Below are 72,089 nucleotides of genomic sequence, written 5' to 3'. Positions count from 1 at the left end.
TAACATGTGTATCAAACAAATGTCCTCAAAGGAAGATGTCATAAAAAGTCATGTCAGACCTGTACTCCTGGGGAAAGGTGAATGCAGTGAAGGTCCTGTCTGCAAAGACTGTGTGTGAGAGCAGAACGGCCTAGGTACCTGTGGGTAACAAGGTAAAAATGTGTCCCTCAGAGGTAACAGCAAGGCTGAGAGGATGTTGAAACAGGCTCTGAACAGAACATTTTAGCCTAATCTATAATAGCAAAACATTCAGCCATGTGTAAATGTAGTGGGATCCCAGGTGTTTTAAGGGTACCCGGATTTGTTTTCATCAGGTATAGTCAGACACAAAGATACGGAACTAACAGTCATGAACTACAAGTTTTCTATCCTCATAGATCCCGAGCAGCAGGAGGCAGGGCACACCATAGAGGGCCACACAGGCCAACACCTGGGTCAGTCAGGAGGCAGAAGAAGAGAGGGGAAAACGTGGGCAAAAGCCTTTCTTGTGGATTCCATGGGAAGGAAGGAGTGAGGCTGGGTGAGCAGCTGTAGGATTGGGTAGTTTGAATCATTTCAGTGAGCTCAGGGCACAGTGGTGTCCCTGGTTGTCTGGTCCCTGTCCCTGGGGTGACGAGGGCAGGGGAAGAGTGGCCCAGAGTGGGAGAGCCTGATAGAGGAGGGGGTTGGGGTGTGGGCTTTGGATTGGATGGTTTAAACATGAAAGGTGTGCCCAGAAGAGTCATTTACTATCTCTAGGAATTAGTTAACTGTGGCAGGGACTGTCGCTCCAAGGTCACCAAGGCCTCAGATGTCAAAGCATTCAATACAGAAACTAGAAAATGGCTATTACATTAGGTATAACCATAATTCACCCTAGTATGAATTCTGTGAAGGTTTGCCAATTGGTGCATTTAACAGACGTTAAATTTACTTCAGAGCCTATGTTGTGGAGGCACAGGCCAGTCAGCTCCCTTTAACTTTTTGCCATATAAATCATTTTAGTAAATTTTGGATTTCTAATTAGACCAAATTGTGAACCTTTCTTGAATTAATTATTTTGTTTGATTGTTTCCTCCCCATGTATCCAAATTTCTTTCTGTCATTTATCTTTTTATTAGTTTGTTGGTCATTGGATATACTTGGGGGTACGATAATGCCTTTTACCCTGCTCATATGTATCAGTTTCTTCCTCCAGAGAGTCTCAGTTCGGGATCATCTGGGTTAGGACCTCTCTCACTGAGGGCAATTGTTGTGTGGTTTAAGGACCCTGGGCTGAAGTCAGGTTTGAATTAACACCTTCACTGTGCCACAGCGGTGCTGTACATCATTTACCCCATAGACCTGAGGATCAGGAGTTTGTGCCACACAGGCACAGGCAGCAGGGTGCAGTGGAGGAGCACAGGGCCTGCCCACCATCCAGAAGCTGAGGGATGGAAGCCATCCTCTGCTGCAGCCCTACCATTCTGCCATCTGGGCTGCTTCCCTGCCCCCACCTTCTCTCTACGTATTCCCTCAGGATATTTTGGGCTGTAGAGTCACAGCTTTTGTGTTTCTCCATCCAATCACATGTGGTACAGACCTTCTGGGTGGTTATGGGGAAAGGGAACCAGGTGTTGGGTCTCATAGATGAGTATCCTCTTCCTCCAGGGAATGCCAGTCAATCTCCCCAGTGCTAAAGTCCACATCCAGTAGGTCATTTTGTCTATCGCCAAGGTGGGGGCCTCAAGCTCCTTGATGACAAGATCCGTCCTTTGGTGTGCTGGTAAGGAACAACACTAAGCAAAGCCCAAGTGTGCTGGTTGGGGCTTGGCACTGGGAGAGAGGTTGAATACCAAATGCTCCCCCTCCCACATTTTGGTTTTTGTCATCGGTGCCTGGGCCTCAGGCTGCCGTGCATGTGCACCTCGAAACCCTTAGGGGTCAGGAGAGCACGTGACAGCAGCAAGATGAGCAGCAGAATAGGAGAAGGGTGAGGTCACTGCCTTTGCCTGAACAACAATGACTCAGGAGTGTACCAGGGAGTCATTCCATAATCTTCCTGGTATGGTAGACTCCTTCCTTATCTCAAGCTAAAGAGGGAGCCATCCCCAGGACTGTGCTGGGGGTGCACTTTCCCAAACAGTGTCTCTGTGACTGCCCTAAGCAGCCACTGATGGTCATCAGGCTGGACACAGTGACCAAGGAGCAGTAGCCTGGCATTCAGTAAGGGGAACTCAAGCACCCACCAGTTAGGACGTTGTGTTGTCACTGCCCTCAGGTGGGAGCCTCGGAGACCACCTGCCAGACAGAGGCCACACCCTATGGCACCTCACTCTGTGATATAGTCAATTAAGAATAGTTCTCGCCTTGTGGGCAAGAATGAGACATTAGGGTGGGAAGAGATGGCAGCGTCCTCTTGAGAGAACAGAACATGAGCTAAAGCCCAGGCTGGCCAGCAACTGGCTCTCACATCCCAGACAGGAACTGCTGCCTACGACCCAGTTAGTTAGCAAAGGAGTAGTTAGTGAAAGCTGGCCAGGTGTCCTCAGGTGAGGTTGGGCCATCCTGTTTGTGATGTCAACTGTTTTAATCCCCGCCTCTACACTCCATGGGTGAGAGAGAGATTCCCACCCTAGACTCATGGGGATGGCTGAACACAGGACACCCGACAGCAGACAGATGGGATGGACAGCAGTTTATTAGTTTATCACATACACTCACATCCCAGGGGAGGAGGACCTCACACCATGCAGGGACACAGGGGGATTGTACTTGGGAACAGAGTGAACAATCAGAGGCTTGGGAGGTCGCCTTTGCAGTAACAAGAGAGTAAGGTGAGGGTTGACCCCGTGGCTTAGCGGTTAAGTGTGCGCACTCCACTACTGGCGGCCCGGTTTCCCATCCCAGGCGCACACCGACGCACCACTTCACGCGGTTGTATGAGGCCCACATACAGCAACTAGAAGGATGTTCAACTATGACATACAACTATCTACTGGGGCTTTAGGGGAAAAAAAGGAGGAGGATTGGCAATAGATGTTAGCTCAGAGCCGGTCTTCCTCAGCAAAAAGAGGAGGATTAGCACGGATGTTAGCTCAGGGCTGATCTTCCTCACAAAAAAAAAAAAAAAAAAAAGAGGGTGAGGTGAGCCCTGGTTCCCGCAGGAGAGTGTGATGGGCTTGTTTGAATATTTCAATAATAGGGAACTGAAGCCTGAGCTCGGGAATAAACAGGCACTGTGTCTGGTCCCCCTGATGAGAAGGGTTGTGTGGCCAGGGACCCCTGTCTGTGGGAGAAGGGAGAAGAGGCGTGGGGAATTAGAGTTAGGCCATTCGAGGTCCCTTTGATTTACCAGATCTCAAGACAGGTCATAATATTGAACCTTAGTTTCAGGCCTTATACTTCAAGTAGTTATAAAAAGTAATTCTTCCTAGTAGTAATAATTGAGTTGAACAATCTCATAGGATAGAAAATAAATGTATAAAATTTAGTGTATTTCTATGTACTAGGAATGAACATGTGGATACCAATATTAAAAATACATTTATGATTACTAATAAAAATAAAAGACTTAGGTGTAGATCTAACAAAACATGTCCAGGATTTGTATGCTGAAAACTATACAACACTGATAAAAGCAGTGAAAGATCTAGCTAAGTGGAGAGAGAAACCATGTTCATGAATTTGAAGACGAAACATAGTAAAGATTTCATTTCTCCCCAAATTGATATAGAGATGTAATAAAATATAAATCTAGTAAGATTTTGTGTGTAGCTATAGACAAAATAATTCTAAAATTTGTATGGAAAGATAAAGGAACTAAAATAGGTAAAACAATTTTTAAAAAGAAGAGTAAGTGGGAGCAATCAGTCTAGCCAGTTTCACAACTTATTGTACGGCTACAGTAACCAAGACTGTGTAGTATTTGCAGAGGGATAGATGCATAGATCAATGGAACAGAACAAAGAACCCAGAAATGATCCCAACAAATACACCCAACAGATTTTTGACAAAGGTGCAACAGCAATTCAATGGAAGAAAGATAGCCTTTCCAACAGACTACAGCTATTTAACGCTTGTGAGGAAATTATAGGCCAAAAACTAGGAAAATTGAACCACAAGGAAGGAAGATAATGGTTTGACTGAGGTACTACCAGGTGGTGATGGGAGGGGAGGGATAGTCTGCCCGTCTGCCCCCCCCACCCCCGCTCAGGAGGAGAGCTGCAAGAGCCGAATGACTGTTTACTTCATCTTTTTGAATTTAGCTTCTTCTGACTGACCAGCTCCACAGGCTCTGGTCATTTCCGCATCAGCTCCCACACTCCAAAATCAGGTCACCCCTAGCTGAGCGTACAGTGATCCAGACTCCGTTAGCCTTCCCATTAGCATCATTCTCAGCCTATATGAGGTGGCAAGATGGCTCTCAGTAGCTTCAAAGTTACATCCTCCCAGGTTCAAGTCTGGCAGAAAAGAGGGCTCTTCTAGACTCAGCAACTGCCATACAACTCCTGGGATTCAATCTGATTGGACCAACCTAGTAACGCCTCCTTCCTCCCGCCCCCTCCCCACACCCCTGAAGTATATCTGGGGTGATTTGTATGTGATTGCCAGGCCTTGGTAAGGTTCCACCCACTGTGCCAGGTATGGAACCTCAGGTGATCCACATGGACTGAAAGGAGAGTTTAGTTCTCCAGAATAAACTCTAGCTGTTGTTATAAAAGAAAGGAATATTGGACAACCAGTGCAACAAATGCCCACTGTAGCCTCTCAGGGAGAAATTCCATAGTTCATGTCCAGCTTTTGCTCCCAATATTAATGTTCACAGGGATTGTAAACTCCAGTTTCTCTTTTTTTGACTTTGTCAGAGGATGCAGATTAGCTGGCAGTGACCTTTCTCTGGCTGGGACCTTGTTCATGACTACCCCAGTGCAGTCACATATTTGGAGGCATCATGCAGCCTGAGATGGCTAAGCTTGCCGTTTCCAGACTCCACTGCTGTGTCGTAGAGTTCCAGTGCCTTGATCAGGAACTTAAATGGAAGGAGCTGGCCCTGCCTGCAAGAAGCCTTTGGGGTGGTCCCTCAGTGAAAAACTGACCAAAGTCCTCTGAACCATCAGTTTTCCTGAATCAAAGAAAATCAGCAAAGAACAGAAGTATTCTTTGCTCATCAATCAATAGAGGTGTATTAATGCATCTGCCTCCACCTTCTTCCAGTCACCCTCAGCCTCACCATCCAGAAGTATGGGATCCACACCTTCTACTACTTGTTGTTGATACTTATTACCCAGAAACACACATGCAATGTGTTCACTGCCAAGCTGGAAGACTATGCTTGTTCAATGGTTTGCATTACCCTCTAGGCTGAGGATGAGTCAAAGAAAGTGGTGTATTTCATCTCATCACCACTCCCCCTGGCTCAACTCCCTACCCTCAGCCTTCTCCACTGTCATTTCTACTTCGGGTATCAATGAGCTCTTGTTCCTCCATTGAATACCTAGCAAGTATTCAGTATGTGATCTTGCCCCAAGATATATGTACTGGGTTTTTGTTGTTGTTGTTTGCTAGTTTTGCTTGTGTGTGTGCATGTGCAATCGAAGGTTCTTCAAGTTTGAGTATATCCATTCTCTGGCTCCCGACAGATAATGAAATGGAATATACAAGCACACTTCTTTTCTTATTTATTCTGAAAATGTTTTATAATAAATACAGTATAAAATATGTTATGAACATCTTGAATATGCATAAAGTGAAACAAACACATGTGAGCACACCAATTTGACAAATCATTGAGGTGTCTGGTGTACTCCTTCCATATTCCCTTTCTTTGCCCTCCAGTGTCCTACCCTCCCCACTCCCCAAAGGTCACAAATAATCTGATTCTTGATTTTTTCCCTCATTCTTCTACTTTTTTGTATAGCATTTTACCATATACATATGTTTCTCTAAACATTAGTTTTGCTTGGCTTGAACTTTACAAAAATGTTTCATTTCCTTCTTTCACTGAATATCATGTTGCTGAAATTCAGCCGTTGATGCTTGTAACTGGTAGCTCTATTTTATTTTCACTGCCACATAGTTTTCCACACATTCCTTCCTTCACAACAAAGCCGAGTATGTGTCCAATGCCCATAGCACAGGTTCTGGCTCAGAGTCGACGCTCAATAAATATTTGTTAAATTGTTGAGTGAGACTGAGTCCCGACTGACTGCAACACTGACACTTGTTTCCCCCGGCTGGATTCTCCGTCCATCACCTCACTGCTGAGGATCCTTGCAGCTCTTCAGCCCTGAGTTAATCACAGTTACAAAATTTCGTACTAGGCAGAAAAAACCCGGTGACCTACCTGCGCACCTAAAACTACAATTCCCAGAGAGCATGGCGGTGCGTTTGCATCAATTTTAGTTTACTTTCCTCATCGGCGAACTTCCGGAGTGTGTGGGAGGGGCCAAATGAGTTGTCCAATGAGCGCGTCCGCCGTTGAGGGGACGGGGAAATTGCCCAGTAACCGGCTCGGCAGAGGCGCCAACGAGCGGGCCGGTTGCTGGGCAGCCGTCGTGGGCGGTGTCGCTGAGCCGCGGCGGCGGAGCCAAGTGGAGTCCAGCCCCTCTCTGCTGCCTGCTCCCAGGCTCGCTCCTTCTCCTGGTGTCTGTCGACCCCCTCCATGTCCCCGGTGGGCACAGCACCGCGGAACCTCCACGCCCACGCCCACTAGCCTGAGGAGGCCCTCCTTCACGTCCGGTTCTTGCTCCTCGACCGACACAGACGACGAGGGCGTGCGCGGCGCTTGCGAGGATGCTTCTGTCTGCAGGAGGTGCCTGCGGCGCGTGGGGTTGGGGGCCGCCTCCGCGGGGCGCTGGGGGCTCGGTGGGAGGCGGGCCTGTGTCTGAGGAACACGCTTGTGCGCCAGGAGGTACCTGTCAAGTCGTGCGACGGCTGTGCAGTGCACGGAGCGGGGGTTCGCTGGTTGAGCTCACGTTTACCTGACCTGTGACGTGTGCCGGGCGCGGTGCCAGCCTGGGGATGCGGTGACCGGGAGTCAGGCGCTGAACCAGCGGACGTGGTCGTGGCTCTTGGAGCTCAAGTCTTGCTGGAAGGACAGACGTGAAGCAACGATTAACGACAGTCTTGGTGGGTTATGAGAAGTGCAGGTCTCCCTCTTTTATAGGCTTGTTGAGGCACCTTCTAGTTTAGTCTTTGAATTTGTCTTTTTCTTCTTTTTTAAAAAAATTGATCAAATCTCACTGTATGTCATTCTGTACTGTCTGTTTCTGTCTTAATATTTGGATTTCTAATTCTAGGTGGTTGTTTTTTTAACATCGTCAAATGCTTGTTTGAAATAATTAAATGTGGAGTGTTATAGTTTTTCTCCTTCACGTTTTTGGAGGAGCAGAGGAGAAAATTTTTATTGGCTGAAATGTTGTGATTCACTTTTTCTGCTTTCTTTTTACAGAAACTTTGTACAGAATTTGTTTTTTTCCTATTCCTAGGTATTTTGTGGACCGGGTTCCTAGTTTGAGAGAGCCCACTTCTGTCATATAGTGAAGTGCAGTTTCTTTAATGGATAATGTTAATGGGAAGTGAGAGATATATTTTGTTTCTCTTTCATTTATGCAAAATCTTTAATATTCCTTTCTTATTTCCTTCCTTTTTCCTTCATTGCCATATCTCTAAGGAGCACCACCTCTTTTCCATATTTCTGATGCCCCCTTGGAAGCAATACTTCTTCAAGGCTGACACCTCCAGAGCCTTTCACTTTCAAACAGCTTGCTCATGGCCAATGCTGAGAAGTACCAAGTCCTAGACCCATGTTCAGTATTTCAGCATTTAGTGATGGACTTCCTCTTTTGAGGATGATTTTATGTGTTTTACCTGATTCCTCCATGACCTTCTCCTTTTTATGGAGTCTCTGAAACCTTCTAATCATCCACTCTCCCAAAGGCTTTCAGTAGTGGTCGGAGTTAGGCTGAAATTTGGTGTTTAGTTATGACCCTACATTTGAAGGTTATGGTATTCTTTGTCTTCTTGTAATGCCGAAGGCTTGGTTATATGTAGCTTTGTTTGTTCTCCTTATTGATTGAATGATTTGGAGGGACTTGATTGTATGATTGTGGAGAGATTTGGATTCAAGGAGCTGTCTTTATCTTCCAGACCCTGAGGGCTCTCCCAAAGTTTTTACATGTACCTTTCTAACACATAATATTATTAGTGTTGTTTGTTTTCTCAATATGGTGGTTGAAGATGGTATTCCATTGCCAGTTTCATTTTTAATTAATGAACTCGAACATCACTGCATATTGGTCACCTGTATGTATTTCTCACTAAATTGTTTATTCATACCCTTGCCAGTTTATTAGTTAGGTTTTTGGAGCTCCTTCTTCAGTATTGGTAATCATTTGTCTATTTTATGTGTTGCTGATATTTTTTTCTGAATCTGATTCATCTTTTAACTGTGTTTATAGTATTGTTGCTAAATGGAATAGTGTATTTTCTGAGTCTCTGCACATTACTGTAAATCTTTTCGTTCTTTTGGTCTTCACTCATGGATGAGAGATTGTCTGGCTATAGAATGCTTATCTCACAACGTTTTACCCCTCATCTCTATCCACACACATTGCTCCATTGTATTCTAGAATTGCAGATGAGCAGTCTAATGCCAATGTGATGGTTTTTTCTCTTTCTTCCTAGATGCCTAGAAAATTTTAATTCTTCTCTAAATTCAAAAACTTTCTCAATATGTGTTATAGTAATATTTTTTCTCATTAATTTTGCCTAGTATATAATATGTTCCTTTTGATGATTAGGGCCTTCCATGAGTTCTGGAAAGTTTTTTCTGACATATCTTTAAATACTGTTTTTCCCATTTGCTCTGTTCTCTCCATCAGACGTACCAATGATTCTTATATTGAAGATCTTTTCCATCTCTGGAATCTTCTGACTCATTATTTTCTCTCTTTTCCTTTATCCTCTTCTTTCTGAAAGAATTTCTCAAGAATGGCTTCAACATTATTGGTTTAATTCCCAGTGGTTTAAATTCTGATCTTGATTCTTTCTAAAGTGCATTTAATCTCAAGGAAACTTTTATTCTTTTCAAAATATTTCCTCTTTATCTCTGTCTATTTCTATCATGCCAACCTCTCGCTTTACAACTCAGTCTCTCACCTTATCATATATTTTTTCATTTTTTGTTTCATAGAGCAATTTCCTGAATTTTGTTGAGAACACAAACACAACAAAGCTTTCTAAAGTATGCTTCTGTTTCATCTAATAGAACTCTTTCAAAGACTTCTTCTGACTCTTAAGCTCAACATTTCTGTCTTTATGCTATACATCTTGAAAAAAAATAAGACTAAGGTGCATAGCTGAGATATATGTTGTTCTTATTTCCACTTCTGCTTATTCATCAAGGAACAAGAAATGTATAGCCTTTTCCTATTTGTTATATATAATTTCTACTCAGTTCCCATCAGGTTGCTGTGTGATCTCTGCCTTCTTCCTGCTCTGAAATTGGAGAACCATCTGATGTGCACAGCCTTTAGCCAAATTTCTAGTTTAAAAAACCAATTATCATCAAACTTTCTAATTTAAGAAGTCACTTATTCTTTAAAATAATAACCTGATGTTTAAGGAGAGATATCGTGATACTGTTATCTCATTGTCTTTCTACAATATTTAAAATTTATCCATGGATGGGCTATTTCTGCATTCATGACTAAAAACCTACAGCTTCACCATGGCCACTCCACAGCTCCTTTCCTTCCCAATGCAGGTTTCATCTCACAGCTGATGCTGGATGAGGGTATTAAAAGACTCTGAAGACTCTAGTAACTAGTTTCCATACTGGGGGAGATGTGAATTCTTTCACTCTGATGAAAGAAAGTCTAAGCCTGTGAGATTTCTTGAAACATTTTTCCACAAATGGTTCCACCATTTGTGTAGGCTTTAAAGGGTTAACTCATGGAAGTTCTTCCAGTTTTCTAGCCATTCACTGTCTAATCTTCCTGGTTCCTAGTGCTATTGAAATTCTCCATCTCCTCTTCAGTTTTTATGTCTATGTGAGTCTGGGGAATGGCTCATCAGAAGGCAGCAGCTTTCTCTCATCATGACTCTGAGCTAAGTAGTTTGTGCTTATGTCGCTCTGCTGCATAAAATCCTTCAAGAGTTTCCAACTGTATGTAGTGTCAGGTATAAAAGCCTCTCAGAATAGGACGTGAGCTCTTTACAATCTGGCACCAACCTGTCTTTTCAACTTCGTATGTATTCACTTCCTGCCATATATCTCATACTCTCGCCATACTAGACAATTAATCTCTTTCTCCAAACCTGCCAGATAATTTCAGACCTTTGTACTTCTGCTCATATACTGTTCCTTCTGCCTGAACTCCCTCTCAGTGGGAAATTCATATTTATCTTTCAAAGTGAAACAGAAATAGCATCTCCTTTTTGTCGTATTCCCAGATGCCCAAAGCAAAATTAATTACCATTAATTACCATTCTCTGTGGCCCCATTGCTATGCTCTAAATGTTGTGTTCCCCCTAAAATTCACATGTTAAATCCTAACTCCCGTTGTGATGGTATTAGGAGGTGGGGCCTGTGGGAGGTGATTAGGTCATGAGGGCAAAGCCCTCAGGAATGGGATTAGTGCTCTTACAAAAGAAGCCTGAGAGATCTCTAGTCTTTGTCTCAGGGAAATTATCTTCTAATAGATCACTAAGTTTTTTCCTCCCTTTTATTACGTCTGTTCTCTGCCTCGAGAATCCCAATAAAAGAAATGGCAGACGTCTATGCTGCTTCATATTTCTCTCATACATTCCACTATTGTGCCTTTGGCTCAGGTCTGCAAGATTCCATTGACTTTATCACCAGATCACTGACATGGTTGTTAACCAAGCCATTCTCTTCTTCAGTCTGTCCACTGAATTTTTTTAGTGCCAAACATATTTTTCATTACCAGGTGCTCATTTTTGTTCTAGGATTGCTCCTTTTTTGCAGTAGCAGTCTGTTCTTACTTATGTATGCACGTCTTTCCAGTTGCACTGGGGTCATTTATTAATCTTTTAAAATTGTTTCCTGAATGATCTTTATTTCCAACAAACACGATTATTTTATTTATTAATCTTAATGTTACTCATGTATGTGATTTCTTCACATGTTTGTTGACCCTTGGTTGTTCATGTTTATGAATAAAGATCTAGGCTGTTAAATAGTGAGAGTTTCATTTGGATTTGTGTAGATCCGTTGCCAAGAAACTTATCCCTGGATGATACTGTACTAGGGGGTAGCATGTGATAACTAGAAAACTACATTTCAGAGTTGTGGGGGTTGGCAGGCTGTAGATAGCAAGTCAAAAAAGGGAAGACTTGGCTTTAGCAGTGGATTATTTTGATGTGTTCCTTCTTGAGGAAAGCTGTGTTGCCTCTTTTTTCATTAAGTTACTTGCTGTTTGTTCCAGAGTTTCCTCAAACTCTCCTTTGCTTCCCATTCACAGTCTTACACTCAAATGAGGAGGCATCTGCATGTAAGCAGGTCAGTGTCTTTAGAGTGCGCAGCTTGGATTTTTATGTGGGGGCCAAAAGCCTCTGTTACCTGCTGTATATTTTTGAGGGGAGGGCAGGGAAGAGAGATGGGGTCCAACTAGCCCAACCTTTCCAGATCCAGTTCTTTAAATCAAATATATTCAGCATATGTGTATATATATTGAGCAGTCTGATAAGAGTGCAAAAATGGCTGCAAATTCTGTCCACCCTTATCCATGCCCCTTTGCAATGTGACTTTGGAGCTCCTCCTAGCAAGAGGTGGAGGCTGTTTCTCTATCCTCTTGAATCTGGGCTTGGCCACAGGGCTTACTTTCTTCAATGGGATGCTAGAAAAGTGACTGGAAAGACGGCTTGGAAATCACTTGTGCACTGGGCTTGCTCTCTCTTGCTGCCCTTGTAAAGACGATAGATAAAAGACCAGAGAGTTAAACATACATTTTTTTGCATATGAATGCTGATCTATCAAAAGTAACAGTCCTGTGAAGAAGCCCAAGAGGATAACAAGAGGATGTGGCTCATTTGCTTCTGTTGCCCTGATCACCAGCCTGCTAGACACATGGCGTGTGAAAAAGACTTCCCTAGATATCCAACCAGCAGCCAACCCATGGATGCTTCAAAGAGCCCAGCAGAGGTGAGCTGAGCTCACACAGATAAGTACTGCCTAGCTGATCCAAATCATGAACTAAATAAAGAGTTGTTATTTGAAGCCACTAAGTTTGGGGTAGTTTATTACCCAGCAAAAGCTAACTAATACAAACACCAAATTGTGTGAATATTCCAGGTACTGTAAATACTCTGACAAATAAAGTAGACAAGGCCTTTGCCCTCAGATGATGATAAACAAATAAATAAGACAATTTCAGAGATTCACACAGGGTATGAAGGAAAGGAAGCAGGGTGATCTGACTGGCTGGGGTTGGGATCTAATTTAGATATTGCAACCAGAGAAGTAGTCTTTGAGTAGCTAAAGTTTGAGCCAAAATCTGAATGACAAGGAAGAGCCAACCATGTGAAGGTCTAGAGATAGATTGTTGCAGACAGTGTAAAGGAATTGAGGTGGGAACATACTTCACATATTAAAGGGACATAAAGAAGGTCAATGAAGCTAGAGTAGGGTGAGCAAAAGAGAGAGTGAGGGGAAGGATGTAAAGTCAGGGAAACAAGCCATGCGGGAGGACTTGGCCTATACTTAATTTATCAGTTACCTTAATGCTTGTACCGTATCGCAACCCCGTCCTTTATGTTTGTGGACTAGGAGCTTGGAGCTCTTAAAAGACTCCTATGGGAAGGATCTCTCTTTTCTTCAGCCTTTTGGGCTACAGCTTCTCATGACCTCTTTTCATCAATCAGATCCATCTGCTTTCTCTCTTCTAGGATTTCTTCAAAATTTCCTCCAGCTACCTGCCTTTCTAGCTTTCTGGCATTACTATGGATTCATTCTTTTTAAAATACAACTTTTTTTTTTTTGACATTTTTAAGGACCTTGGTATATGTCAGTTCTCAATTCACCATCTTTAATTGAAATTCTCGTATCTCCTGTTTAAATTTGGAGCTCTCAGCTCATCTTAATCTCTTCTCCTCCTTTCGTTATCCTATCTTTTTCTCTCTGTTCTCTTTTCAGCTTGTCTTTAGAGTGGCTGCTGAGAGGTGAGGCCTCAGTGGGATCTTTGTTCACTGTCCAGTAAATATGTATTGAGGACCTTTTATCTGCAGACAGACTTGAGGCCGCTCTCTCCTACCTGTTGCAGCCACTTGCCTTGCTCAGTTCCAGTGAGTTGAGTATGGCTCATCAAAACACCTCCTGCTGGAACACTGAGGAGACACAAGGATTAATTCTTCCCAGTGCCTTACATTTCCCTGGACACTGCCGGTGTTTCATTTCCTAGGAAGGTTTTGATATCTCAGAATTCATATGCCAAAAAAATGTATTTTAACTCCCCCATCTTCATCTGTCTATCTATCTGTCTGTGTATCTGTCTGTCTGTCTGTCTATCTCTCTATCTGTCTGTCTGTGTAATCTATTTGTCTGTCTGTCTGTCTTCACTGAGTTTTGGATGCCATAAATCATCAGGAGATGACACATAGGATGTCATACCTGAGAGGGATGGACCATGTTACCACACTGAGAACAGAAGACACTACACCCTTGCAGACCAAGAGCTTGGCCTTGCTGGGCATTTGTAAAGTTTCCAGGCACAGGAACCTTCACTCATCTCCCTAAAGCAGATAAATATGCTTTTGTATGGAGATTACAGCACTTGAAAGGTGATATTAGCAATCTTCAGGGTCCAGTACATACTCATAATATTTTCTTCCACAAATCTGTTGGGTCCTTTGCAGAATCCCACAGTACAGAACTCTTTGCCTGCCCTGCATTTGCCTTATGGAAATACTACTACACTCTTTCCCTCCAACCCAGTCAGGAGGCCAGAGCACCTTGAATGAAGAGAAAAGGAGGCCAACATTCTCCTCTCTACCCCAGGGCCATTGCATGTGCTGTGCCCTTCGCCTGGGACACCATTCTCCCTGCTTTCCCTCCAAGTCTCTTACTTATCCTGACTCTTACTTATCCTTCTGGGCTCAGCTTATAAGCTGCTTGCTCAGAGAGGCCTTATCTGCTTTTCTAATCTTCCCTTCCTTCCTCAAGTGTAGTGGCTGCTGCTGGTGCCCTGCCCGGGTCCCCTTCACTGGTGGCACACTCATTCCTCAGTCACTGTGAGCATTCATTGCTAAAATGGAGCTGCCTTGCCTGGGAGGTTACTCCTGGCCACAGGGGACCGTCAGTGGCGAATGATCGACTCGGGTGTAAAAGACTGGCTGCCTGGCCTCGAGGTGGACCAGAGCTGTCTGGGATATGAGGCTGAAGTTAGTCTCCAGCTGAGACCACACCTTTGCTTAGTTTTCTTCTGTCTTCTCCTGCTTCCCTCATACCCCCCTCCAGAGAACACTTCTCCAATAAATCCTTTTCACTAGAATCACCATCTTAGGCCCCGCCTCTAGGAAACGTGACCTAGGACACTTAGAAAGCTTTATTGAAGAGGTTTATCTGTGTATTTACATAGCTGAGAATAACTAGTCTCTCTGATACCTGCACCTCTAACTGTGATGGAAAGTCACATGGACAGACTCGGATGTGAATAGCGCCCTCGGGACTGGCTCTGTCTCTCACACACTCCTTTCCTCCCTTAGCACATCCTGGGGGCTCTCCTTTCAGAGTGCACCTAGAATACAGACCCTCTCCACCCTCTGCTGCCCCCGCCTGGGCCACACCGCTGCCAGCTCTTGCAGGGACTGCAGCCCCGTGAGTGGTCCCCCTGCTCTACCCTCAGCCAGCAGGATCCTGATAAGACCCCAGCCAGCCCTCGCCTTTCCGCCCAGCATCCTCCAGCTCCCGCCTCCCCCAGGGCGAGGGGCACAGGCCTTGCCTCATCTGTCCTCATCACCTCTGACCTCAGTCTCATTGGTCTTCCTCTTGTTCCCTCTACTGTCCCCACTAGAATGTGAGCTACACGAGGGCAAGAATCTTGGTTTTGTTCCCTGATGTGTCTTTAGGGCCTAGAACAATCCCCAGCATGTTGCAGGTGCTCAGTGACTATTTGCTGAATGAATGAACGTTGATCTGAGGTAGGTATGATTATTATCATTTTACAGATGAGTAAATTGAGGCACAGAGAGGTTAAGTAAGTAACCCATGATCACACAGGTAGTAAATGGTAGACTTGAGATTCAAACCCAGGCACACTGGTTTCAGAATCTGTGTTAATTCCTATGTTATATTGCCTATCTAATTAAAAATTGATGAATTAATGGATCAAATAGACTTTCTAGAGTCTTCTTGCATCCTATGCACTAGATCATCAAACTTTTTCATGCTTTTGATTCTCTTTCCTGTTGATTCTCCATTCCTTTGCACATGCTGTTTCCTCTAATTAGAGTGCCCTTTCACGTAGTGAACTCATATTCATTCTTCAAAACCCAACCTAAATTGCTCTTCCATGAGGCAGAGTTAATTTCTCTCTCTTCCCTGCTTTCATTGCCCCATGGATATACCTGGGTCAGAGTCCTTAGAATCCACTTATTGATGTGTTTCTGAATCCCTCCTTACCTTATATACTCGAGTCTCTCGATGGCAGGGGCCTTGCTTTATTTTCTTTCTCTCTCCCAGCCTGTGTCTAACACAAATTAGGGGCCTAATAAATAGTTGTTGAACGTGTGGCTAGATGTGTTGCGCCTGCCAAGTGAATATCTGCATATTGAATCCCATTTATGATGACCCTTCATTTGAACACTGCCCATATGTTCCAAAGAGAGAGAAATGGGCCCAAATTGGAACAAAAGCTGATGAAATCATATCTAATGATGGCTCTTCATGTCGTTCATTTAGAGGAAAATGCTTCTGGTAAAATACTGTTGTGTCCTTGGTGTATTAAACACAGACATTTAATGTTATCTGCATTAGATCCTCAGGATCAAAAGATATTGTGGGCACTAAAACTGATTGGCCATAAGCAAAGTCTACTTGGTTGGAGGATAGAAGGGACATTAATGTCCCATTGGGTAATGCAAATCCTGGTGGTCATAAAATGCACTAACTTCTTTTGTTTTTTTTGTTGTTGTTGTTGTTGTGAGGAAGATCAGCCCTGAGCTAACATCCATGCTAATCCTCCTATTTTTGCTGAGGAACACCGGCTCTGAGCTAACATCTATTGCCAATCCTCCTCCTTTTTTACCCCCAAAGCCCCAGTAGATAGTTGTATGTCATAGTTGCACATCCTTCTAGTTGCTGTCTGTGGGATGCAGCCTCAGCATGGCCAGAGAAGCGGTGCGTTGGTGCGCGCCCGGGATCTGAACCCGGGCCGCCGGTAGCGGAGCGCGCGCACTTAACCGCTAAGCCACAGGGCCGGCCCCAAAATGCACTAACTTCTGTGTAAAGCTGCTAACCAAAAGTTGTAGCTGTGGACTGGGGGTAGCAAAACCCTTTCTCCTGCATGAGAATTTGACCTTTGGTTAACTTTCTAGCTGTTTTCTGGGACCAGGTAAAGGCAGATTGTCAGGTCTGTCACTGGGCAGCAGTGCTCATAGTAAAATGTTGGTAAATTGCATATGAACGGGTTGGGGCTCGAAACACCAGATGGGCCACTATGCTTGGGCTTCGCAGAGCACGGTGGCTCTTGTGTTGGCTGAGTCTCTTGTGGGGAGCCTGGACGCTTTGTTGATGGGATTGTCCATAGTGGTGTTTGCTTCCGTGGGGCATGAAGCTTTTAAGCCAGGATAGCTCCCACACCTGCCTGATGTGTGTCTCATCTCCTTGCACCTGAGCAGTCACCTAGAGGTTGGGTGACAGTGGTGATCGCCCCCAGGTGGCTGTGGGGGCTGCCACAGAGGAGGAATGCTTGAAGCTACGCTGCCAGCAAGCTGTGCTCCTGTCCTGTGTCCTTCTTAGTGGACAGTTGCCTAAGGTAGTTATGTTAAGTTGAAGCCTGAAACACACTCGGGCGGGCATTGCAGAAATCAGATATGACATTTGCCTGATGTGGTCTTGGAGAAGTAAGTGGTGCTGGTTTCAACACTTAGGAGTCTAAATGAAAAACAGTTTGGCCAAATGGAAGTCATGAGGCTGAAGACTGCTCATGTTGTGTGCAGCACCCTTCCTCCCACTGCCCCCTAGAGAGCGGGCAGTCCTGGCCTGAGCCTGGGGCCCAGCACTGGGGAAGCCCTGTGGTTTCAGCATCGACCTCCAAGGCGGAAATAATGCTCTTTTCAGGCCATTCCCCTACTCCTCCTGGGGCTTAATAATTAGGTGTGGTGAGCATCTTTCTTCCTGCTAAACCTCGAGGGGCTCAGGCAGGGTTGTCTTCTTCCTCCCTCTAGCTGGACCGGGCTGTGGAGGGGACACCCAGCCTGGGTGGGGAGTTAGGGGTGTTAGTTCTAATGGCTCCACCCCCGCTCTTGCTCCGTGCCACCACAGATTGCATCATCTTCCAGCATTTCCCCTCTTAAGCCTCCCAACAGCCTCAGGAGGTAGGCATCCTTATTGTCTTCCTTTCTCAGATAAGGAACTGGAGGTTCAGAGAGGTTAAGGAACTCATTCAAGGTCACCCAGCAGGTCTGTGGCCGAGTGAGGACTCAACCCTGACCATCCAGCTCCAGAGCCTGGCTCTGAATCCCTGCGTTGTGTCGACCTCCCTCTCCCTCCAAAGCTAATTAACGTCCTGTGATTCTAAATCAGTGCCACCTTGGTAGGTGCCCTGGGCAGTGATTCTAGGGCACAAGATGTCCTTCTTCCTTCCCTTTTTCTGCCTGAGTTGTCAGTTCAGAAAATGCTGAAATGGGCCAGGTATAAAGTCTGGAATGGGGCCCCCAAATTGCTAAGCCTTTCCTCTTCCCTCTAATGCCTTTGTTTTGACTTCCTCTTCAGATGGCCTCCTTGATACGGTGTCCCAGGTGTATCTCTTGTAGGCAGAAGCTTGGCTTCTCAGATCTGGCATTGACAGGCAGGGAAGGGCAGGGGCGGGCACAGTGGGAGGCCACTTTCCACATCCTTCCTTGGGGAGGGCTGGCCTCACTTGCTTCTCCCGTCCATTCCCAGCTTCTCTCTGACATGGCAGGTCTGCCAGCCCCCAGGAATTCGGCCACAAGCAGTCCCTGTGCATGGGAAGGGCTCTGCTTAGTGTGTGGGAAGCTTTTTCACTTACCAGGGGTGGAGGAGGCTGCCCCAGGGGGTGGTGAGCTCCCCTTCCTGGCAGGATGGGGAAGCAGAGACTGGGCGGCCACTTGGCCACAATCTGGAGGGTTTTCATCTTTGCAGGAGGATTTGACCCTTTAGGGTCCCTTCTAAACCTGAGCTTCTTTCCTTCTATGATTTCTTCCCACATCTCTAATCCAGAAGAGGCTAATTATGCAATGAAGCATTAATTTTTCCGTTGAGATAATATTCTGGGGATTATTCACAAAGTACGGAGAGCCAGGTAGCTCAGCGCACCACAGGCACATTTACAAGGGGTCTGGGGTGGGGCTTATATCTCCACCGACCCCTACCCAAGTCTCTGTAACAGGGTCTTCTGGAAAAATCGTTCTCAGCGTCTCTCAGATAAAAGACCCCTTTCTGTTTATTTCCAATCCATTGCGATTGATACTTTGGTAAAAGCAAAATCCTGTGTTGGATGTCAAGGAATGTAAAATGGCAGCGCACGTTTCTGAATGCTGACCCTGGGTTTCTGTACTCCGCCTGCTGTGGTCCTGTAGTGGGGGACTGGCCAGGCCCAGGGCCACCCTGTCAGAGTGTGGCTTCCTCAGCGGTTCTGAAGGGCGCGGAGTTTGGAGCAGCTCCGCTTACGTTGTCCCTGAGCTCACTGGGTATTGACAGTGCTGAGGAGTCCTGTGGGACAGACACTTGCTCACCGCTTCCCACACCTGTCTCACCTTGGGATGCTTTCTCTTGGCCCACCACAGAGCTCATTCCCAGAGTCTGCTTCAAGAAACTCTTCTCCTGTGGGCAAGGATGTGGAGAAATTGGAACCCTGGTGCACTGCTGGTGGGAGTGCAAAATGGTGCAGTTGCTGTTCAAAACAGTGTGGTGGTTCCTCAAAACGTTAAACATAGAGTTACCAAATGACCTAGCATTTACACTTCTGGGCATATACCCAAAATAATTGAAAGCAGGGACTCAAACAGACATTTGTACACCATGTTCATAGCAACATTATTTACAGTAGCCAAAAGGTAGAAGCAACCCAAGTGTCCATTGATGGATGAATAGATAAACAAAATGTGGCCTATCCATACAGTGAAACAGCCCTAAAAAGGAAGGAAATTCTGACATACGCTGCAACATGGATGAACTTTGAGGACATTTTGCTAAGTGAAATAAGCCAGTCTCAAAAAGACAAATACTGTCTGATTCCACTCACGTGAGGTACCCAGAGCAGTCAAAACTCTAGTGACAGAAAGCAGAATTGTGGTTGCCAGAGGCTGCGGTGGCAGGGATGGGGAGTTAGTGTTTAATGGGGACAGAGTTTCAGTTTGGGAAGATGAAAAAGTTCTGAAGATGGATGCCGGTGATGGTTGCGCAACAGTGTGAATGTACTTAATGCCACTGAACTGTACGCTTAAAAATGGTAAATTTCAGGCCGGCCCAGTGGTGTAGTGTTTGAGTTTAGCGTGCTCCACTTCAGCGGCCCGGGGTTCACGGGTTCGGATCCTGGGCATAGACCTACACCACTCGTCAAAGCCACGCTGTGGCAGTGATCCACATATAAAATAGAGGAAGATTGGCACAGATGTTAGCTCAGGGCCAATCTTCCTCAAGTAAAAAGGGGAAGATTGACAACAGATGTTATCTCAGGGCCACTCTTCCCTCACCAAAAAAAAAACAAACAAACAAAAAGGTCAATTTCATGTTGGGCATCTTTTACCACCATAAAAAGAAAGAAGCAGCTCTCAGAGTTGCAGGGGTGTAGGGCTGGGCAGGCTGCTCCCTCTCCCTCCTGCCCCTCTGTGCCTGGGGCTCCCATCTCTGGGTGGGTCTGGGCCTGGCTGAAGAAACTCACTCATCTCTCGAACACACTAAATTTCGAGATCCGACAGCTGCCTGGCCCTGGGGTCCTTTCTGAATCTGGTCTGCGTGGGCACCGACCCTCATTTTCCAGATTGCTGATTGCAGACGGAAAGTCCCTGTCTTGTGGCAGATGCTGGTGCTGCAGCTCCGTGTGGAGGAGGCCGCCCCTTTGATTCAGTCGCTGATGCTGCCCCGACGGCAGCATCGTGGCGCCATGCAGAGCTGGGGAGGCCTCTGCACGTTCCGGTGTCTGTTCCCGGAGGCCCTGGGAGCCTGAATTTTGTGAGCTCATTGGGTCCCTGGAGCCAGCATTGCATGGAGAATGGGGTGCCAGGCGGGCGGGGTGGGCTGGCAGGGGTGGGAATGCGAGCTCTGCTGCTTACAAAGGTGGGGCCTCCACGTGGCCTTGCCCAGAAGGTTCCTCACGAGCCTCCCAGAGATGCTGTGAGGTGTGAAGGAGGCAGTCTATGTCCTGAGTCTGTCCTTCCTTTGCCCTTTCTCTGGCTCCTCCTGCAGGGTCTTGGGCCTGCTGCAGGAACCATGACATCCTTCTGGTTGAGGCAGAGGGGCCTGCAGAGGGGCAGTGGGCCAGGCAGACAGGCCCGGGAGCAGGCAAGCCTGGGCCCCCATGTCCACCCCCAGGGGCCACTGCCAGGCAGGCAGGACCCTCTGGCCATCGTCCCTGAGGTGACCCCACCTCTACCAGGTTGGGAAGGTCTGGCCTCTGCCCTCATGGCCTGGGACAGCACTTTGCAGAGGCAGAAACACCCCGCTCCTCTCTCACCATCTTCATTGGTCGTTTTGCTCGAGGCCTTTCTGTGGTGTTGACACCATAGGGTCCTTCCCGTGGCCAACTCTAGGGGATGGTTATGAGTGTGGCCTTGGAGCCAGACATGCTGGGCTCCTCCTGGCTCCCCTGCTCACTGGCCTCCCTGCCTCCCTCAGACTCACCACTGCCTCTCTCTGCACCTTCTTTTCCCAACCCAAGAACCAGGTAAGCAGCTCACGATGCCATTCTGAGAACTAAGTGGAATAATTGCCTGTGCAGCGTTCCCATAGCTGGTAGCTATTAATAGTAACAGGAATTTGGCAGCAAAACCCCATCCATGTGGATCTCGATGAAAGGGGATATGTGAGGAGTGGTTTGGCCAGACTGTAAATGAGGCTGACTTAGCCGTGCGTCCCAGGACGTGGGTATGCACTTAGGTATCACCCTTCACACCTGGGGAGTAGGTTGTTCTCTGCAAGGGCTGAAATGCACCCAGAACATTTCAGGTGATGCTTTTTAGGGAACTGCTCCTGGGGTAAGCAAGAAACCAGAGGACTAAGTCAGCTTCCACTGTCAGACTGTACCTTGCTTTGGACCAGAAAATAGGCTTGATTATTAATTACTCATTTGGTTCAATAAGTAATTATTAGGTTGTCCTCCTCCCCGGGCACCCAGATGTTGGTGAGAAGCCCCCTTTGTCCTATAAGATGTTTTCCATATTTGGAATTTGGGACTATGGAAAAATGTGGCTCTGGAGCTGAGCAGCACTGTCCCTTTGGAGGAGCCAGTTTGCCCCAGGCCCCACCCAGCCCTCTTCTCTTATCCACAAACACACTCACATCCCAAAGTCAAATTCCCGCGCTGTTTTGGGTGGCACCAGGGTTACTGAAATAAGCCATGAGCAGCTCTGGGGCCTTGCTGACATGAGTGTTGATCTTCGGATGAAGAGGCGCTATCTCCCTCTTTGTTAAGGGCGCCACCTCCCCCTCGCAGCCACATAGCTGGTGTGGGTTATCCCCCCAGGCTGGGCGGGCCCTGCAGAGGTGGCCAGTCCTTGGGCAAGCATTGACACTGCTGCTTGAGCAGAAAGCCTGCTGCATATTTGGCAGGGTCTGCTTGCTGCTGAATTATTTACCATCTTAACGAGTCCATTTTCATGTCTTCCACTGGTTCCTCCAGGACCCACCCGACAGGCTGGCAGTTGAGGGCCTAGTGAATATTAACAAGGCAGCTTTCTGTTTGGTGTGTCTGCTTAATGTTCTTCCCACCAGAGTGAGACCAGGTTGGGGGGCACCTCCCCACTGGCCATGTGGCCTGGAGATATTTTCCAGTATGAGGAAGTCCTTGGGGCCCATGGGGCGGTTACATCACTGTGAGGAACTCCAGGGAGGGACTCCTGCACCTGGACAGAGTAGGCACCATGACTGGGTGTCGAGCGTGTTGAATGATTGTTCTCGGGTCGGCTGGCTGACCTTCAGCTTCCTCTTGCTGGTGAACTTGGAAGCACGTGTTAGGAATGCCCCACAATGTCTCTTGAGAAGAATGGGCTCAGCAAGGCCCGCTGTCCACGTAGACAGACCAAGGGCTGTCCCTGCCTACAGGGAGCTTGTGTCTCCTGGGGGCAGACAGAAGTGAACAGATTCCTGATGTTACAGAAGCACAGAAGAGCCATGATGAAAACAAGCAGGGCGATGAGAGTGGGGTGGGGAGGTCCCTGCGAGCCTGGACTTGGATGGAGAGAAGGAGCTGTGAGGATCTGGCCAAGACTGTTCCAGGCGGGAGATGGCCCTGGTGAGGTGGTGACGTGGGAGATGGCATGAGCTTGGCGGGAGGCGAGGGGGCCAGAGAGAGAAGGAAAAACGGGAGGCCTGCTGGTGGAGAGGGCAGGTGGGGTCCTGTGGGCCCTCTAGGCCAGGGGCTAGGAGATGCCCTTTGGTCCTCAGTGCCTGTGGAACCTTTGGAGGGTTTACGGAGGAGCTCGGGTGTGACATGGTGTGCCAAGGTGTAAGAAGCCCCTTCTGCTGCTGAATGAGTTGTAGAAGGTGCCGAGGAAGCTGTCAGGCCGGTTGAGAGGCTGGTGCAGTGGTCCAGGGAAAGGTGCTCTGGCCTGGACCAGGTGCACATGGCAGCAGTGGAGAAGGGTGGGTGATTTTAGGAACATTCGGGAGGGAATTGCCAGGGGACTTCTGACGAATGGCACATAGTGGGTGAGGGAAAGGGAGGCATTGCGGGTGATTCAGGAGGTTTGGACAAGTGTAGCAGACACTGGGGGTGAGGGGAATTCTCCTGCTTCATTTCCCCCCATTGCATACCTGCTACCAGACGAGTCATGTGAGAGCTCGGTCTGATCAGGCTACCCTTGCTCAAGAATGTTCAGTGGCTCCCCGTTGCCTGCAGGACTCAATGCACACCCTTGAGGGTGGCATTCGGGGACCTCCCCGAACAGATTTGTCCCCCTGAGTTATTTATTCTCCAGCCTGACCTATTCAATTAAGCCTCTAGTGGCTGTTCCAAACCTGGTTAATATGCAGCGTCTAGTCACTCTTTACTTTGTCCATATGTCTGTCTGGCCACCCACCCACCCAGGCTCCACTAGGTTCCAAACTACTATATACTTTCAAAAACCTGAATTTTAAAGTTGCATTGATTGGAAAACTAACTGTTTAGTGAATCAGAGAAAGGTGTCCTTAACGTAAATCTTCAGTGATTTATTCATTCACAATGCATTCATTGAGCACCTACTGTGTATCAGGCTGAGGGGGCAGTGGTGAGAAAGATCTGTTCTCTCCTGGTGCTTATGCTGTTGTGGGGAGAGATAGGTGGAGTCAGCAGCAAGTAAGTAAAAAGAAAGAGCAGAGGACATGTGCTGTGAAGAACGTGACTGGGTGGCAGGTTGATTTAGATCTGGGGGTCAGAGAGGACCTCCTGGAGAGGGGAGATTTGCCGGCGAATGGCAGGAATATTGAGAATACTCTCAGTGAGTTCCGTCTCCCCTTGTGTTCCTCCTCCCTTCCAGCCCCGCCCCCCGGGTGACCACTGTCCTGATTCCTGTGTCTAACCCTCCCCTGGTCTTGTTTTATTACATAATGCATACAAAAGTATTTTGTTTTGCCTATGATTTTAGAACTTTTTATTAAGGTATAGCTTACGTAAAGGGCACACATCTTAATTGCACACTGGTTGAATTTTTGCATCTGTATACACCTATGTGCCTGCCCCGGAGATGAAGATTGAAAACATCTCCACTGCCCCAGAATGATCCCTTGTGCCCCCTCCCCACGATTAACTCCCCACCCCCAACCGCTATCTTGACTTCCATCCGTGTAGATCAGTTTTGTGAGGTTTTGTACTTTATATAAGTGGAGTCGTGCAGTATATAGTCCTCTGCGTCTGGCTTCTTTCACTCAACGTTATATGAGAGGCACATATTTTTGTGTATAATTGCGGCTGGTTCGTTTTCACTGCTGTTCAGTGTTCCCTGTCCTTTGGAGGATGCATGTCTGCGTATCGGCTGGGTATGTACCTAAAAGTGGAATTGCAAAAGGCTTTCATAGAGACAATTTTCCAAATAGCTTTTTGCACTCCCATCAACAAAGAATGAGGGTTTCTGTTGTTCCACAGTCTCAACAGCGTTGTCGGCCTTTTTAATTTTAGCCCCTCTGATGGGTGTGCAGTGGCATCTCATTGTGGTTTTCATTTGCATTTTCCCAGTGACTAAGGATGTTGAGCATCTTGTCACAGGTTTCCCAGCCTTAGAATTTCTTCCTTGTGAATGTTATGATCAAGTCTTTTGCTCATTTTTTTTTTCTTTTTTTTTCTTTTTTTGTGAGGAGGATCAGTCCTGAGCTAACATCTGCCAATCCTCCTCCTTTTGCTGAGGAAGACCGGCCCTGGGCTAACATCCATGCCCATCTTCCTCCACTTTACATGAGATGCTGCCACAGCATGGCTTGCCAAGCAGTACGTCGGTGCGTGCCCGGGATCCAAACCGGCAAACCCTGGGCCGCAGCAGCGGAGCGCGCGCACCCAACCACTTGCGCCACCGGGCCGGCCCCGTTTTTTCCTTTTTTGTGAGGAAGATTATCCCTGAGCTAACATCTGTTGCCAATCCGCCTCTTTTTGCTGAGGAAGATTGGCCCTGGGCCAGCATCCGTGCCCATCTTCCTCTACTTTATATGTGGGATGCCTGCCACAGCATGGCTTGATAAGCAGTGTGTAGGCCCGTGCCCATGATCCGAACCTGTGAACCCTGGGCCACCAAAGGGGTTCGCCGGAGCGGGCGAACTTGACCACTATGCCACCGGGCCGGCCCCTTCTCTGGTTTTTAATATCCCTGTTTTACAGATAGGTAACTGGAGGCCCAGAGTGGGTAGGATTTGCCTAACATCGCACAGCAGAGAGGGGAAGGTGGGTTCCAGAACTCCTGTCCCAAATCAGGTGTGTGTGTCTGCACCCATCACCAGCACCAGAGTGAGGATCAGCCCTGCCCAGGTGGCCCCAGCAGATGTGCAGTGATGGATTGGCGGACTTGGGGTGGCAGGAAGCAGGATTGTCCACAGAGGCATTGGGTTCCGCTTTCGAGGTGTCTGCTGTTGTTTGGCATTGTGAGGTCTGGCTCTGAACTCAGACAACAAACGCTTGTAGTTCTTCGCGGTTCCCTGCTGCCTTCCACGGACGTTCATTCTGGTGGGCCTTGCCTCCTGCCCTGCCACACTCCCCATCCCTCCCCACTGCCTCCCCAGGGCCCAGGCCTGTTGGACCACATGCCCTCCCCCAGCACACCCTTTCCCCTGTTCCTTCACACATGCTGTCCCCTTAGCCCAGCCCAGCCTTCCCACTGAAGGAACACATTATTCACTGAACACATGTTTATACCGAGTCTGCTGTGCACCAGATGTGCGGCTGGGCTTCAGGAATACAGCAGCAAGGGCTGAAATTCACCCAGGGGCTCCAGGGGCTCGTCGCTGAGTAAGCTGAGAGCTGAAGGAGGAGCACACACTATTTAGGCCAAGTGAGAGGTGAGAGTTGGGGAGGGCCCACCTGTGCCAAGGCCCTGAGGTGGCCGGTTTGAAGCGCTGTAAGATGTCCATTTGAGTTCAAGGTGGGGACAGTGGCCATCCTGCCCATTGACTCAGGACCAAACCCTGTCCTTTCCCACCCAACCTCCTTCCTGGGCAGACTTTGAGGTCAGAGGCCTTGAGTCTGACCAGGTCTGTCACTGCTTATAGCTGTGTGACCTGGGCCAGTGGCTTCCCCTCATGAAGCCTCAGTTCTCTCATCTGTGAAATGGGGGAGAGGCTGTGCAAATAATAGGACCAACTCACAAGGCATTGGAGAAGTCTAGACAAATGTGAATAATACACCTGAAACGCTACCATGCACAGTGCTCAGTGTGCACTGCTATTTTCTATTGTTATGATTATTATTACTGCTTTTATTCAAAGCTGATAGGACTTGGAGGCAGTGTAGGCTAGTGGATAAGGTCACAGGCTTTGCTGTTAAACTTGGGAGTCAAGGAAGTACTAGCTCCTCTGCTTGCCTGCTGTGTGACCTTGGGCGAGTCACTTAACCTCTCTGTGCTGCATTTTCCTTATCCATAAAATAGGGAGGATAAGTCTTAGAGAGCCTTCCAATATGTGCTTGCATGTGTTGGCATAGGGAGAGACTACACATGAAACCAGTCGCCTTGGTTGCTCCAGGAGAGCGGAAATGGAGCAGGGGTGGAGAGGGAGAGAGCAGCGGGCACAGGGGAGAGTGTGAACTTGCTCTTTACATGCTTCTGTACTGTTTGGTTTGCTCCAACGAGCGTGTATTCCTTTTGCAATTAAAACAAAGAAGCCCCAGAAAGTGGAAAAGTTAAATAAAGGTACTACCTTCTTCCTAGGATGCCGTGAGGATTAAATGAATTAATACTTGTAAAGCAATTAGAATAGGGCCTGTCTGTGGTCAGTGCTGAGTAAATGTTAGTCGTGATAATAATATTGTTATTATTATTATTATTATTATTATTATTGTCGTCACTATCACCATTACTTTTCAAACAGCTCTGCAAAATCATTAGTGTCTCTCATGTACTCTGAGAGAAACGAGGGTCCTCTAATCCAGAGTGGTAGGGGGGTTCTTGGAGGCCCTGGGATGCTGAGTCACCTGTTCCAGGGAGGAAGGTGAGAAGCCCCCAGGTGGTTCTGTTACCAGAAACAAACACGGGTTCTTTATCCGCCACACAAGAGGGGCCAAATAAAACTGGAACAGCAGGCTTATGTCAGGGAAAGAGGTTTTATTTCAGGTAACGTCAGCCAAGAGAGGAAAGCTCTCAAATTTGTCCCATCTCCCCGAAAGATGGGAGGCAAGGGGTTTTAAAGGGTGCGAGGAATGCAGCTGCTTGTAGGGAGGGGGAGCTGTGGCCTTGCTGGTCAGCTCTTCCCCACCAGCCTGTGTTTGGCCTTGTGAGGCTGCTGGCAGGGACGGGGAGGGCGAGATAAGGGAATCTGCAGGTGTCCTTGGTTGTCTGTCTCCGTGGTAGAGGGTGGATTCTGGTGCCAGGAAGCCGAGGAGTTGGGGTCTGGGAGCTTCAGCTTCTTGTCTGGACATCAGTTTCCCTGTAACAAACCTCAAGGACTGGTAATTAGCCCAAACTTCAGTGTGAGCCCAGCTTGAGGCCACCTGAGCTTTTAACAATTTGTAACTTCTATCTGCCTTGTGAAGTTCAGGGATACAAAGGTTTAAAAAACTGCTGTTTACGTATGAATGTAACTTAGAGGAGCAGGGAAAGGAGATAAGTGCTTTTCATGTTGGGTTTAATGTAGGGGAACTGATATCAGGGCCAGCATCAGTTCTGGGCAGGGCGCCAGGCCCCCCCCCCAACCCCTGCCCCAGGGCCGCCCCCATGCTTTTCTCTAGTCCTCTAGCTTTGGGGGATCCTCTGCCCTGGTGTGGGAAGGGCAGGTACATCCCTTTAGTCTGGTGACTGGGAGGCCCTTGAAAGTCTGGGAAGGCCCAAGGGGTAGAGAGGGGACATCTGGGTGGAAACTGAGTCAGGGCCAAGCAATGGGGCCTGCAACTGGGACTTCCAGCCCTTCTCAGCCCTGACAGGTTAGAAGGCGGGGACAGGGGTCCACAGGAGGCCCAGAGATGGAGGTGACTCTTGTGGGCTACCAGGCAGATGGCTGGGGGTTCTCATGGAGCTGCTCCCTTTCTGCAGGCTGGGGCCCCCAAGCACTGGCCCCGAGAGAAGCAGGAGGATTTGGTTTTATTTTTAAGATGAAGAAGACCTTAAAACCAGCTCATGGGCCGGCCCCGTGGCTTAGTGGTTAAGTGCGCGCGCTCCGCTGCTGGCGCCCCGGGTTCGGATCCCAGGCGCGCACCGACACACTGCTTCTCCAGCTGTGCTGAGGCGGTGTCCCACATACAGCAACTAGAAGGATGTGCAACTATGACACACAACTATCTACTGGGGCTTTGGGGAAAAATAAATAAATAAATAAAATTATAAAAAAATAAAAGCAGCGCATAAGCATTTCACAGAATCAGATGTTATTTGCATAACAAGTGTCTGAATCATCAGTAATAGGGAAGAAACTGCAAATGAGGAGGAACAGAGAGCCTCTGGGAGCAGAGGTCTGCTGGCACCTGTTTCAAGTTTGTGACAACACCCTTGGGTTTAGGGTTCTTGGAAGGTGAGGGAGAGGAAGTGGGAAACGGCCTCAGGTGCTGTTGGGGGTTGGGGCTGATCCAGCCTTGTGGGACCTAAAGTTTAGAACTTAGATAGGTTTTTGGGTGGAGCTTTTTAAGAAAAAGAACCCAGAATTATGTGTGGGATCTAAGAAGGGGCTTGTGCACGTGAGGAGCCCTGTGGTTTCCGCTTCCGTAGCTTCCCAGGAAACCTGCCTCTGGTGGTGCCAGAGTTTTAGTAAGAAAACCTTTGTCCATGTGTCTGCCCTTGACTGACAGGCTGTGTGACCTTGACCCAGCCACCTCTTCTCCCATGGATCCCAGGAGATGGTGCATTTGAAGGCCCTGTACGTGCATAATAATAACATCACTGAGGATTTCTTCCTTGGCAGAGATGAATGGCATGAGGCTTTTTAAAGGCTCCACATAGACCTCTGTGCCATATTGAAATGCTGTTTTGACTCACGCACGCATTAAGCTACTTAATAGCTACCTAATGTGTCTCTTATTTTTATTCTTGTTTCAAAGCTAATTATGTATCATGCAAGGATGCCAATAACGTGGTAAAACCTGCTATTCAACTAGACCACCACTCCTCTCTGTGGGCTGCAAGCCCCCCCGTGATCTGCACTGGTCTGGTCTGAACTGTGTGTGTGCCCACACACGTGCGTGCATGGACACTCTTGTGGTTCCTCGTTCTGGGGTCCTCTTCCCTCCTTAGTTTGTGTTGAACACACTGACACACACAAGCATCAGTTCCCAAGCTACTGTTTTGCTTTGATGGCTTTGGTCCTAGCTCCACTGTGCCCCATTCCCATCCAAATCAGGTCAGCACCAGGTCTGGCTTGACCTATGGGTTCAAGTTACATCATCGGGAGTTATCTTAGCTCTGCTTTCCATGTTGGCCTCACTCTTTGGTCAGTTCGCTGCATGTAGTGGCCCTGGCAGCCCCTCAGAGGGGTAAGAGCTTCTCATTCATAGGAGTTCTGTTGCAAGTCCTAGCATAGGTTTGCTGGGCCCAGGTCACATGTCCATCCTCAGACTGGTTACTGAATCAAAGGGGATGAAATGTACTGATTGGCCAGATCTAGGTCATATACTTACCTTTTGATTCTGGTATATAGACGGTTAACTTCCCCCAAACCACATAGACTAGGAAAGTGTGGAGGGGGTCTTCAAAGGGAAAAAGAGGTACTGTTGGCATAAGATGAGCAGATAGAGGGAGATGGCAGACAGAAAAAATAGCCACAGATGTCCACTACCCTACCCAGGACAGTGGAGCATCCTAAGATCTGAAGGGATAAGTTCACCCTACAACTGGTGGAAAACCCAACTCAAAATCCCTAAGAGCCACGTATGACATCAGGGGTTATGGAGCCTGGAATTGAGAGCCAAATGGAGGCAGGGCCTGAGGCACGCAGAGTGGAAACAAGCACAGGGTTTCCTGCTGGCCTGGCTGGCTAGTGGCTGGGCAGAGGCACAGGTGCCTAGGAGCTGTGTCAGTGTGGAGCCCAGACATGGATGGGAAGGAACAGGCAAGAATGTGTCAGGATGGAGGCATCTGGAGGAATTCTCCTGGGAGCTGGTTAGAAATGAGCATCTCAGGGCCGGCCCGGTGGCGTAGCAGTTAAGTGCACAGGCTCTGCTTTGGCGGCCTGGGGTTCGCAGGTTTGGATCCTGGGCATGGACATACACACCACTCATCAAGCCATGCTGTGGCGGCGTCCCGTATAACATAGAGGAAGGTGGGCACAAATGTTAGCCCAGGGTCAGTCTTCGTCAGCAAAAAGAGGAGGATTGGTGACAGATGTTAGCTCAGGGCTGATCTTCCTCACAAAAAAAAAAAAAGAAAGAAAAAGAAAAAAGCGTCTCGAGCTCCACTCCAGACCTCTTGCATCAAAATCTGAATTTTAATCAGACCCCCCAAATGATTCACATGCACCACTAGTCTAAAAGACTTGTCTCTTAGCCCTCACATTCAGGAATGGTAGGACTTATGTTAGGTCTTGAGTTCAGGCTTTCTGGAATGCGTTGTGGCAGTGTGTATGAAGGAGCCTTAAAAATATTCATGCTCTTTGGTCTGGTATTTCTACTTCCAAGACTATTACTTAGCGAGATCATCAGAGGCAGGGGCAAAGAATGTTATGCACAAAGATGTTCATTGCAGTATTAGTAAGAATAGTTCAGAAACTATGACATATTCACAAATAGTAAAGGGTGAAGTCAAGTATGGCGCATTAGACATCAACTGTTATGTTACGATTTAAAATGTTGTTTTAAAAGAAGTTTGCAGGGAATGGGCAGGGAGCATAGTCATAAACAAGACGAACACACTGCCTGCCTCTTGGAGCTGACATTCTCCTGGGGAAGACAGACAATAAGCAAGTGGACAAATGAGATGATTTCAGATTGTGACAAGTAAGGAAGGAAGGGAGAATGGGATAATGTGGTAGAGGATCATGGGTGGGTTCGGGAGGGCTATTCAGTGGGGGATGCAGGGAGAGCCTGTCCTAGGAGCTATCATTTAAAGTGAGGTCCAGTAGATGAGAGGGAGCCAGTAAAATGAACAGCCAGGAGAAGATCTTCCAGGCAGAGGAAACAGGAATTAGCAGGATGCTGGAGTCGGGGAGCTCAGCTATGTGAGGGATGTGATGGAAGATGTGTGACTGGAGCAGAATGAGCCAGGGGGGAGTTGGTGGCTGAGGAAGCTGGAGAAGTGAGCAGGGCCAGACCCCTAGGCCTCGTGGGCTGTGGGTGGACTTTGGGTTTTGTTCTGAGGGCAGACTGTTACAAGAGTGGCTGGAGAAGGTATGTGATATCAGGAAGACAGCAGAATAGGAGGTCCCAGCCCGCACCCCCCACAGAAATACCAATATGACAACTATTTACAGACAAAAATACCTTGTGAGAGCTCAAGAGTCTAGTTGAGAGGTTCCAGCACCCCAGTAGACCACAGAATCCAAGATTGGTCACAATGAAAAGAGTAGGAAGAACAGTTTCACTTGGCTCACATCAACCCTCCCCGAGGCTGACAAAACTCAGAGCCGAGAGAGATTTCCCAGCCTACTTTTTTCGCAGGAGAGAGAGCAAGTGAGGGTTCAGCTCCCCCGCCTTTTGGGGCAATGTCCAGAAGGCCTGCTTGTCTTGATGCACCCAGAACACTGAAGGAATCAGTGTGGCTGGATCGTCTGGGAGCAGCTGAGAAAACAGAAAAGTGCGGAGACTCATAGCATCCAGTGCATGTGGCCCTGAAACCACAATGCCCCACAGATGGTGCCCCGCACAGTCCCACAGATGGCACATGCATCACAGTAGCCAGCAAGGATCTCAGCAACCAACTTGACTCTGCAGGATTGGGAGAAGGCCACAACCCTGAAACTGTTCCTTCAGAACGGAGGACAGAAGTGGAACGTGTGCCCGTTGTCCTGGCATCTCAGTGCACTGCCCTAGGGAAAAGGGATAGGTGACTCTTGGCACTTGACATGGCTCTGTGGGATAGGGAGCAGGCATAAAATCCTAAGACATACCCTTCGGGAGGGATGGAGGGAAAGGGAGCTTGCACCCAGTGCCCCAGCATATCAGGGCACTGACCTAGGGAAAAGGAATGAGCAGCTCTCAGCACTTGACGGCTCTGTGGGAGCCAGAGAAGGCACACAATCCTAAGACTAGCCCCCATCTCCTGGAGGGAGTGAGAGGAGTGGAGTGGGCACATCTGTAGAAAAGGTTTGAGAGATCCCTGGAATCTCTAACCAGGCTCTCTGGTGAAGGTCTTTCCCTCCTATTTCTAGACCTCAAGTCAGACTTGCTGAATCCGAGTGACTGGGGATGCAGCCCTAGGAATCTTCATTTTGACCAGAAGCCCCCAGCCAAGTGATTCTGATGCCCACTAAAATTTGAGGCCACTAATGTAGAATGAGGGAGGTGAGAATCCCATCTACATGCTGGAGAAATGACACCTGGAAAAGTATGCCTAGTTCTGCATGCCGTGAATTAGCTGGGGCTATCACGAATGGCTGTGTGCTCACAGTTAATCCATGTAAAGCATTCAGAACAGAGCCTGGCACATAGCAAGTGCTCAGTAAATGTTTGGTAGTTTTAGCAAACATAAGAGAAAGCCCTGCCTAAAAGCCAGATCTGTCTGAGCATGAAATGGTGGTGAGATGCCCACCTTTGGAAGTATGCAAGGACAGTGAACCACCGCTTAACAGGATGTGTTGACAGAGTTGTATGCTGGTATGAACAAGCAACCTCCTGGCCTTTGGACTCTTCTGTTCCTACCAGAAACCACGTTTTGTTGTGCCTGAGTTTGGGACTCTTCCTCCTCCTTGGCAGGAGGCAGCCTGCAAGAAAGACGTGGGCAGAGAGCGCCAAGGTGCAACATGTCCCTCAGGATGCCTGGAATAGAGGCCGTGCAGCAAAATGTTCACTGATTGCAGACGCTCCCACATGCAGTCTCAGAAAGAGCCCCCTCCCCTTGAAAGTGGTCTGCACTGTTCCCCAATCCTGCCTCTCCAAACCTATGCCGTTACCTTCCTAGTCAGGAAAACCTGGACGTAATGGGCCTCTAGGAGTTGGTGAAGCTTCTCTCTCCAAAGTATTTGCATCGTAAGAGAAGCACGTTGGCTCCTAAGGGTGTCACTTCAGGTATGGGGACTAGTTTGGGAAATAGGTAGGAGTCTGAAATCATTCCACAAAAGCCAGTGCTCCCGAGTTGGTCCTGGAAAGGCAGACAACAGAAAAAAGTTGGTGTTGTCCATTTCACTGGCTGAGCACAAGGAATTGTAGAACTTGCTTGTTGGGCTGGTGAAAGTGAGCGCTTATTCACAGGCTGGGTTAAGGAGAAAAGAGTCGTTACACAAGGCCTGACTTTTTTTTGGCAGGTGGTAAAGGCATTTATAGTCCTTTCTCCAGCCTGCTCCTCTCATGGTCCAGGGGAGCTCCAGGAGCTCATGATAAGGGTGACTGCTCCGTACGAGTACCCCAGGAAGGTAAACATCGGGGGTTCCAGGACATGATGAGCTGGGGAATCAGGAGGGCGCACGCTACCTGGGCTCCCACTCCGGGCTTGGCACTGGGGAGATGAAGGCACAAATAGCTGCTTCAGCCTTTTCTCTCTGTTTGTTCACGGGGCCCTCCCCAAAGCACATCTTGTTCCTACTCCGAGAAGTGACTGTAAATCAGATTCAGGGGGTGGTGCTGAAACACTGTGGGAAAGATCACATGCTCCAGGCTCTGGCTGATTTGATTGTTGACATTTGGAGAAAACCATGACTCATGGAGGCTTTCTGATGAAGTGGCCGATGGTAATGACTCTTTTCGAGACAAAAGTCTCTCTGGAAAATGATGATTTCAAAGTGTTTTTGTTTTTGTTTTATGGTCACTAGGTGGCCTTTGTTTCAGAATTGCCCAAGATGGTTTCTGGAAAGATCCAAAGCAGTAAATTGAGAAGCCAAGAGTGGAAGAGACGAGATACAACCCCAAAAAGGCCCCACAGGCCTCTGAAGATTCTAAGGGGAACTGGTGGGATCACTGGTTAGTCGTCACTTGGAGCATCATTCCTTCAACCCTATGACATCAAAGGCTCTTTGCTTCCAAGTGGGCATCTCCAGAATCTCTGGATGACCCTGGAAGAGAGAAGAACATCACTGACTCAGAGCGCATGGCCACTGCCCAGAATAGCAAACGTTTGGTGGCTTGACTTCCCCCTCTGTCTGGAGGCATCTTCAGCAGCTGCCCACTGGTCTTACTTCCTAAGAGCTTGTAGCTGGCGCTCCAAGGGACGGGTCACCAGAGCGTCAGAGCACTTGTGATCTCCTTCACTGCCAATGGGAGTGCAACCACTTGACCCTTTTGATAAAGCCATTTGGTAGTCATATCCAGGGCCATAAAAAATTGGTTATACCCTTTAGTTCAGAAATTCCGTCTTTGGGAATCACTACAAAAGGAAGGATTCAAAAGATGTTTACTTTAGCATTGTTTAAAACTGTGAAAAAAAACAAGGAAAAAAATCAATATTCAAACAATAGAGTAATGATTAACTAAGTTGTAGTAGAGTAACTCAATAACTTATTATGTGGCCATTAAAAATATGCCTTGGGGGGGCTGGCCCCACGGCGTAGCGGTTAAGTGCGCGCGCTCCGCTGCTGGCGGCCCAGGTTCGGATCCTGGGCGCGTACCGACGCACCGCTTGTCAGGCCATGCTGTGGTGGCGTCCCATATAAAGTAGAGGAGGATGGGCACAGATGTTAGCCCAGGGCCAGTCTTCCTCAGCAAAAAGAGGATTGGCATGGATGTTAGCTCAGGGCTGATCTTCCTCACCAAAAAAAAAAAAATCCTTGGGGAAAACTTGAGCTCTTAATTTTAAATCAGAACAAAAATAATATGTGAATACTGGAGAGTCACAGCTTTGAAAGATAAAAGAAAAACTGTAGATGGAAGAATGATGGGAAGGAAATACACTCAAATGTTACTAGTAATTTTCATGGGTATTGAAAATAACGGATTTTAGTTTTTCCTTTCCTCTGCTTTTCTCATTTTCCATGTTTTCTCAGTGAGTCTGTATAACTATTTTAATGAAAAAATTATTTTAAAGAAACAGTCCCCCTCAACCACACTCTGCCTCGTGTCTGGTTCTTCTTCCACATCCTAAGTCATTGTCCCCAATTGTGAGTGTTGTACGTCTTACCTGGGAAGGACATGAGGACCTGAAGCCAAGTCCCAGGCCCAGAAACAGAAAGGATGACTCTGGGCAGCTGAGGCCAGGCGGAGGAGAAGCAGATGGAAACTCAGAGTGAACCCAGTGCTGCTTACCCGACCCCCAGCACCTCCACTCATGCACCAATCATTATTTATTGAGCACCTACTCAGTGCTGGGCTCTGCAAATACGATGATAAGCAACAGCCAACCCAGTCCCTCCCTGTATCAGCCAGCTCGGGCTGCCAACCAGAGTGCCACAGACTGGGGGCCTTTAACAGCAGGGATTTATTTCCTCAGTTCTGGAGGCTGGACATCCAAGATCAAGGTGTTGGCAGGGTTGGTTTCATTCTGAGGCCTCTCTCCTTGGTTTGTAGACGGCTGTCTCCTCCTGTGTCTTCACATGGCCTGTTCTCCATGCGTGTCTGTGTCCTCATCTCCTCTTATAAGAACACCAGTTGCATTGGGTTAGGGCCCACCCTAACAACCTCATTTAACTTACTCACCTCTTTGCAGGCCCCGTCTCTGAATACAGCCACATTCTGCAGTACTGGGGGTTAGGGCTTCAGCGTATGAATTTGGGGGGACACAGTTCAGCTCATGACACTAGCCTTGTGGAGTTTACGGTCTAGTGGGGAGGTTGATATTATTCGTCAAAGAATAATGCAAATAATGCCCAACTGTGGTAAAAGCTATAAAGGAAACAGTACAGTTAAAACATAGTTGGGGGCTGATCGAGACTGGGGGGACCCAGGGTATCAGGAGAGGCTTCCATAAGGAGGTCCCCCCTGAGCTGGGATTGAAGGAAAGGTGGCAGTAAACCAAGAGACTGGGGCTGAGCTTTCTGAACAAAGGATACCCACGTGCAAAGGCCCTGAGGTGGGCAAGGCAGGTCAGCGTTTCTAAGAACAGCTCACGCTCAGCGCCAGCTATGTCCAGGCACAGTTCTAAATGTTACCTCTCAGCCATCCTGTTGGACAGGTACTGATAACATCCTCTTTTTACAGATGGGGCAGAGAGGTTAAGCAGTTTGCTGAAGTTCACACAGCTAGTATCTCACAGAGCTAGAATTCAAACCCAGGGGGCCCAGCCCAGTGTCCACACATGCTTCACCTTTCACAACTGATTCACGATGGCCTGGTTTCAGAATTTTGTCTTTCTCCAATGAGTGCTGGAGAGATGACAGAAATGATCCCCTTAAGGTTTCCCAGCCCTTAAAAAGAAAAAATCGTGTCAAAGTGATTTACTTATTCTTTTTTTTATTGAACAAGTCTGACGTAACATTGTGTAAGTTTAAGGTGTACAGTATGTTACTTTGATACATTCGTATCTTGTAATATGATTGCTGATGTAGTGATATTTATCACATTACATCATTATGGCCCAATATTGTTGTCTATATTCATTATACTGTGCATTAGATCCCTACGGTTTATTTACTACTCCTTACAAGTTTGTACCCTTAAATGCCAAGACTCATCCTGCCCCATCCCTGGGTAGCAGCATTTTACTCTCTGGTTTTTACAGGTTTAACTTTTTTAGATTCCACATGTAAGTGATATACAGTGTTTGTCTTTCTCTTGTTCTTTATGCTGTTTATCTTTATGTATTCCAGGGCTGGGCAAATTCTCCTCTTTTTAAAGGTGGAAATTCAGAAAGGGGATTTGCCCCAGGCCTGACAGGAGAGGGCGCCAGAGGCCAGGAAAACAGGCAGGTCTGACTCCACATCACTAGTGCTCTTGGGCTGGGGCCTGTAGTCGTGGCATGGGGTGCTGCTGGGATTCCTAATGAGCCCCCAAAATGTCAGTTCCCTGAAAGCTGTGGCTTGGGTGGAAATGACGCCTCGGGGAAGTGGCACCTGCCGTCACTGTGCTGTGGTCACACTGCTCCGGTCTCAGCCTCAGATGCCTTGTCTGCAGGGCAGATGCTGTCTGGATTCCCCTCCACTCCCCCCTGGGCTGAACAAGTCTGTTCTCCCGCTGCAGTCAGAGCTCTCCACCAGGGGGCCTTGGATCAGACTTCAGTCAGGACAAGCCAAGGATGATAAAGGGTGGGGGAGACCCAATCACCCTCCCTCGAGGGGCCCCACTGACACACCTGACTCCCAGCCAGCTCTCCCACAGTCACTTCAGCCCAGCTCAGCTCCAAAAGGAAAAGACAAAGCTCCCAGCTGCAGCCACGCCACAGGGAGCCAGCACCACCACCCAACACTTCCCAGCTGCACCCCCAGCCCCAGACGTCATCGGTAGTTAGAGCAGGAAGGACGAGTTTCACCGCCATCCTTTACTGCCAGTTTATCCTGTGCCAGGCATCGTGCTGAATGCTCTGCTGAAATCCTCTCAGTTATTCTTGATCTTCACTCGTTCCCATTTTACCCTCATGACTGTAGCTCTATCCACAGACCATCGTGCTATAAATCAACTCACTTCTAGAAGAAAATATCTTCACCCTAAGAAATAGAATACTCATTAAACAACGAGTCTGGAGTTCTGTTCATGTTTTCCAAATACACATCAAAATAACCACAAACATGAAAACTGCTCGTCTAAAATCACCTTGCAGGTCCTGGCTGTTGTGACTAATGCTTCAGGGAACACAAGGGTGCATATATCTTTTCGAATTACTGTTTTCATGTTCTTTGGATAAATACCCAGAGCTGGATCATACAGTATTTCTATTTTTAATTTTTTGAGAAATCTCCATATGTTTTCCATAGTGGCTGCACCAGTTTGAAGCAACCTAAGTGCCCATCAATGAATGAGTGGATAAAGAAGATGTGATACATATATACAATGGAATGTATATACTCAGCCGTAAAGAAAGAGAAAATCATGCCATTTGCAACAACATGGATGGACCTTGAAGGTATTATGCTAAGCGAAATACGTCAGACAGGGAAAGACAAATACCATATGATTTCACTCATATGTGGAAGATAAACACATAGATATGGAGAACAGATTGGTAGTTACCAGAGGGGAAGGGGGGCTAGGGGAGGGCAAAAGGGATAAAGGGGAACATGTGTACGGTGATGGATAGAAACTAGAATATTGGTGGCAACACGATGCAGTCTATACAGAAGCTGATAGATAATGATGTACACCTGAAATTTACACAATGTTATAAACCAATGTGACCCAATAAAAAATTAATTATTTAGGGGCTGTCCTGGTGGTATAGTGGTTAAGTTCGCGTGCTCCACTTTGGTGGCCCGAGGTTCGCAGGTTCAGATCCCGGGCATGGGCCTATACACCGTTTATCAAGCCATGCTGTGGCAGACATCCCACATATAAAGTAGAGGAAGATGGGCACAGATGTTAGCCCACCGCCAGTCTTCGTCAGCAAAAAGAGGAGGATTGGCAACAGATGTTAGCTCGGGGATAATCTTCCTCACCAAAAAAATTAATAAAAAATAATTAATGAAATAAATAAAATCACCTTGCAAAACCCACTTTGGGGAAAACTGATCTAACTGAAGTCCCACTGTAATCCTAAGAAGAAAGTAGTATTATCTCCATTGAACAGAGAAGAAGACTGAAGCTCGGGGGGGATTCTGCATAGCAGCCCGTCCCCAGGTCTCCACCCCGTCTCCCGTCAGGAGTTGGGAGACTCTGCCAAGACCCCAGCCCCCTTTCCAGGGTCACACTTCCTCCCTCTCACTCTTGGCCCCATTCCTTTTCTTAGTGAACTTCCCTTTGCTCTCACTGTGCCTCTTCCTGGCCTGAGGGCTCAACTGTAGGTAAGGCTCAGCTTTCAAGTCGTTTCTTCTGTAAAGTTTTCCCAGACTTTTCCGGGATCCCAGGACACCCTCCCTAACCACGTGGTGGCAGACAGAGATAATGGAGACATTGAGTGGGCTGGGCTTGATGGGCTGCGGTCAGAAAAGAGCTTTATATTTTTTCCTCCTACCGCTGATATTCAAAGCCACTATGTTGCTTTCTCTTCCTCTTCAAAGGACTGTAAATCCCTGGGTAGATCCCTTACCGTTTTAGTCTCTCTCAAGTCTCCTTTTCAGGTGTTAAGTGTTTAGTCCAATCCACATCAGCACTTAACTCCAGCTTAGAGCTGCCCCTCTTCCACCGGCCAGCCTCGCCCAGCTGTGTGCCGTGTTCTCTCACGCTTCCTCAGGCGGCTGTCCGCTCCCCTCTTCCAGGGTCCGGCAGGTCAGGGGAAGGTGGGTAGAGGGGTGAGGTGTACTCCTGATCGGTGCTAGCGTGGTCCTTCCTGATGCTGCCCTGATGTGGACGACCACGTCGTCAACCTGTCACCGCTCTGCTCTTGGATCCCCATCCAATGATACACCCTCTTCCCTCTATCCTGTGAGGGCCCCTTGCCTGGGCAGGCAGCCGTGTTGGGTGGGGCCCCCTCAAATCAGCTCAGACATGGTGGTCTTCAGCAATGCCCACTGGCCCATTGGCCAAGCATTCCACATTCCTGCTCTGCCACATTCTGGAAGTGCAGGCCCCTTCCAAGACCCTTTCCACTCTCTGGTGACATCCTGGAGCGAGTGGATGGGTTTTTGGAACTCAGAAAGCATGCAGCAGGGGTGAGGGGAGAATTGGATGAAATGGAGTCTCCCCTCCTAAATGCAGGAACGTGGGCTCCAGCTGCCTGATGTTTGAATACCGGCTCCTGCGCTGTCTGGCTGTGCGGCACTGAGTACGCTGTTTGACCTCTTTGTGCTTCATTGTCCCATCTATAAAATGGGGAAATAAATGACACCCACCCGTTGGATGGTTTTGAGGTTCCAGTGAGTTTGTGTTTGTAAAGCACATAGACCAGTGCCTGGCACAGTGTTAGTTACTAGGACAAGTCATTTTCTTGAGGTACTTGCTTATCTTATCTTCCCAAAACATCAGCAGTTCCCTTCCTCCGAGTCCACCTGCTGGCTCTGTGGGTAGTATTCTGTCATACACAGGCTGGAGGTGGGTAAAGTTCCAAACTTTGGGGCCGCCTTTGAGCACATTGTGTGGAAAACCTCTCTTTAAACTGTGGATATTTGTCATCCTAGTCTCGGCTTTGGGCTTCAGCCAAAGTTCCGAGAGAACAGGGAAAGTCTCATTTAACATCCTCTTTCCTGAGCGTCACACTGGGCTGCTATTGTCTGATGTTTTTGCCCATCTTCCCCGGTAGATTGAGGGCTTTTCAGGATCATGAGTCAATCAGAGTCCTGTCTGCCACCCCAGCGCCCATTTTAGGACCTGCTGCCTGGTAGGCATCAGTAAATAGTCATTGAATGAATGGATGAATGGAAAATAAGATACTTTTCAGACCAGAATAGGGCACTGAGGAAGCTTCAAGTAAGGATTATACCTGAAGACCACCCACCTCATATTTTTCTCTAAATTAACGTGCCTGTTTCTTTTCTTGATCACTGAAAAGTCCCTAAGAGAAGTCCTCACTTGTCCCCAGGCAAATCACTTCCTCTCTCTGGGCCTCTTTGTTTCCTTCTATATACTGGGATTTTGACGTTGCTGGAGATCTATTCTTCCCAACCTTCCCAGTGCTGAGGACTCCTTTTGATCATTCTGCCCATCATGTTTTGAAAGGTTTTGTCTTCCAAATGGCATTTCTTGTAAGCCTACTGAGTTCCACACAATTTGAGTTGGTGTCAGCTTTTACTGAGTAGTAATGTTTGCCATGTTGGCTATAGGATGATCTTTTTCCTGTTTCAGAATTTATCACGGATTTGGGAAATGATCCGTAGCTAGAAAGAGCCTGACATGTTGTGCAATATTGCAATCACAGCAGCATCTTTACGGAGAGAAGCAGTTACGTCCAGGGTATGCGTGGACAGGAGCACTTTCTTCCTCTCTGCTTCTGGATTTCTCTCTGCCCTGGGGTCTGCAGCCCATCACGTATACTTATCTTAATAAAGATGAAGATGAGGACTATGATGGTGGTGGTGGTGATGATGACGAACATCTACCATTTGTTGAGCTTTTCCTTAACTGTTGAACTGTGCTGAGGACTTATTGGACATTATCTCATTTAAGCCCCACAAAAAGCAACAAAGGAGGCATGTCTCATTCATCCCTTCATTTAACAAAAATTATTCTTTCAGTTCTAGGCACTGAGGATACACCAGGGAAGAAAAAAGACAGAATGTCTCCCCTCTGGAAATTGCATCCCAGTGGGAAAGAGAGACAACAGACAAATAACAAAAAAAATTAGAGTACGTTTGATGGTGTCAGTGCGAAGGAGAAAAGTAGAGAAGGGGGACAGAAACTATGGGAGGGAGATGTGGGGTTTTAAATAAAGTGGCCAGGGAAGGATTTGTTGTGAAGATGACATTTGAGTAAAGGCTGAAATAGGTGCGGGAGCGAGCCGTGCAGACATGGGGAGTGTGGAGGACAGTGTCCTAGACACAGAGAACAGCAAGTTCAAAGGCCTGTGGCAGAAATGACCTTCTAGATGGTTCCCGTTTACAGAGGTGGAAACTGAAGCTCTGAGAGGTGGAGTCACTTGCCCAAAGTTGCACAGCTATAAGTGGCAGAGCTGGGATTTAAATACCAGGTCTGCCAACAGCAAAACCTGAATGTACTAACATCTGTAGCCCAGAGCAAGCTCTCGGTAACTGTAATCTCCAGTCACTATTACTCAGTCCAGTGGCCAGCTGATCAGACACAGCCTTGAACAGTGACCATTTCAGATCTTTTTCTTTTAAACTCATTTTTCAGAAACACAGTGTTGCCTGTAAGAAAGACGTTGGACTTGGAAGTCAGACCCGAGTTCCACTGCAGCACCCAACAGCTGTGGGGCCTCCTCCTTGGAGCCTGTTTCCTCATCTATAAGATGGTGTTCCACATGCATCCCGCGTAGAGTTCTGGGTAAGATTACACGTGTGCGTATTTACACAGCAGTGAAACCATGAAGTAGCCATTATCCTTTAAAAATTTTTTGAAGAAAATCTTGATTTTCCACCTCATAGATTTCCCACTGCACTGTGGTGTTCTGAACTGTGTGCAGAGGTCAAGATTTCCTAAAAAGAAGAAAAGAGTAAGCCTGCAATAAGAAGCTCATCAAAGTCCAGCACTGTGCCTTCGCAATGTCCCTGGGGGGCAAGCACAAAGGGCACTGGGAGAGGTATTTTCAGACCATCCTAAATAAAGTAGCATGCAGACACACACACCACGGACACACACACAGACATAGCCGGAAACACATCTGCATATGCACAGCCACACATAGACACCCATACATGCAAACATACACAGATGTCTATGATCGCACAGCCCCACACATGCTCACAACCACACTCACACACAAATAGACACACCTACACTCACACACATAGTCTTACACACATGCCAAACTCATATACAGGCACACACACATACACTCACACACAAAGCTATACATACACAACAGTCACACACACAGTCACACATTCACAGACATACACACTCAGAAAGACACTGCACACACACTCACATACATACACACAAACAAGTACGCATAACCCCCTGTACACGTACAAGTATGCTCCTACCCCCACACACTCACACAGACGCACATGTACAAACTTACATGCACAGCCACACACACATGCACTCACACACAGAACTAGACATACACAACAGCTACACACACAGTCACATACACAACACACATTCATACACACACATACACATGGGCTGTCACATGCACAGCCACACACATCACACGTTCATACTCGTTATCACGTCAACATGTTTCGTTTTCTTCAGAGCCCTTATTTATTCAGTCACATATTTACTGAGAATCTCCTGTGTGCCAGATACTGTCTAAGTTTTTGAGCTAAATCAGTGTACAAACAGGCAAAGGTCTCTTCCCTCATGTAGCTTACATTCTAATGGAAGGAGACAGAGAAAAAATAATAAATAAATTCTTTAATATGTTTGAAAATGATGAGTATTAAGGAAAAAGAGTACTGGGTAAGGGGGGAGGAAGAACCAGTCTGGAAGTGGGTTGCAATTTTAAGTAGATGGTCAGGGTAGGCTTCATTGAGAAGGTGACAGAAACTTTGGCAAAGATTTGAAGGGAGAGAAAGGGTTATCCCTGTAAAGACCTGGGGAAAGTGGTCTGAGAAGAAGAAACAGCAGGTGCAAAGGCCTGAGGCAGGATGTGCCTTCAAGGAACAGCAAGGAGGCCAGTGGGGCTGATGTGCAGCAAGTGGTAAAGGGACAGGACATCAAGCCAGAGAGGAAGGGAGTGTGTGTGAAGACCATGTAGAGCCTTGGGTGACGTGGTCAACACTTGGACATTTATTTTGCCTGAAATGGGATTCACTGGTGGGTGCTGAGAAGAACTGTGACATGACCTGACCTCTGATCTACCCTTAACAATATCTAAGGTGAACTTGATCATTATACATGTTATTAGCTGTCTCGCCTCCAAACTGGAAGGGCTCTGACTTGATCACCTCCATGTCCATCTGAGAGCAGCAGTCAATAAATACTTGTTGACTAATTGACAGGAACAGACATTTCCAGGGAGGACAGCATTCCATGACATGTCCTGGGGAACTCGGCTCCAGAACTTGCCAACCAAATGGGTCTGCGAGTCCTTTTGCCTCACTTTCTGGGGAACAAATGACTTTTTTGAGCTTCCTTCTATTTTTGGGACCCTAATTACTGTTCCCAGGACCACGACTCTTATTCCTCAAATCTGCTGTGTCCATGTGACCAGCAGGAATGGTGTCAATGACCCCCAGACCCTCTGTCCATGCAGGTGTGTGAATTTGAGTCCAAAGACCCCCCAAGTCCCCCATTCTAGACTGAAGTCACTACAAATTAGTGAGTGCTTACTGCATGCCATGAGTTGGGTTTTTTTTTTTTTTAACTTTTATTCATTTACTTTTTGAATAAGTAAATAAAATTTGAATTGAATAATTTAATTAAAAAACCTACTTTGACCTGTTTCAAAATCAAACTAGCTCCCCTCTCCAGAAACAACTGAAGCTCTAGCGCACCATTCTAGAGCTATTTGAAGCATCTTCACGTGCTGGGTGCTTGATGCACATTCTCAAGTCTACTCCTCACACGTCTAAGAGGTGTCCTTGGATTATCCCCCACTTCCCAGGTGAGAAGACTGAGCCTTGGAGTCGGGGTAACATAACTTCGTCAAGAGCACACAGCTCAAAAGTAGGAAAATCCAAATTCAAATCTAGATGGACTTCAGGCCCTCAGGCCTGAACCGTGAGTTTCTACTGCATGGTTGTGGATGCAGAAGTTGCCAACCACTGGAGCTGAAGAACCAGCTACGATCCTGGAGGAGATCACGTGTGGAGTGAGTGCAGATAAAGGAGACAAGGAGGAATCATCAAAAGACTGGAATAAGAGGAAAATCAGGTGAAAAAAAGGACTAAAGGAGGTGAGAGAATGTACCTCAAGCCCATGGGAGCTCTGTTTCTCTCTCCCTGGTTGGAGCATGAAATTGCTGTCAGTCCTGGGCATAAATCTCCTTTTTACCGCCTGGATTAAAAGAACAGTCCCTGCTGGCCCCCAAGGTTCTGGGGCTGTGCAATTCACAAACACAACATGGAGGACTGGCATTACCCCAAGTAGGGCTCTGGCTTGTCCACAGTTAATGATTAGCTGTGCTCTCCTCAAAGGCTGGGGGAATTCTGGAACTCTCTGCTCGATTAGCTATGCTCTCCTCCAAGGCTGTAAGGATTCTGGAGCTGTCTGCTCAGGAGAAGGGTAGACCAAGAGATCCCCAGAGAGACTTCCTGAAGGGACTTGGCAGGTGAACACTGCTGCAAGGAGTGGACTGATGGGATCATGCCTCATGATGGCTCTAACCAATCTTTAGAAGTCAGGGCCATTGAGGCGAGTGAAAATCCCCAGGGGAAAGCAGTCTGCAATCCCTAGGGTCCTCGAAAGGGAATATCTGCCAGGTCTGAGGGAGGAGGCCGCACTGGGCAAAGGAAGCGGGGCCTTTAGCACAACAAAAGGGGGGACTGGGGTATGTGGGAGAAGGGTGGTCAAAGAGGAATAGGAGTGGGTGGTGATCAGGGAAGGAGGCATCTCTGAGGAGGTGAGGCCAGAAGAATGAGAAAGAGCCAGCCACGGAAAGAGAGAGGGACCGGCAGGAACAAAAGCAATCAATATTCATGCCCGGGAGCTGCTAAGGAAATCTTCACTCCTTCTTCTTCACTCTACAAATCTTGTTCTTTTGGAAAATAGGAGAGTAGGCACAAGTGTCAGAGACCCTGAGCATTCTGGCTGCTGCTGCCTAGGTAACGGGATAGAAATGCAGCCAATTGGCAAGACTCCTGGAATCAAAGGTCATTAGACTTAAATTCTGCAACCCCCATCAAGGTGCACATGGAGGAACTCAGAGACCAGCCTGCACAGCCTTGGAACTACCTTCCCTGGAGCCAGTGCATAGATGGAAACGATAATTACAACTGTTACAATTTCTACAGTGCTTCTCTGTGTTAGGTTCTCTGTGCTGGATGCTTAGTATTCAAGATGTCTCAGTCAAGGTTCAGTTGAAGGAAATAGATGCTACTTGTATTAGTCAGCATTTACCACAGTAGCAAACATCCGGGACATCTCAGGAGCTTGTAACCATGCATATTTTCCCCCTGGGTCTGTGGGTTGGCCATGGATTTGCTGGGCTCAGCTCAACTCACATGTGCTGTCATTCTGGGACCCAGGCTGAAGGTAGGCACCTGTCTGAGACATGCTGCTCTCATGACAGAGGGCAGAGATGCAAGAGTTCCTGACCAACCACACCATCTCATGCACTCGTTGACCAAAGCGTATCCCATGGGCAAGCCAGAGTCAATGAGAGCTGGATACCACTTGACGTTCTGAAAGATTTCACTGGGCAAGTCACATGAAAATGAATGGGGACATATATCCTACTACAAGGAGGGGGCAAATTGTTGGGAACAACAATTCAGTCTACCATACCATTGTTTTTTAAGCACGAAGGGATTTATTGCATGGAATTGGGTGTTCACAGAGGTGCTGGAGAGATAGGATCTAGACAGGTTGTTGTGTTTTTGGAGAATGGCACACCAGAAGGAAACTGAAATGGATGCTGAGTGCCAATTCACTCATAAGCACAACACATTAATTTCTGGAAGATCCCTGTAAGGCTGGGATGAATCTCCTTAAGGAACTGATGACTATACAGGAAAGACTCACCTCTGTCTCCTGTTTCCTTCACAGGTCTGACTATGCACTGGCTGCGGAGACTCCAGGGGCTTAGTATCCTGTCGGGGCTCAGATGTCCCGTCGCACTGTCCACATTCTCACCAGGAAACTGGCAGCCCTGCAGTGGGGCCACCAAGAAGTCCCTGCCAAGTTTAACTTTGCTAGTGTTGTGGTGGATCATTGGGCTGGCGTGGAGAAGGTAGTGGGGTAGGGGAAGAGGCACAGAGTTGGACAAATTGACTGAGTTCATTAATCACCCGTTCGTTCAATAAATATTTATTGAGCACTTACATGTCAGGCACTAGGATGAGCTATGAAGATGTCTACTTTCTATGAAGGCAGCACGGGGTGGGAGCAAGAGAGCATGAACGTGGCAGAAAGACGAGCCTAGGAGATTGGTGCAGAGTGGACAGCTGACACACAGTTTGCTGCACATACTGCATGTGCTCTGTTGTGACCTCCCAGAGTGAAACAAGGACTAATGTGTTGGGGTCATAGAGGAGGTGGCTTTGGGTTTAATAAGAGAAAGTCAGCACTGACCAAAGACTGAATCAGTCTTCTCAGAAAGTTATGCATCCTTGTCATCAAGGGTGTGTAAGCAGGATGGCCACTAGGCAGGGATTGTCAGAAGTGCTCCAACATGAGACATCAGAGAAAGAGAGTGATGCAGAAATTTCTAATTTTCTTTTCCTGCCTGGAGTTCTATAATTCCACCTCATTCACTGCTGATCCTGCCACTCCTTCACTTGAAGTTCTGTGCGCTTTTGTGGAGGAAAGAAGGATTCATCTTGGCTGGGATTGGGGGAGAGGTGGATCTGCCAGCATGGGCTTAAAAGAATGGCACTCAAAGGGAATCATAACCGTGGTGTTGTCATGAGGACCCGACACCGTGATACAACCTTAGTGCAGAAATCACCAGTGCTGGGCCTCTAGGCTGGAGATGGCTTGTGGTGCAGAGTTCTTAAAAAAATTTGGTGAACATTTTAAAATTGAAAAATTTCAGATAAAAATTTATATTTCTGGCTTTTCTATAAAAGTTAGACCTCCTTAAAATAATGAGGAAGGCCTTTACTACCATGACTCAAAATCCTGAATCCATAAAAGAAGTGATTTAATAAATCTGCTACATAAACATCGAAAAACCTCTCCATTGACAACACTATAAGCAAAATCAAAAGACTAATGACAACCAGGGGAAAAATGTTCAACTCATACCACAGCAGAAGAGTTAATATCCCTAACACAGAAAGAGCTCCTAGAAGTCAAGAATGGAAAGACACAACCCAACGTAAAAGTGGGCAAAGTAGATGAAAGGAGAGTTCACAGAAAAGTGAACTCGAATGGCCCTTAAATATAAGAAAAAATGCTCAGCCTCACTCCTAAGAAGAGTAATGAAAATTAAAACTTAACTGAAATAAAATTTTTTACCTCCCAGTGCAGTTAAATATAAAAGTTTGACAATATGCTCTGTGTGCAGGGCTATGAGGAAATGGACACTCACACATTACTGGGCAAAGTGCAAAATGGTACAACTCTATGGAGAGGAATTTTGAAATATCTAACCCAATTACCAATACATTTTCTCTTTGACTTGCATTATTGCTCTCAAACTGTGATACGGGGACTGCTGAGGATACCAGAGACTGTGAAATCAAAACTATCTCAAAACAAAACTAAGACAAATTGGAACCCTTTTGTGTCACCGATGGAAATGTAAAATGGTACAGCTTCCATGGAAAACAATGTGGCAGCTCCTCAAAAAATTTAAAATAATTAAATGATTTTAAAAATTAAATAATTAAAATAATTACCATATAATCCAGCAATTCCACTTTTAGGTATATACCCCAAAGAATCAGAAGCAGGGTCTTGAAGAGATATTTGTACACCCCTGCTCATCGTTATTTACAATAGCCGAAAGGTAGGAACAACCCAATGTCCGTCAGTGGACGAATGGATAAACAAAATCGGCATATCCATACAAGGAATATTATTCAACGTTAGAGAAGAATGAAATTCTGATGTCTGCTACAACATAGATGAACCTTGAAGACATTATATTGTGAAATAAACGAGACACAAAAGGACAAATATTGTGTGATTCCATTTGTATGAGGTGCCTAAAGTAGTCAAATTCATAGAGACAGAAAGTAGAGTGATGGTTACCAGGCTGGTGGGGAGGTGAGACTGGGGAGTTGTTGTATAATGGGTACAGAGTTTCAGTTTTGGATGATGAAAAAGTTCTGGAGCAGGCTAGTGGTGATGGTTACACAATAATGTAAATGTACTTCATGTCACTGAACTGTACACTTAAAAATAGTTTGAATGGCAAATTTTATGTTATATACATTTTACCACAATAAAAAAGGAAAACAAAGATAAATACACAGAGAGAACGGGAGAGAGAGAAATAAATTAATAAATAAATAAATAAATACACAAATCTAAGGTAACAGTTGCCTTCTTCACTTTCACTCTCTCACAAGTGCACAGTGGCATTTTCCAGAGGCTCCATGATGGGTGATCCTGCAACAAAGTAAGTGCAGAAACAGAAAAGAAAATCCAACTGTCTTCTGTTAAGGAAGACGTTAAAGAGATTTGCAACCATGTAAACTGATGCCTCTCTTCTCGTTATTTTGTTTGTTTTGGAAAGTATACTTACCTCTGTATCAAAATGTATCCTATTTGTGGTACTGTATAATGGGTTTATTACTGTTACTTTTAAAAGCACACGTTTATAAAATTTCTCAGTTTTAATTTCTAGTACAGTAAATATTGATAGAATCCATATAAATAAAAATTCTTTAGGGTTTTTAATACTTCTAAGAATGTATAGGGGTCCTGAGATTAAAAAGCTGACTAAGCATTGGTGGGGCAATCCCAAGACGGGCATTTATTCTATGTGCTCATGTACCAGCCCAGCCTGATCAGTAGGTCTTCTCTTTCTGCAGGCTGGGAAGTGGCCACCCAGCCCAGCCCTGTGGTGCGTGAGCAGTGATGAGGATGAAGTGATGTGGAACTTCAGCCAACTACGTGGACTCAGCCAGCAGGTGGCCGATGTCCTCTTGGGGGCGTGTGGCCTGCAGCGTGGGGACCGTGTGGTGGTGGTGCTGCCCTGAGTGCCTGAGTGGTGGCTGGTGACCCTGGGCTGCATGCGAGCAGGTTGGTAATTGAGCACCTGGACTGGGCACTGTCTCCCTTGTGAAAGAAACTGATGGCAGAGAAGTGCAACCACCACCCCCTCAAAGATGCCCCCTCCCCATAGCGTGCTGTCCCTCCTCGTATGGAAATACTATCCTTCTTCCATTTATTTATGCAAACTATGTGCCAAGCACTATGCTAGAGGTTGCTAGTATGGGGTGAACAAAACATGGTCTGTGTACTCATGGGACTTACAGGTCTTTGGAGAAAGATAGCTATTAAACTATTAATTGCACACATAATTATTTAGTCACAATTTTGACAAGTGGCATGAGAATTTCATAAGAACCTATTAAAGAAAATTTGGCAAACTGTCACTTGTTGGCCACATCCAGCCCACCGCCTGTTTTTGTAAATAAAGTTTTATTGGAACACAGCCATGCCCTGCTCAGAGGTTCTCTGGTTGCTTTTGCACAATAATGGCAGACTTGAGCAGTTGGGACAGACAACGTCTGGCCCACAAAGCCTAAAATATTTACTGTTGGCCCTTTGCAGAAAAAGTTTGACAATCTTGCTGTAAAAGGAGACTCTAACTGACTAATCTGAGGGGGTCACAGAAGGCTCAGTGGAAGTGAAATTTGGGCTGAGATCTGAAGGATGAGTAGGATTTGGCCAGGAGGAGAGGCAGAGAGGAGTGCTCCAAGCAGAGGGAATGCACAGAGGGGAGGGAGGCTTGAAAATGATGAGAGAAGCTGCAAGGACGTCTGTGTGCCTGGAGTCCAGGCAGCGAGGAGGAAGGGTGGCAAATGGGCCTGGAAAGATGGGTGGGCGCTGAACTGCAGACCCTAGGGGCCGTGGTAAGGGTTCTGGCCTTTATCCAGTGAGGAATGGGAAACCGTGGACGTATTGAGTGATGTGATCATTTTCTGTTTGTACAAGGTCACTCTGGTTGGTACGTAGACAATAGGATGAAGGAGGACAAGAACGGGGGTGAGAAACCCAGATGGGAGACGAGGGATGATGGCGGCTTCAACTTGGCTGGGGTGGTGGAGGTGGAGATGAGTGGATGGGTTTAGGAGACAATGAGGAGGAAGCTTATAGCAGGATTTTCTGATGAATGACATATGGTAAAGGAAGAAGGCCAGGGAGATGGAGAAGTCACAGACACTTGGGCAACTGAGTGGATGCGGCTCTCTTTCACTGGAGTGAGGGACACAGGGAGAAGCAGGCATGGGGGTGTTGGGGAAATACGACTAGTTCAATTTGGTAACTGTTGAGTTCGGGGTACCTGGGTGATGTTCAAGAAGGGATGAGGAGTTCTAGTTATGAGATAAATAAGTCCTGGTGGTTATAAGATAAATAAGTCCTGGGGATGTACTGTACAGCATGAGGACTATAGTTAACAACACTGTATCATATATTTGAAAGTTGCTAGGGGAATAGATCTTAAATAGATCTTTCTCATCACAAGAAAAAAAATTTGTAATTACGTGTGGTGATGGATGTTAACCTATTGTGGTAATCATTTCACAATGTATACGTACATCAAATTACAGACATACCTCATTTTATTGTGCCTTGCTTTATTGCGCTTCACAGATGTTGTGTTTTTTACAAGACCCTCCACCAGCAAAAAGATTACAACTCACTGAAGGCTCAGATGATGGTTAGCATTTTTTAGCAATAAAGTATTTTTTATGTGGCTCCTGAAATGCTGAGAGTGGAAAGAAAGTGAACCAGGGGTAAGAGCTATTTAACAGGAGGAACGTGTGAAATCAGTTTCATAAAATGTGAAACATAAGTCTAGTTACTCTCCAAAAGAATAAAACAAAGTCACAAGAGTTTCTTCAAGATAGAAACAAAAGCAAAGAAAGACCAAGAGCACTCTTGCCTACGCAAGTGCATTCAGGGTCCCAGGTTTGGGAGAAACAGCCGGGACCTAGAGCACCACCGTGCTGCAGGACCACAGACAGTTCCAGGTCCTTTCCTTATTTTAGTGACTGTGTGAGTCTGGATACAGGAAACTCCTGCAGGGCGTTTTATGTGGAGTCGGGGTGGAGGGGTTGTACTGGCCTTAGACTGTCAATGGTGTGACATTAGGTAACTCAGTTTTTCTCCTTAGTCTCAGTGGACTCCTTACAGCTCTGACAACCCAGGGAAATCTGGGTTGAAATCACTCTCTGATGCTCAGTGCCATTGTTATTATTACTCCCCATTGGTCACTACTACCCAACCTCCTCCCCGCCCCCCCATTTACTCCCCACTGGCTGTTTACATCGGTCTTCTCTGGGGAAGAAGACAACCCTCCCTTCCAGTTCTCTCTAAGCCATTTGGCTTCTCCAGGCCTCGTCTTCATGCCCCGGACTATCCAAATGAAAGCCAAGACGTTCTGTATAGGCTACAGCTGTCCAAGGCCAGGGCCATCGTGGCTGGGGATGAAGTGGCCCAGGCAGTGGACACCGTGGCACGTGGCTGCCCTTCTCTGAAAATGAAGCTACTGGTGTCTGAGAAAAGCCAGAATGGGTGGCTGGACCTCAAAACACTACTGCGTTGAGTATCTACATGTCTTAGCCTGAGTTTTCACCAAAAGTGGAAAGAGAACCATGCACTTCTGTGCAGGTGCTTTATTGGGGAGGTCCAGGGAGCAGAGTGTGGGACTGGGGAGAGTGAAGCAGGGAAAAAGGAAAAGCTAATGCAAGAGTTTATTATTGAGTCACTGCACAGATAAGTGGCGCTTGATCTGTAGGAACCTTCTGAGGAGCACACCGAATGCCTCTCAGGATTGTCCACTAGAGGATTGACCATGTTGACCCATCAGCGCCCGACCCCCAGTGGTGGAGAGTTGCACTGGGGGGCATTATCTACCCCACACTTCTGGGCTACACATGATGCAGAGCAGGCTCAGAGTCCCATGCCCTGATGGCAACAGAGAAGCCCTGGGGCACAAAGTGAATCATCCATGGTCCACAATAGAAACACCGTATGCATTGAAACTCACCCAGAGCTGTTCACTGCAACCATTTCTGGAATCAGAGGTGAGGCCAAGAGTGTATGAGGCAAAACACAAGAGAAGGCTCGTAGACTGAGTTTCCAGGCTCCTCTTCCCACCTTCTGTATCTCTAAGCTAGGCTACTTCTCATTTCAGAGGACTCTATGTGTCCTTCCAGGCGTTGACAGCAGGACTGGCTGGAAGAATGAGTTTTCCTGTCACGTGTCTGAAATCTCCGCATTAGAGACACATACCTTAGGAAACCCGTGGGGGGAATGAAAGCTTTTCTAATTTCATGGTCTTTAAGATAAGTGTCAGAGAAGTAGACAGCATGAGCCTAGCTTTGAGACTTAAAATTGGGACACTGGAGGAGGGGTCCGGGAGATGTGCGGATGCTTCATGGGAATGGAAGAGGGTGTCCTGGGAAAATTCATACTAACTGAGCACCTTCTCCTCACCTGGTATCATGCTGGGGTTCCCAACAACAATCAGATCAACATTTATTGAGTTCTTTCTCATTTCCTTTGTATTACAGTTAACTTTCTCAATAACTCAATAAAACAGACAGGTATTGTTGATCCCATTTCACAGATATGGAAAGTGAGACTCAGAGAATTTAAATAAATGGTCCAACATTACACAGTTAACAAAGTGCCAAACCCGAGTGGTTTTCAAGCCCAAGTCTGACTGACTCAGAATCTCATAATCTTCACCTTTCATCAGCCCCCCTCTGAAGTGGGTTGGCTGACTTGCCCTTGCCAGCGTGGGGGGAGGTGGGAAGAGATGAGTCACCAGGACATCTGGTGTCCAGGGCAGATCTGAGAAGGTGACAGTCCGTGTCTCTGTCAGAGAAACATCCACACATCGCTGTGTGGAGACTGGAAGCCAAGAAGCAGCTGCCATCGACTTCACCAGCGGGACCAGTGGTCTTCCCAAGATGGCACAACACTCCCACTCAAGCCTGGGCATCAAGGCCAGGATGGATGCTGGGTAAGAAGAGCTCTTTCTTTACAGAGAACTACACGACCAGGCCTTGAGACTTGCCTGAGCTCAAATTGAGTTCTACTGGGGTGGGCTACCATCTGATGCTTCTGAGATAGACGGTTGGGAAGGGGGACACGAGGGAGCATGGCTTAGCAAGCTGGGTATCCAGTGACCTCTGGTGGACATTTCTGTTTCAGATAACATGGGATCTCAACACCTCTTCAATGCTTTGAGCCACGTGTCTAGTAGACTGAATGATTAACATCAAGGTTGTATGCGTTTCTCCCCAGACTCCTCTGTGTCTTGTCCTTCGGGGTGCTGGTAATTTGCTTTGATGCTACAGATTCCAAGAGGGCCTTTTTGTCAGCAGCAAATTACTTTTCAAATCCATTGAAGTAGAAGCTGTAACTGGGTTAATTAGATGAACTGAGGTCTCAGAATTTCTGGATCTCAGATCTCCTAATTCAGAATGTCTTTCCCCTCTACATCAACCCTGTCAGTGGAATCAGGAAATACCACGCCAAGTTTGTCATGCCATAATAACAGAGCTCTTCAGGGTCTTTTTCAGTGGATCCTGCTTACCATGTTAATTTTATTATTTGAAGTGGAAAAATATTTTAATGCAAAAAACCCTCAAAAACTTAAGTGCCCCACATGTGAGCCAGTGGTGCCAGAAAATTAAATTGTTTAATAGAAATTATTTCATGGAAAAGCTATAGTAAAATGCAGTTTCTAAAAGATGAGAAGATAAATCACTTCTAGGATATTAAATTCCCAGCCCCTCCAAAATTTGGCCCTAATAGGCTATGACCCAATTTCTCTACAGAACTGAAAGCATTAATTATCTTCAGGAAGGGACACACACTATGGAGATTCCCAGCCACAAGGAAGTTCTTCATGTCTAGCCTAAATCATTTTTGCTTTAAGACAGGCCTAATACCTTTTATTCTGGCCTGAAGAAAGGGAACAAGTTTTGCCCTGTACCAGACCCTCAGCTGTGCTCAGGAAATTCATGATTCTTCAAGAAAAGATAACCAAAGGTCTACCCAGCCAAACTTGAACTTAGCAAGGCCTCTTGTTAGAATATTCAATCAGGTGTCTTCCTTTAGTAAACATTACCTGGGTGGTTACCATACACCAAAACTGTACTACATTCTGGGGATAAAATGAGTGAGACCCAATTACCTAAGTCATGGGAGCTGGGGTCACACCTTGTGAATACTTGTCCCTTCTTGATACAGGATGTGTGGAGAGAAAACTTCTTCCCCCTGCCTGCTCACACACACACTCCTACAAACATACATAAACACACTCAGGTCCACACGCACGTGTGCACACAGACCTACCCCTCGCCACACGTATGCACACACTCATGCTCCACTCACCCAAGCATGCACTCATGTATATGTACTTGTGTTTCCTCCATGTTCTCAGCATGTGGACAGAGCTGAAAGCCTCTGGCATAATATGGACCATCTCAGACACAGCTTGGATATTGAACCTCTTGGCTTCGTTTCTGGAACCCTGGACATCAGGAGCATGCACATTTATCCATCTCTTACCAAAGTTTGACCCGCTGGTCATTCTAAAGGTAAGAGAGGATCCAGTTTGCACCAGATGGTCAGAGTGAGCCCAAGGTTTGCACACTCCAGTTTATTGCAGTTTCTTTCAATTCACCTAATTTTGACAAACCCTTGTCACACAGATGGACAGTGGTTAGTAAGTGAGATGGAAATGGTCCCTTCTCTCATAGAGCTCATGGTCCATGGAAGGAGACAGACCCATATACAGATAAAAGAAATATATTCAGGAGACAGGCATCATGGGTCATTCATTTACTCAATACATATTTAATGGTGTCAAGTATCAGATGGATGGTGGTGAATCAAGTGTAAAAGAGAGGAATGGAATATTGGAGGTGGTGCCATATGTATGTGTATGTGCACGTTTGTGTGTACGTGTGTGTGCATATAGTGCAATCATCTTAAGTATATAGCTTGAAAATAATTTACCTATGTTAGACACTTTATTAGTCAGCTCAGGCTGCTGTAACAAAATAGCATAGACTGGGTGGCTTAAACAACAGACATTTACTTCTCATAGTTCTGGAGGCTGAGAGTCTGAGATCAGGGGCCCAGCATGGTTGGGTTCCTGGTGACAACTCTCTTCTTGGCTTGCAGAAGGCTGCCTTTCCCTCTGTCTCCACATGGTGGAGAGAGCGAGTTCAGGTGTCACTTCCTCTTCTTATAAGGACACTAACCCCATCATGGAAGCCCTGCTCTTGTGACCTCATCTAAATCTAATTATCTCCCAAAGGCCCCACCTCCAAATATCACATGGGAAGCTGGGCTTCAGCATGTGGATTGCAGGGGACACAACATTCAGTCCATAGAAGACACCCATGTAACCCCCACCAGATCAAGATGTGAAACATTCCCACCACTGCAGACAGTGCTCATACCCCCTCAGGCCGTTGTCCATACCCCTTCATAAGTTAATCATTCTTTTGGCCTCTACCACCATAGATTAATTTAGCCTCTTCTTAAACTTCGTATAAGTGGAATCATACAATATGTAATCTTTTGTGCCTGGCTTCTTTGACTCAACATTCCCTGTGATTACTGTCCAGATTGTTGCACATATTAGAAGTTTGTTCTCTTCAATTGCTGTATAGTATTCCATTCTGTGGATCCATCACAATTTCTTTTTCCATCCTGTTGTTGATGGACATCAGGGTTATTTCCAGTTTGGGGCTGTTATCTACAAGAAGTTTTGAAGAATAAATATGAGTTTTTCTAGTGGAACTTGATGGGGTAGCCATTAAATGAAATCTATAAACCACATTACCCTGGGGCAACAAAGCAATGGAAATGGGCTCATTTTGCCTGCAAAGTCATGCCCTACGTTGGACTCTGTTGTGATAGGGAGTTGGGTCACTGGCATCCTGGGGCCTCCAGGTCTCTGTAGCAGTTGACGGCCCACCCAGACTTCTGTTTTGCTGGCAACAGAGACCCCAGGAGCAAACTGAGGCATGGATGATGTCCTTAAAGGTCAAAAGGTCTGGCGTGGTCTGGGTTCTCTCAGGAGATTCTCTTCAGATGATTTTGTCATTCTCTGTTTTAAACAAAAACTTACTCTGCCTCCTTCCAAAAAAGGATTTGAAGTGGCTTTTAAGCATCACAAATAGAAAAAAACAACAACATGAAAACAATGTAAAATTATAAAGCCTATTAGGAAAATACAGGGTGGAGATGGAGAAGAGGGGAAACTAAAGAGAGTAAGGAGAAGTACAGCAAATAACTGGATAATTGCATGTTGAGCTTCCTGTAAGGCAAGGCAGTAAGGGAAATGGGATGATCTTCATGACTTATACCAGTTCATCAAGAGCACTCAGAGGAAATAATTACATCATGCACTAATGTTTATCATTTTTTCTATATATTTTTGCCTAAACCATCTTTGTAATAAATTCTTCACAAAGCAAAGCATGGATGGAGGTGGTGTTACATAACAGTTGAGAGTACAGGGTGCAAATGCTGGTTCTACTACTTGCTGGCTCTGTGACCTTGGGCGAGTTACTTAACTCTCTGAGTCAGTTTTCCCCTCTTTAAAATGGGAGTGATAATACGAACTCTGTGAGGTTATTGTGAGAATTCAATGAGATAGCACAGGGCCTGGCAAGTATTCAGTACTGGCTGTTTTTTAGTAGCACATCTTCTGAATTGTCTATATGCGATGTTAACTTTTCAAAGCAGTTTTATACCTGAATTATGTCCCAAAAATATTTTTAGGATAATAGGGCTGTAATTAATCTATTATAAAGCTTGTCCTAGGAGGTTAAGGGACTTAATCAAGACCACACAGCTGATTTGCTACAGTGGCTGATCTCTTTCCCTTGGTGACTGGGGATTTATGTAATTCTAGAGGTGTGTTTATGGGGGCATCTCATTACGTTGACAGGAATAGGTTGCTAGGATTTGATAAAAATGTTCTAAGTTAGTCCTGGACCTTTTCTCTATAATGATAGGTGGTCATTTCTCTGTCCTTTTTGGTTTGAGGGTGCGTGAGAATTGGGGCTCATTTGGCCTGAAATAGACACAGCAAAGAAGCTAGGATTTAAATCCGGAGCCCACCTCCACAGCTCATGCTCATAACCACTGTGCCTACCAGTTAGTTTGGCATCTGACCTGATGGGCAGTGTCAGCTGGCTCTCTCCCTCCAGGCCCTGCCCAGCTCCCCAGTCAACAATGTGGTAGGAGCCCCCATCATTTACTGGATGTTGGTTCAACAGGATCTTTCCAGGCGACGGGGCTTTAGGGATTGGAAAGAGCCTCTGGTCTATTGGCGCCTCCTCCTGCCTCCCCCACATACACACGTGCTCATCTATCTGGCCCTCTGAGCACAGTTAGCCCCATGAAGCTAACTTCATCGTCAAAGCACCTAGAATCCAGCTCTAGGCAGAGTTTGGTTCCAGGGAGGCTCAGGGGAACACTTACCTCTCTTCTCTTTTTCAGGTATAAGTTTCCATATCTACAGAACTGCTTCAGCAGAGGGGAGACCTTCCTTCCAGACACTCTGGAGAGCTGGAGGGCCCAGACAGGACTGGACATCCGAGAATTCTATGGCCAGACAGAAATGGTCCCTGCTCCTAGAACCATGGGCTGGTGAATGGGCTTGAAAGGCTCTTTGATAATAAAAACATGAGCCACCATTTATCATGTGTTTATTCAGTGAATATTTATTGAGCACTTACTATGAGATAGATATTGACAATTCAGCAGAAATAAAACAGGCAAAGCTCCTGCTCTCACAGAGATGACATTCTAGTGGGAGTCAGGAGAGAGACATAAACTAATAAATATATGACGTGGCAGATGGTGAGAAGTTCTGTGGAGAGAAGTCAAGCAGGTGAGATGGGGTGAGGCAGGATGAGGGGCTGCTGTTTCAGGTATGGTGGTCAGGAAAGTCCCCTGCAGCGGGGTAGCGTCTCTGCAGAGAACTGAGTTTATCGAACATGCAGGCACTGTACTAAGCTGCTCAGATTGAAGTGAGGGGTGGGGAGAGGAACCCACTAGGACCCAACCTCACCTGCTGAGAGACCTTCTTGGAACTCTTGGGGCCCTGGGAGCATGATGTGGATTCCCGTCGCTCTACACTATGCCACTTACCCAAACTACCTGGGGAATCCTTCCCCAACTCCTTTCCCAGTGCTTCTTCTCAGCACTCTCAGGACTTCTCGCCTCCTCCTCTCTACTCTTTTACCTTACATCCTTCTATGGCTAATGGGTCCCCTGGCAGAACTCCCGAGAAGACTCATGGCAGGGCTGTGATATGGAAGAACTTTGCACATGTGGGGAAGGACAATGGAGTCATGGCAAGGGCTTCCAGCCTTTCATAGGAGGCCATGTTTAGGGTCTGCTCACTTGGCCACCAGCATCTCTGTAGGATTCATTTCAGGATTCAAGCAGAGCTGGTCCTCTTATGGGAGATAATTTAATCCCATGTTATTTTAAAGGACTTTTTGTGTCTGTGGTCTCTTATTAAAGTATGGCTCCTTCTAAAGAGATTATAATGTGGTTAGTTCCTCTTCCCTGGGGAGTTGTAAAGGCGGGAGCCAGGGAAAGGGGAGGGAGGGAGCCACCAAATGAGAGGCCACTTCAGGACTGTGTCAGGACCTGCTCTGTTGAGTCTTTCTTTCTTTTTCTGTGACCTGTGATCCTCCTGAAGTTTGCTGATCCGCCCACCACTTCCCACAGGGAATCACCTGCAGAGTTTCCAAGACAATGAGAATCAGACCTGGCCGCCTGGGACCTGCCATTCCCCATTATGATGTGCAGGTTTGTTAGGGGCACTAAGGAGGAAGGGAAAACACCATTTTTTCAGTAATTTACTTATTACATTGCTCATTGAGGAAAAACAATAGCAAGTAAAGATATTAAAATAATATTTAAGAAGGAGGGAGGGAGAAAGGGAGGAACGAAGACAGAAAGGAAGAGAAAAGAGAAAATTATTCATATGTTTATCATCCAGAGAAAAGTGCTTTGAAGAGCTAGCCAATTGGCTAGCTCATTAGTTATATAAATATATACATTAAAAAAAAATAAGGATGACTCTTATCATTTTGTAACTCACTTTTATCACTGATCAGTCTTGGGTGACCCTCTTTCCGGGTCAGTTAGCACCAATCTACAGCATGATTTTTCATGACTGCATAGTAGACAGTGTGGCTCCACCACTCTTTACACCTTGTGTTGGTCAATAGGTGATTTCCAAATTTTTCGCTAGTAAAAACAACACTACAATGAATATGCTGTAGCTAAAATTTTGCTCCTTTCCCTTATTTCTTTGGGTTAAATCCCAAGAAATAGAATGTGTGTATGTGTATCTATGGTTATGTGTGTGGGTGTATGTATCTAAAGGGTAACAATTTTTATTCAGTGTTATGTGTAATTGTCTGCTCTCCCACCCCTGACTGTGATAACCATTTACAGAGCCCTTTTTTTAGTATCTTATTTCATTCTCGTACAATCCTGTGAAATAAGCTGTCATTATCTGTTTTACAGAGGAAGGCCCTGAGATGTAGAGTTTAAATAGCTCAAAGACAACTAACTAGTAAGACAGCAGAGTCATCATTTGAGTTTTGATCTGTCTGAGGTCCATAGGCCTCAAAGCTAATGGGAGGCTATTATATTTTCTCAGCTCCTAAGGCCAGAAGAATCTTCCCAAGCTCCTCTGGTGCAGTCTCAATAAGGGGCTTCTCCTAAACCATCCCAGGCTGATGGATTGGAGATCTGGGTTTAAAACTCTTGTCTTCCCTTGGTTTCTGGCTCTTGTTTTCAGTGACCACTAGTGAAAGGGTCTTCTATTTGACCAACTCAGCCCTTCCACACTGCCGTTCAAGCCATTTCCTGTTACGCAGATCAATCTGCTTCTTCCTCCAGGTCATAGGTGACGAGGGCAATGTCCTGCCCCTGGTGCAGAAGGAGACTTGGGCATCAGGGTCAAGCCCATCAGGCCTATAGGCATCTTCTCTGGCTATGTGGTGAGGAACCCCCTCTCGTCTCTCTGTCCCCTGGTGGGGATAGGGGTTCTGAGAGGGATGAGAGAGGCAAAGTTATGAACTTCCCAAGAGGCATTGGGAAGACATAGGGACAAGGGGGAGTTCAGTGTCCAAGAATGGGCACTTTGCCAAGAGAAGAGATTGGCCATTCACCCCTGCCATCCTTAGCCCATCACTAAGACCCCATTTGAAGAATCATCTTTCTCCAGACACCCCTTTCCACCGCCAAGAAGTGTTTCATGCCAGAAAGCTTATTGCCTCTCAACTGTATACAGCGGTGTTTTCCCAAGGGCAGCCCTGCCCCCACCCCCAACTATTGTCTCTGCTCCGTGCCGCTGATCTCCTTCAGAGCCATGCTAGACACTACATTGAGACCACCATTTGGTTTCAAGGTACCTTCAGACCTTGCCACATTAGAAATAGGTGATTCTTGAGTCTAACCGGCTCACTTTACAGGTAAGGATGGTGAAGCCAAAGATTACAAGACTCATCCAAGCCCGTTATCATTGAAAAATGGGCAGGGAAGACCTCAAACACATTAAATAATAAATGAAATAATAAATCCAATAATAATCGTTGCTACCATTTGTTGAGTGCTTACTATGTGATAAGCCCTGTCCCAAAGCACTTCGCATACATTAAACTCATTGGATCCTCCCAATGACCCTATGAAGTCCTTGGAAACAAATTGCTTGAGTTCAGAACCCTGCTCCACTATTTACTGTGTGATCTTGGGCAAGTTACTGGTCTCTCATGCCTCAGTTTCCTCACCTGTAAAATATGTATTATAATATCTCTCGGCGTTATTATGGATATCTAAAGGCATGAATCTTTGTAAAACACTTAGAACAGTGCTACGTAAGAGTGTGTGAAATAAAAGAATTTCTGTAGATCCAAATGATCACTTCCACTGTACAGAGGAAAGTCAAGCCCCAGAGAAGAGGGCACAGCCGCACTGGGTGCTTCTCCAAGCATTTCGTGTGTGCTGTCCCCTCTATCCTCATGCGCCAGGATTCTCCCCACTCGACAGATGGGAAACAGACTCAGGAGTTGGTGGGTTGACTCAAGGACGCAGAGTTAACGCCAGCAGGGGCTGCATGGTGACCAGGAGAAAGAGTCAAGCTGGTGGCCAAGAGATTTGGTTTCTGGTCTCAGCTCTGCCAGCTGTAATGGCTGTTTGGCCTCTGACAGGCCTCTTGATCTCTCTGATCTTCAGTACCCCTATTTTCCAAATGAGGAGGCTAGGCTGTGAATTCCCTATGCTGCCTTCTAACCCAGTGACTGAACATCCAACCTGGAGCCCACACCTCAACACTTGAACAAACACTTGATATAAAGATGCGCTAACAAGGGGCAAACCTCAGACTTTCTCACTGCTCATGAAAAAGTGCCTCAGCTGAATAGAGGGGCCCGGCCACTGTAGAAATATGCACAATGCCCGGGACCCTGGGGGTTTGCTATTGTTATCTCTAGAACTTTCAGATCTAACAAAGGAGCCAAGAAGAATGTCTAATAAACTTTGGTGCCCTTGAGCAGGGTCATGGAGTGCAGCCGGGGTTAGGCTGACCGTTGAAGGGAAGGAGGAATCGGTCAGGGAAAGCGCCCTAGAGCTTGGGTGAGTGAAGCATCAATATGACCCGTCAGACTGAACCCCAGGGAGCAGGTGAGAGGCCCTGGGGGAATAACTAAAATACAGAGGGAAGTCCAGTTCCACCCGGGGGCTGGGGTTGACAGGTTCAGGACAAGCCCACCGTGTTTAGTTGTTCAAGTTGTAAAAGCACAACCTGCCGTCTGTTCATGGCAGCCCTGGGCCAGAGCACTTAGGCTTTGCAGGCACAACGACTCTGTCTACTCACCAGGACAGTCTTGAGAAGACAGCAGCCAACATTCGAGGGGATTTTTGGCTCCTGGGAGACTGGGGAATCAAGGACGAAGATGGATATTTCTAGCTCATGGGGTGGGCAGATGGTATCATTAACTCCAGTGGTGAGCTTGGCTTCTGGGCTGGGAAGGGTAATCTGGATCGTTATTCTGGCTGGTTCTAGACTTTGGGGCTGGCCTAGAGGTTGTGTCCAGGCTTCTCTGAAGGACAGGTTCTCCTACAGATACCGGATTGGACCCTCAGAGGTGGAGAGTGCACTGATGGAGCACCCCGCTGTGGTGGAGGAGGCTGTTGTCAGCAGCCCGGACCCCATCCGAGGAGAGGTGATGGGCGAGCAGCAGCTTGGGGGTCTGCAGATTTGGTAGACAAGGGCAGTATAGAATGGTGGTTAAGAGCATGGACTCTGGAGGCTGGACAGCCTGGGTCCAAATCTTAGCCCTGTCGGTTACCAGCTGTGTGAGCTTGGGCGAGTTATTTAGCTTCTCTGAGCCTCAGTTTCTCATCCATAAGATGAGGGGTTGTTGTGAGGATTAAATGTGTTAATATTTGTAAAGTGCTTGGAATAAGGCTTGGCACACAGCAAGCACCACATAAGGTCTATTATTATGGGGCTGAAGGGATTCCACTGCTGTTTGGCATTTGAATGAGAATCTGATCCCTGATGAGAGGAATGAGGAGGAATTTGAGGCAAGAGATAGAGCCCCTGAGCCATGGGGTCAACAGTGAGAATACAGGGAAGAAGAAAGACCCCTGTAATGCCAGAGTTATAGGAATAGGCCAGATGGAGTCTAACAGAGCCTGGTGTGTGTGTAGGGAAAGGGTAAGGTGCAGACGTGTGGGCTGATGTCCAAGGACGTTTCTGTAGGAAGTTGACCATGTGAAACCTCTGGAAGGTAAGGGATATATCACCCATGGAAATATGGGAGCCACTAGGCAAATGGGGCCCGAAGGGGATCCTCTACTGAGAAAACCCTGTGTGCCAAGCACTGAGCTAAGCTGTGCATATGAATTCATTTCATTTCCCGTGAAAGTAAGTATGACAATTGGAGCTCCATTTTATAGGCACACAAACTGTAGTTTGGAGAGGTTAAAGTCATTTAGGCTCGTAGTCCCCAGTCTTTATTTTCCTCTCTTCTCTTATATCTAGTTTCTCCCCATCACTCTCCATTGTCCCAGGGATATGAGGTGAGCCTGGTCTCAATCTACAGTCCTACCTGTGCATCCAATAAGCCACTTGAGAGAGAGGTGGAATCTTGGCCATTATTATCCTCAGTTTCTCCCTTTCCCCTGCCCCGGATATCTGGAGGAGTAATTGAGGGGATATACAGGTGATAGCTGTGGTGGAAGTCATAACACTGATTTTGCACTATCCTAGGAGATGACGACACACTCTGACCCCTTCTCTCTTGGCCCTCATCCTCGCTGCAGGTAGTGAAGGCATTTGTGGTCCTGGCCCCACGGTCTCTGTCCCATGACCCAGACCAGCTCACCAAGGAGCTGCAGCAGCACGTGAAGTCAGTGATGGCCCCGTACAAATACCTGAGGAAGGTGAGGCCTCTGGGCTCCTGAACTTGAGGAAGGAGGGATGGTTCTCCACTTGTATTTCTCTCCTTCAGGCAGAGAATGAGGACTCTAATTCCAAAGTTCTGCATGACTATGATCAAGAAAGCCCAACTGTCTAGAAGCCTGAAAATTGTCCTTAGACTTTAACTCGCTCTAAATTGCAAGTAGGATGCTCCCATGGGAACAAGTTCTAGCCAATACCTGGCCTACATTCCCACTCTCTGCACTGAGGTCTTGCTATATTATTCAGGAATCTCTCAGTTGCAAGTGACAGAAATCCCACTTGAAGTTTATTGTGCACACAATTGAAAAGTCCAGGGGTGGGTGAAGCTTTAGTTACGGCTGGTAACAGGCATTCAAATGATGTGGTCAGAGATGTCTCTTTCACCCCTTGACTCTCCTTCTTTCTGTATTGGCTTCATTTCTTGAAATGCTCTCCCTTTGTCATGGCCCCCAGAAGCTCCAAATATACATTTTTAGCAGCTTAGCAAATCCCAGTAGAAGAAGAGCATCTTTTTCCCCAAAGGCACCAGCAAAATTCTTCACGTTAATTATCATTGGACCAATTCAGGTCATGTGTCCATCTTAAACCAATCCCTGCAACCAGGGGATGGGACACTCTGATTGGCCAGTTCTGGATCATGTGATCACTCAGGAGCTAGCGCAGGAAGGATGGGAGAGAGAGCTGCCCTGCACCTATGACATGGACTGAGTGAGGGAGGGGTGGCTTCTTACAGGAAAATGGAAGTGCTCCTACCAGAAAAGGCAAAAAAGCATAGAATCCACTATACCTGTTTTCAGCTGTTTTCACTCTGGGGCAGAGAACTAAACCATGGAGGTTGACACAGAAAGAGGACCCAGTTTTTGGAGCTGGCTACAAGATAGGAGCTTGCCCCAGGGAAAGAAAACAGATTTATTTTTTTGTGTCTGGGGTAGAAGGTGAGAGCAAGCACGTTAAGCCTCAAGCCCCTCAGATCCTCGTGTAACCCGGATGCTCACTGACGCTTTGTCAGCACAGGCTAATTGTCACAGGTGGTTTCTGAGAAGCAGACTCTGGGAAGGAGGCTAACCTGCAGAGCTTTATCAGGGAGTGCTTTGGTATCAACACCTGTGGAAGGAGATGGATGGGAAGGGAGCAGGATTGGGCAGAAGGTGAAGTTGCACTATGATGTAGTTTCAGTGGGGGGCCTCAGCCGACCCCATGGGGAGTTCTGAAGCTAAGACAACCTTTCAGGCTTTCCTGAGGGAGTGGAGGGGGCAGAGGGGAGGGCATTTGTAGCCCCATGTGGGTCAGGCATGGATGCAGGCTGCCCTGGGAAGGGGCCGTGGCCCTGGGAGAGACAGCTCTCCTTAGCTGTGCACTCTCCAAAGAGGTCTGGCAGTGGGGAAGTAAGCCTTTTGTTCCTCCAGGGGAATATGGCAGCACTTTAAAGAGTCCACTGCACAGACTTTCAGTCTGAAACTGATAGAGAGGCAGTATAGCACAGTCTCTGGAATCAGACTGTTGCATTCAAAATCCATCTCACCACTTAGTTACTCAACAATCTCTGTGCCTCAGTTTCCTTATCTGTACAATGGGGATAATGACTGTTTCACAGGTTGTTATGAAGAAAAGTTAATATTTGTGAAGCATAAGTCACTTAGAAGAGTGACTGGTACATAATAAACATTTAATAAGTATTTTACAAGGAGACTAGAAATCCAATAACACCAAATATATTAAGAATTTTGAATTGAAACTGAGTATTTGGGAGGATCCGGTGGAGAGGTCCTATCACACAGTGTAACAGTGTATTACTCAGTAGATGTGTCTCTTTTTACAAGTCTCCCCTTTAGAATGCCCCGGGCAGCAGGTTCCTTCCACCTCCTCCCTCCTTCCAGCAACCATACCCTTCTGCTCCCTTCTTTTTATCTATCTGTCTGTCTGTCTATCTATCTATCTATCTATCTATATCTATCTATCTATCTGTCTGTCTGTCTGTCTATCTATCTATATCTATCTATCTATCTATCTATCTCATTGAGGTCGTATTGGTTTATAACATTGTGTAATTTCAGATGTACATTATTATATATTAGTTTCTGTATAGATTGTATCTTGCTCACCCTCAATAGTCTAGTTTTTATCCGTCACCATACATATGTGCCCCTTTACGTCTTTCGCCCCCTGCCCCCTTCCCCCTCTGGTAACCACTAATCTGTTCTCCTTATTCGTGTGTTTGTTTATCTTCCACATAAGAGTGAAATCATATGGTGTTTGTCTTTCTCTCTCTGGCTTATTTTGCTTAATATAATGCCTTCAAGGTCCATCAATGTTATTGTAAATGGGATGATTTTGTCTTTTTTTGTGGCTGAATAGTATTCCTGTGTGTGTGTGTGTGTGTGTGTGTGTGTGTGTCACATCTTCTTTGTCCATTAATCAGTTTTTGGGCACTTGGGTTGCTTCCATGTCTTGGCTATTGTGAATAATGCTGCAATGAACATAGGGGTGCATAAATTTCTTTGTACTGTTGATTGTATGTTCTTCATAATATGCAGAGTAGCTTTCTTCTTAGCATTAAACCTGGATCTCCCCTGTGGCTTCCTTCTACTTTCTATCTACACTCCAGGGGCAAAATAGTAAATATTTTAGGTTATACTGTCTTTGTTGCAACTGCTCAATTCTGCCCTTGTAGTGTGAAAGCAGCCAGAGACAATTGTAAATGAATGGGTGTGGCTGTGTTTCAATAAAACTTTATTTACTAAAACAGGAGGAGGCCTGAATTTTGCCCATAGGCTATAGTTTGCCAAGCCCTGCTCTATCCCACTGTGATCTTAACAAACTCCTTCTTCAGCAATGTCAGTCTTGCTTTATGGAGGATTCCCACATCAGCTGCTAAGAAGATACTTTTTTCATATCTGTGTCCCTATTGTTATTATTTTTATTAAATCCGAGACCATCTGACTCCTAGACCACTGCCCTGGCAAGCTGAACCATATAATGGGAAGCCTCAATGAATTATCTTCAACATCCATATATTAGGATTCAGGAATATTAGAGGTGGTGAGGTCCTCGATATCCAACATTCCTTTTCACAGGTGAGAAAAGTGAAATTGGAGAGATTTTATAGTTTTGCCAAGGATGCACCAACAGGAAATGACTGAGATGGAATTCAAAACCAGGCTTCCTAACTCTTAGATGTCTGTTCTCTCCAGTCTAGCTTAATAACCTCAGTTTATATTTTTGGGTGTTTACCCCATGCTAAGAATTTAGCCTTGGAATCTCATTTTTTCCTCACAACAACTCAACAAAGTTGTTGCTATCCTCCGGCTTACTCAGTGGGGAAACCGAGTCTCCTAAAAGCCAAGTGACCCGACCAAAGCAGGCGAGTGGTAGAGGAAAGACTGGAGCCCAGAGAGTCTGACGTCAAAGCTCAGGTGTCTGATGTGTCGTGTTGTGTTCACATACTGCTTTTCCCCTGGTCTAGAGTATGTCAGAGACCAGCTGACCGACTTTATGTCCAGTTCCAGCCATTCTCCTCTTGTCCTTGTCCCCGAGCACTTTCTGAAGCTTCTTATTGCACAGGGGGCTTCCCTGGGTGTTTTCCAGGCTCAGTCCTCACTCACCTGGAGCCTCCAGCCTCAAGAGCTTCCCTTCACCCTATAGCAGTTCATCTGAAAAATCTAACCCCATTGGGGTCATGGACAGCCCATCCTCCACTGATTTTTCCCAACAGTTGGAGTTTGTCTTGGACCTGCCCAAGACTGTCACGGGGAAAACCCAGAGACAAGGACTGCAAGAGGTCTGGGCAGGCCGGGGCTCGGTGAGACCTGCAGGGGCCTTTCCTGTGCATCCTGCCCTTCTCCCCCTCCATTTCCCTTTGGGTCTTCTGCCTTCCCCTGGGGATATGAGATTCTTTATGGCAAGACATACGTGTGATTTTTGTCTTTCCTTGGTTATGAGCTCAAAATCTTCCATGTTAGATGTTGAAAGAAGAAAGAGAGGAAATGAGAGAGAAGAAAGGAGAGGGGAACAGAGAAAAGGAAAGAAAAATAAGAGAGAAAAAGAATAAAACAGCAAGAAAGAGCAACTGAGAAAGAAAAGGAGGGAAGGTAGAAAGAATTGGAGAGAAGGAAAGAAAGAGAAGGAAGGAAGAGAGGAAGGGAAGAAGGGAGGAAGGAAGGAAGGAGAAAAAAGAAAAGAAAGAGCTGGATAAACAGAAGCAAGCAGAAAACTAGATCTTAGAAATGAAAGGCCAGGGTGCCCCATCTCACCCCTGGGACAAGACCTCCATACAGAGAGGCTTGGGTATGTGGTTAGGACAGTGGCATCATCCTCAAGTCACCCCAGACATTAGGGCATTCATGACCAGTGGAGGGGAACCACCATTTATTGAGCATTTGCCACGTGTCAGACACAGTCCTAGCCTGTCACGTTTTATCTCGGTGTGGCATCTACAGACCTCAGGTCATAGCTGTGAGAACAGTGTGGGCACCTTGAAAAAGTCTCCCTTCCCCCATGGCTCATGTTTGTGGTGGTGTCTTCTCCTCCTGGAATCAAGTAACAAAATCATTTTTAAATTAAGACCCTGAGGATTCTCTTTGGGGAAAACAAAGAAGGGGAAAGTGGCATTGGTGAAAGATAAATCACAGACTCAGTTCCTGGGGCCTCTGGGACCCCAGAGCCGGGAGTCCAGGAGGAGGAGGGAGGTGAGGACCATGAGGGCTTCACCACAACCCAGAGATGGAGGGTGAAACTTCCTAGCAGATTCAAGTGAGCTGGAGAAGAGAGCAAAGGATCTCTTAGGATCCCTGACTCTTGTCAAGAATACTGAGTAATAATAACAACAACAGTAATGATAATATCAATCAGTTACCCAGCACTTGCCAGGTATCAGGCACTGTGCCAAGCAAACACACGTATTAATCCTGCTTAATGTTCGCAGTCACCCTTTGCTTAAGGTACTGTTATTTTTCCTCCTTGACAGAGGAGGAAACTAAGACTTGGAGAGATTAAGTCATATTCCCCAAAGTCACACAGCCTCAGGTTCCCACACAGGCCTGTCTGCCTGCAATGCCCATGCACCCCTTCAATCTGCCTGCCTGCTCTTCTGGCCCTTGACAAAGCACTTCTCTTATAGTCCTCTTTTAAAACATCCACTAGAATGTGGATATGCTGTGATATACTCCTCCTGGAGTCCACTAAAATATGCCAGAGTTTTGTTTGGCCTAGTAGAGAAACGCAATCTGCTAATCAAATAGCAAAACTTTGCTTTTCACAATCTGGATTTATCAATGTTTAAGGGAGTATCATTTAACTGAGAGCTTCCAAGAATTTAAAATGTGGTAGATTGCTCATCCTGACACTTGCACTGCTATCTTTATCCCATAGCGAGAAGGTCTTGGGTCATATCCCTTTACTCAGTACCCAGTCCACACTCTCCTTACCTCTTCCAGGCTCAGGAATGATTGATGATGGGAAGGCACACCTGTAGGGGAAGTCTGTGACCTACCTGAAGAAAAGGATCTGGCTCTCCTCCCTCCACTCCATCCCCTTCTCCAAATGGCTTGTATAAAGCAATCACAATATTCAGCCAGTGTCTTTCAGATTGGCTGAAAGATTGGCTTACTGTGACTACAATGAAATCACCACCTCTTGTCTTTTTCAGGATGAGATAAAGATAGACCACCTCATACCTCCTGTGCTTATCTAGTAAAAGCCTTTCTAGTCTAGTAGAAGTCCTAGGCTGGCTGCAATTATCCGTAGATAGAAAGATGAACTTACTCTGGAGAAGGGGAGTCACCTCGGTGAACATTCAATATTATTTCAACATCAGGTTCAAGTTGTGAAATGACAGAAGGGGTGGCCATTATATCACATGATAAAGAGTTGAGACTTCATCTGGAGAGTAATGAACTCAGTCAACAGTGCATTTCTAAATGATTACCTTGGTAGCTGAGTGGTGAATGTATTAAAGGAGAATTTGAGAAATGCTTAGAAGAATGCCTTCTCCTTGGAACTTGATGACTTAGTGACTAAATAAGGCAGATGGGATTAAGGGAAAGGAGGCACTGAATGATGAGGTCTCGGTTTTTGATTAGGTAAACTGGGATAGGTGGTTATAATACTTTCTGAGAGGAACAGATTTGGAGGCAGGAACATTGAATCAGATCTGGTCATGTTAATTTATCTGTGTTATCTATGGAATATCAAGATTAGCAGTAATCACTTGGGTATTTAAGTTTGAACTCAGGGAGAGGTCAAGATTTTAAATGTGGCTTAGGAAATTATTAAGAGAAAGAGAGAGAGATGGAGAGAGTAAACATGGAATGAGAGGAATTGTTGGCTGAGGATGAGTTCTTGGAGAACAATAATATTTAAAGAGAAGGAAGAGGAAGAGAACTCCATGGACAATGTTGAGAAAGAAGACTCAGAAAAGGCAGGGTATGATAATAGAAAGATGAAAGAGAGTGATTCAAAAGTCGATTATTATTGACAAGAATGGCCAGGAGTCAGAACTGAAAAGGATCCATTGCATTTGGCAGCAAGAACCTTAGAGAACTTGTTTCCAAGGAAAAAAAAATCAATAGAGTAATTAAGAGTAGAAAACTCTTAATGGCTGTGGGTTATCAGTGAGGGATGGAAAGAGATGGAAACAGCTAATGTAGTCTACTCTTTTTAATAAACATTAATTGAAAGGGGAAGGAACAAAAAACAAGATACAGAATCAAGGAAGCAACTTCTGGAGGAGGGAGGGACTTGAACAAGTGTGGCAAACATTGCTTTCCTCCTACTGTCATGGACTGAATTGTGTTCGCCAAATTTCATATGTTGAAGCCCTAACTCCTAGTACCTCAGAATGTGACTGTATTTGAAGATAGGGCCTTTAAAGAGGTGGCTAAGTTAAAATGAGGCCGTTAGGGTGGGTCCTAATCCAATCCGATGGTGTCCTTATAAAAAGAGGAGAAAGGACACACAGAGAGACACCACGGGTGTGCACACAGAGAGACAATCATGAAGAGGCAGCAAGAGGATGGCCATCTGCAAGCCAAGAGGAAACCAACCCTGCCAGCACATTGATCTTGGAGTTGCAGCCTCGAGAACTGTGAGAAGATAAATTTCTGTTGTTTAAGCCGCTGGTGTGTCCCACCACCATCTCCACACCACCTGTTCCTCGCTAAAAGAACCCAGATTTTGTGTGGAATCAGAGTGAGCTCACTGCTGGGACATGAATTATGATTGGATTAACCCAGTCCTTTTCCAGTTCTCTTCAATTAAGTCAATTAGAAAGTTTCAGTTTGCTCCTTCTGTGTCTTCCACACCTTTGTGGTGGAGTTTATTTGTGACTCAGCAAATATTCACTCTCTACTTATCCCTCTCCACCCCTACTCAAGGGAGGAATACACTTCTCTGAGCCATGAGGTTGAGCTTGGTGGTGTAGCTTGTCTTGGCCAATGGAATACTAGCAGGCATGATGCAAGCAGAGGTTTTATATGTGCTTACCTGGTTTGCCTTGATTTTTGGTGCATCTGCCATCCACCATGAGAAGAGCATGCCGTGGAGAGCCACCAGTCTCAGAATGAAAGCCTCGTGGGGCAGACATAACCCCACCCCACAGCTGAAGCTGAGCCTTCCAGGCTTGTGAGAAATAAATGTTTGTTGGTGTAAACCGTTGAGACTTGAGGATTGTTTGTTAGGCAACATTATCATAGCAATAAATAACTGATAAAATCTTAATTCCCCTTTTTATTTTTATTTATTTATTTTTTTTGTGAGGAAGGTCAGCCCTGAGTTAACATCCATGCCAATCCTCCTCTTTTTGCTGGGGAATACTGGCTCTGGGCTAACATCTGTGCCTATCTTCCTCCACTTTATATGGGACACCGCCACAGCATGGCCTGACAAGCAGTGCGTCTGTGCGCTCCCAGGATCCGAACCCAGGCCGCCAGCAGTGGAGCACGCGCACTTAACCGCTACGCCACAGGGCTGGCCCCCTTAATTCCCCTTTTTAACAAAAAGAGAACAGACTAGTCTCAAATATTTGGCAGGCAACTATATCCCAATGGGATTTAATAACAATAATAATGTGTGCTTTCATTGTATTCATTTTTAGTTTCTTCAGTAGTGGCAGATAGAATTAATTTCTTAATGAT

At 46.5% G+C, this 72,089-nt stretch overlaps 1 pseudogene across 1 annotated transcript; it reads left to right on the top strand.

Annotated features, from left to right (window-relative positions):
- The first annotated feature begins 45,156 nt into the window (after positions 1–45,156).
- On the top strand, positions 45,157–69,404 carry LOC106800131 (acyl-coenzyme A synthetase ACSM2B, mitochondrial-like; annotated as a pseudogene). The gene is made up of 14 exons (XR_015556450.1): positions 45,157–46,536; positions 49,289–49,499; positions 51,822–52,027; positions 53,301–53,457; positions 54,886–55,042; positions 57,674–57,753; positions 57,966–58,089; positions 59,208–59,288; positions 60,393–60,493; positions 62,371–62,501; positions 62,617–62,716; positions 63,822–63,941; positions 67,673–67,759; positions 69,393–69,404. The product of XR_015556450.1 is annotated as an acyl-coenzyme A synthetase ACSM2B, mitochondrial-like (transcript).
- Positions 69,405–72,089: the final 2,685 nt, after the last annotated feature.

Source organism: Ceratotherium simum, chromosome 26, assembly GCF_057802395.1.
Source record: "Ceratotherium simum simum isolate JZ-2026a chromosome 26, ASM5780239v1, whole genome shotgun sequence".
Classification (NCBI taxonomy): domain Eukaryota; kingdom Metazoa; phylum Chordata; class Mammalia; order Perissodactyla; family Rhinocerotidae; genus Ceratotherium; species Ceratotherium simum.
This window is presented reverse-complemented; position numbering and strand designations above follow the sequence as displayed.